General features: G+C 33.2%; 1 protein-coding gene across 13 annotated transcripts; it reads left to right on the top strand.

Annotated features, from left to right (window-relative positions):
* The first annotated feature begins 26,501 nt into the window (after positions 1–26,501).
* LOC109816218 (ABC transporter B family member 26, chloroplastic) lies at positions 26,502–65,515 on the top strand. 13 transcript variants are annotated; one of them, XM_029274947.2, is made up of 20 exons: positions 26,502–26,944; positions 37,897–38,024; positions 38,405–38,447; positions 42,197–42,256; positions 42,340–42,462; positions 42,570–42,673; positions 43,344–43,398; positions 43,482–43,552; positions 44,338–44,440; positions 48,787–48,922; positions 50,569–50,636; positions 50,710–50,779; positions 50,863–50,936; positions 57,385–57,441; positions 57,519–57,593; positions 63,997–64,071; positions 64,142–64,423; positions 64,544–64,605; positions 64,686–64,729; positions 64,964–65,515. In XM_029274947.2, the coding sequence occupies exons 1-19, from the start codon at positions 26,579–26,581 to the stop codon at positions 64,690–64,692; spliced, it is 1,959 nt and encodes a 652-aa protein (XP_029130780.2). In that variant the 5' UTR covers positions 26,502–26,578; the 3' UTR covers positions 64,693–64,729; positions 64,964–65,515. The 13 variants fall into 13 exon arrangements, with proteins under 13 accessions (XP_029130780.2, XP_082928538.1, XP_029130778.2 ...); XM_029274945.2 differs by having other exon boundaries at positions 26,503–26,944; positions 50,863–50,906; positions 64,669–64,729; XM_029274944.2 differs by having other exon boundaries at positions 26,503–26,944; positions 64,669–64,729.
* Positions 65,516–72,089: the final 6,574 nt, after the last annotated feature.

Here is a 72,089-nt window from a genome sequence, read left to right as displayed (position 1 = left end):
AATGTTGTTTGAGCAGTTTAGGAACAGTTACATCAAGGAGGTTATCAGTTAGTCGAAGAAATAAAAAACGTGGGATGAACGGTTACAAGAAGTTACATTTAAGCCACGTAATTAGCGTAGTGGACAGCGGTTACGCACCCACGACATGTTGGCACAGAATTTAACTGCTTTCGACTAACTCTATAAATAGGAGGCACATATCACTTCACAAAGGTCAGAAAATTCATACTTGCACTTTTGTAAGTACTTTCTGCCTGCGCATATGGCTTTTGTGCATGGGATTGTTGTTGGGTATGATTTCTTGACCACATTTCCTTTCTTTTTCTAGGATTAGTTTAGTTTCGTGTAATTCCGTAGTGTAGTTCGTAGTTCATAATTTGTTATTCTCAAAATCATGATGTTGTAACTTGACAATTATGCGAAGTGGACAATGATTTGTATTGCCAATATATGTATGGGTCATTCCGTTTATTTGAGTATCTACATGTATGAAAATTATTGCTTGATAATCATTAATGAAAATCTGGAAACAAGTATTTATTAGTCCCTCTGTCTTGTCTCCATTCTTAAGAAAGTTTAAATCGTAAAATACCTAAACTGAAACGATTTTGTGCTAGTTCAAATAAAAAGAACTCATAAACGAATTTCACCATAAACATCCTGCAAAAAAATTTTTTGCAGGAAACTTTCCTGCAAATTTTTTTCGTAAGAAAAATTCGCAGGAAAATTTCTTGGGAATTTTAAAATTCGCAAAAACATTATCCACGAAGGTATTACCTGCAAATAGAATTTCACAGAAAAATTCTTAGGAATAATGTTTGTTGTGAATTTTAATACAAAATTCGCATGAAAAGTCGCATGTAATCATAAAAATTCTCATAGTGTTTCTTCTTACTCTTCTTGGAGCTTTGAAGGGCGTGCATCAAAATAAAGACATAAAAAGGATTTGATCAAAAAACTTTTCTTTTAAAAATCTAACCTACTTTTAACCCTCTAGTTAAACATATTAACCCAAATTATCCTAAAGATCCCTTCCCTTTTAATAAAAATACTATACTATTTTTTAATAAAATATTATATAATATAATCTAAAATATATTACATAATTAAAATAAATATTAAACAATTCCAATAAATAAAATAAAAATATTAAAATTATTAGTAAAATATTTATATTATATTTACACATACTTTAGTGATTAAGAGATCTTTTAAAAGCAAAAATCGTGAAAACTTAGAACAAAAAGTGAAAGGGTTCATGCACCTCGAGCCATTTCAGCCCACGCGTTGATGAATTGTGACAAACCTGTTGCATCGCTCATGTTGTCGTTCCACCGAGTGCCTAAGATTAACCTATTGTTGCACTTGAGTCGTGTGACCTGTATATCATTTAATATCTAATGTGAAGAAAAATATGCTTTAATCTTTCAATATCTGTATATCATCTAATATCCAATGTGAAGAAAAAATATGCTTTAATCTTTCAATATGTGTGTACCATATGGGAATAGACGTTGCACTTCACGCGAGTAAATGTTTTGGAATAAACCATATTTGTTTGTAAAAAAAATCATAAAAAGTTTTTAAAATAATAAAATCATTATATAAGTAATACTTCAAATATTTAAGATGTGTTTAATTTGGAAAAAAGAGAGTGGAAGAGAAGAGAAAGGAATTGTGAAGAAATTTAGAAAAGTTGAACATTTGGTGAGTTTATTAAGAAAGAAATGAAGGAAAGAGTAAAGAAGTTTGCTTCGCCCTATAATGAAAAAATTTTCCTAAAAAGTGAGAAGTGTGCAAAATATACCGTAGCATCCTTTCTAATTGTAATTTTTGTTGGGTGTTAATCTTCATGATGACGTTTAAGTTTACGTTTGTGTTTGTACATATATTAAAATAATACGTAAAATAAAGTTTGAAAAAAAAAAATAAATAAAAAATTATTTATGTTATTTTTATTTTATTTATTTATATTATTATAAATAAATAAATAAAATAATGATAATATGATATATTTTAGTTTACTACTTTTTAAATAAAATCATTTCTTAAAACGAGAAATTCTATTTTATTTACTTTTTTTATATTTTTTTACTAGACAACATTTTTATTACTTTATTTTCTAATTTATTTCCTCACTTTTTTTTTCTTTTTACCAATTAGATAACAAAGAAGTGTATAAGTGAATGGTCAACTATACGTGTACCTGAATAATTAGAAGAGGGAAGTTAGCTAGTAATTTCTTGCGCGCGAGTATGGATCATATAGGAATTGTTGCGAGTATATGAATGGAGGTTGAAGAGAGTCACCAAATTGATCAAGTGTTGCATCTGCATTAGCCTCAATGAATATGACGCCTTCCCCAATACAATCCACCACTAATTTGTGGTCATACATAATACTTTTTCACCAAAATTATACAATACTTTGTATTATTAAAAATAGAAAGAGAACATAAATTGATATATATATATATATATATATATATATATATATATATATATAAAGGGAGCATATCAAGTGAGAGAGAATTTATTATGAGAGATGAGAGGGTTAAAATATAACTCTTAGATTAATCAAGTGAGAGAAAATTTGGGGTTTAATCAAGTGAGAGAAAATTAATCTAAGGGTTATATTTTAACCCTCTCATCTCTCATAATAAATTAACTTTCACTTGATATGTTTCCTATATATATATATATATATATATATATATATATATATATATATATATATATATATATAGGAGAGTTCAAATGATACCGGTGTAACTTTTACTAAGTGTTACACCGTTCAATAACTTTATATTAAATGTGAATTTTGTAAATCCAACCGTTAGATGGAAAGTTCATATCTCTTAGATCATATATGTCAAATTTTGTTAAAATTGAACAACAACTTGAAGGTAATCAAAGTGTTCATATTTTAGTATATTTTGAAATGTATATATTACGTCAATTTTGTTTTATGAGAATGAAGTATCAAATCATCTTAGATTAATACAAAATTTGATATACATGATCTAAGAGATATGAACTTTCAATCTAACGGTTGGATTTACAAAATTCACATTTAATATAAAGTTATTGAGCGGTGTAACACTTAGTTAAAGTTACACCGGTGTCGTTTGAATCCTCCTCATATATATATATATATAAAGGAGAATAATAAATCTCAATAAAAGCATAAAAAGGGAGATTTTGTGATTTTAAAGAAAAAGAAAAAATTGATAAAAAAATAAAAAATAATAAAGAGAATTGTTTTATCTCTCCTTAACTTTCACAAAATAAAAAAGAAAAAATCTTAATAAAAATAAAAATAATGAAGGGAGGATTCAAAATTTTAAAAAAAAAAATTATGAATATGATATCTCTTAATAATTTTTTTTGAGACCTAGTAGGTTATTGTTATATTAATATATAATATTTTATCATGTTATTTATATTATATATTATATATATATGACGTATCCACATGTCTTATATTTTTTGATTTTGTCGTATCTTCGTGTTCGTGTCATGTCATGTCTCCATATCATGCCCAAATCTATGCTACATAGGTTGAGATAGAGAGAAACAAAGACCCAAAAAATTGAAATTTTCGATTGCATGTCTGTAGACACCCAATTTTGTCCAGAGTATCCAGAACAAGATCAGAAGACTTTGAAAGCCCAACGTGGCATCAGAATGGACCAAGAAGACACCAGAAGGCCTGAAAACCCCAAAAGTTGAATTAGGAGCCCAAAATGGGTCGTTCCCGATTTGGAATGGACCGTTATAGATTCAAAAATTACCCATAACAAACTAATCTAGATCGGGTCGTTCCAATCATCAAAACAGGCCATTCCAACATAAGTTGAGGCTATAAATAGAAATCCGTGAATAGTGCTTAAGGGAGGAGTTTTTGGGCTTATTGGAGTTTCGTATAGTTCATATATTCTCTCTCTTTCTCTCTTCTATATTTCTTGAGTGAGTGAGGTTATTTGTTAGTGAAAAAAAATTGCTAAAACGCGCCTTGACTCTATGTTGGAAGAATCATTCAATAAAAGTTTCATTCAGAGGTATTTTTAGTAATCTCATCTCCATCCTTTATTTAAAATTATTTACACTATATATATATATATATATATATATATATGAATGTGCCATGAACAAGTAATAATCATGTAGACATTTAACTTTCAAACATTTGGGGTTAAAACCCTTATTTCTATAAATGATTGTAATAAATATATCATGTGAATAATTAATAAAAAGGGGAATAAATACCCAAATTATTATTCTTTATTATGCTGATTTCATCAAAGGGTACCAATTTAGGGCGTTGTAGGGTGCTTAACACCTTCCCTACACGTAACCGACCTTCGAGCCCAATTCTGGCTATGAAGGCCATTATTACAATTTTGAAACTTTTTTCTTTTTCTGATGTTTTGAGTAAAACATTAGTTGTGAATCCTTCAAACTCTTTTCTAAAGTCATTAATTAAGGATTAGCCTAATTTCTGGACATTCCTTAATCAATGAAAATTTCAAATCGGAAGTCTAAATCATCTACGGGCAAGATTAGAATTTTTTGGGTTCCGATAGATGGTGACTCCACTAGAGACACTAAGAGGGTCAGACCCATAAAAATGATGAAATTATCAAAATAAGAGTAATATTTCAAATATTTTTTTCGCTTCTCCATTATCTGTTTTGTATATATTTACTTGTTTGACTTTGATATATATATATATATTTGTTTAAATTCTGCACCTGTTTGAAGTAAATAATTGTACACAAACCTTTTCAAACAACAGTTTCCTCTGTACACAGGGGCATGAATGTGTAAACATAAGAAGTGGTTGATGTACGACCGACCCAAGAATGGCCTTGGAGCCTACGAGCCTTGTCAGAAATCACACTCAAGGTGATAACCGGTTACTACTCTAGCCTTAAATACTGCTCAAACCTTAGAGTTTTCCAAGTGATGGCGACAAAGGTATTGGGTCCCTATAATGGGGGCACCTTAGGAGTCTTTAAAGGCTAATGAGGATAATTAGAACCATACTATACAACCCACTTTCTTTGACAGAGACCACAAACCATGGATTTGAACGTGACTGTTCGCAAGTGTATGGTGTTTGGGCATTTGTTTGTTGCATTGTTTGTATACCATGTTTATTTCAAATAGGAAGGGATTGGGACCTTAGGCAAACAAATAGATATTAATAAGTAAGAACAAAATTAATACCTTTCTGTATGTCTTTACATCATCATATAATAACATCAAATAGGTAGTTTATTTTCCTAAAAAGAAAAAAAGAAAAAAAAAGAGTGTATAAGATTAATAAAATGCTCTTATCATGCATCATCTGCCATAGTTAATCAAAACATGATAAGATTTAGGCAAACAATAAAAATCATGTATTTTTAAGATAGTGCATTAATGTATATTCATTAGATATCATAGCATGCAAAGACCATTGTGAAAAGTGAACATTCCAAACTACAAGAGTTATCAGTTCATGTCTCTTAGTACTATGGGAGGCTCGGCTAGATTTTGGGATTATCATCGCTCTTTCAACAAATCAAGAAGCAAAGCCAATATCTTCTTAGGTTTCTCATGATCTCCCAACCTAGAAGGAGGTTACTACATAAGCATTTTCGACTTGACTTTCATGTCGCGTACCACTTCTGATGTAGAATATCTTGACCAAGTTGAAGCGAAGTCATTAAAGAAGGACGCCATGTTCAAAATAGACTTGGAGTCATTCAAAGGAAAATTTCAAAAGGAGACACACATGAAGTTTAGTGAAAAACACATACAAGGGGGGATTGAATGTGTGTGAACGAAGGATTTTAAAAACGTTTTCGCAAAGGTGCTACTTTTCGTCAGAAAATAATATTTCAAGTGCGTAAGGAAAGTGCAAGATTGGTTAAAAGAAACTTGCGTCCGAAGAACTATCGTCTGTTCGAAAATGGTTTCCTTTGTCAAACAAATATAAATCCGTCTAAATATTGTTTAAAGAATAGGTAGTAGTAAATGAAGTTTTCAATGTGATAAATCAATATAAGTAAAATTGCGTTTCTAAATCAAATAACAAATCACAAAGTTTTTATACTAGTTCACTCGTTCTGAGCTACGTCCAGACTCCTTCAACTGAAGGGTTCTACTAATCACAACGAATTACAAGTATTCTTAACCACTTCTAGTTTGTCAACTTCACTTGCTAGCGCTAGTATTCTTAAACCACTTTTGGTTGCCCAAATATTCTCAACCACTCCTGGTTCGTCAACTTCACTTGTTGACGCTAGTATTCTTAAACCACTTATGGTTGCCCAAGTATTCTTTTGCTAGCCTCTTCAAGCTTTATAGATGATAGATGTTTTGAGGTGTATGTGACTCTCACAGAGAGGATAAATTGGTTTCTACACTCACTAAGGTATTCAACCTTAGTTTTACAAGAATGTGTTTAGAGTGTGTATGCAACTCTCACAGAGATGATAAATTGGTTTCTACACTCACTAAGGTATTCAACCTTAGTTTAACAAGAATGTGTTTAAAGTGTGTATGTAACTCTCATAGAGAGGATGGAATAGTTTCTACACTCACTAAGATAAACTATCTTAGTTTTACACGGATATTCAAATCTGAACAAGAAGAGACATGAGATTGTTTTGACACTTGTTTTTTGCTTATTACTTGTTGCTTCTCTCCTCTACTTTTTTTTCTCAGATCTTGATATTTATAGCCTTGTGATAAATCTGCCCGTTGTTTGAATTTGAATGTGTCTGTTGAGGCGGAGCTTTCCGTTGGTGCAGATAAAATGTTCATTCATGGCTACACATGTCTTTCTCATTTAATGCATTTGATTTTGCATTAAATGTTTTGCTTGCTAAATCTGTGTTACGTGAAGTCTTTTGCATAATTTGTTCCCTTTTATTTCTAACTTCAATCATGACCTAGGTATGTTTGTCCTTTTTCCGTCATTGTAGCTGCGGAGGCATTGTCTTTCTCTGAAAAATAGGTGTACTTGCCCTAACACATGCAGCTTTGACTTGTGAATTCGTGTTCTTCATTTTTTCTTCTTTCTTTTCATTTCTTTGATAACTTGGTGTGCTTTTCTTGTGAGTGGAGATGATATATGATCTTCTTCATTGTGACTAGTGGACTCTAGACGTTTTTCATCATGCTTCGTTTGTGTCTGAAAATTTGAGTCTCCGTCTAAGGGTTAGACTTTGACTTTTTCATCTCGTTTGATCAGTCTTGAGGGTTAAGGACTTTTATTCTGTCTAGAATGTTTCTTCGTCTTGTGTTATCCAACAACTGATTATTATTTTGTTGACTTATATGTGGTTGACCATTGAGCTTCATCTGATGTTTATTTGGTGCTGAACCAACTTTGTCTTGGTCTTGATTTGCTTTTGTTTCTGATTTCTTATATTGCACTCTGGATTGTTCTTGGCATATCTTCATTTGGTATTCATTGTCGTCTGGTGCACAAGCCATGATCGTTTTATTATTTGGCTTGATTTGTATGATCTTTGTTTTGCTTGGCCCTGCTTCATGCTTTAGTTTTGCATGTTCTTATACATATCTGAAACACTACTACATAGGTTAGTAATAATAATAAGTATTATATTTGTCATATTCAAAACCTTGCTAGGAATTGCTTCGTCTGACTTAACAACATAGAAGAACCAAAGCAAAAAAGATTTGAAAGAGACTACTTCGTAAGAACAACATTGAAAAGTTAAGACAAAAAAAAACTTTACCTTAGAATGAAGAAATCATGAGCTCAAGGATTTAAAGAAATTAATGTTAAACACCCTTTACTCCTCATTATCAAACCACTCTTAACCACATTTTTCTTGTCCAACTCATCAACCTTGTCGATAAAGTTAAGAACTTAGGTAATCATTGAAACAGTGGTGAATCCGAAGACCCCATTTCATTGATGGTTAATTTTGATAGGGATAGTAAGAGTGAGGAAGAATCCAAGAAGAACTGAAAACTGAAAACTGCAAATTGACAAATGCTCAGGCATGTTTTGGAGATACTAATCAAGTACGAGTTTTTCTAGCCTACTACAATATTGTCAAAATATATTGAAAAGTCTTGTATAAAAACTGTTCTCTAAACAAACAAATCAATGAGAATGATATTTGTTGAATTTGTTAATTGTCTTTGCATTCTACGTTTTTATTACTTTTAGAATAATACGTCTTCCTTTTAATTGAATAAATAAAAGTAAAAAAGGGAAATTTAATTTATGTGCATTATTAACGAAGTCGCTGGTAATCAAATACAAACCTGACACACCAAATCGGGAAATGTTTAACTTAAAACCAGTCATTGCGCAAAAGGACGAGGGGCAAGGCATGCTCAGGTTGACAACTCGAATACCGAGTTCTTTTCCATATGGAAGAGGCAAGGCAGTCTAAGGATCTGTGACGTACAGAGTTTGTCAACAATGGATTCGTTAAACATTATCAGGATAGGAAAAATAATTAGACGAATATATGCTCCTAAGGAATTACAAGACAAACCCTTCAAAGAAAGGAAAAAAGAAGAAGAAAGGAACCCAAAAAGCCCAAACAGCCTCTCATTACACAAGATCTTCCAAAGCATCAGCATTCAAGCAAATGGAAGGATGACTTTGATAGACAAACCAACGAGGCCTCTCTATGGAGACAACCTCTTTCTACCTCTCTGTGTATGAATCACGAGCTCGGGACATGCCCAGGCCTTCGAGTTACATTAAAAGGGCACATGTAAATCCAAATATTGTTTTAATGCCATACTTTTATCTATCTCGTTTCTTTTCTCTCTATTTACTCTAAGCCTCATTGAATAACCCACAATAAACAAAGCATGTCTGGAATAGGGGCATCATTCAGACAATAGCCTTACAATGAAATTCGAAAGCATAACTTAAACATGACCGGGGTTAATAAAATTAAACAAAGAAGGAATCTCACATCTCAAATGAAATGCTGCAAAAACATAAGCTCAGCAGGAAACCCACTAAAGTAGATTGTGTAAAAACTAGGGCAAGATCTTCTAGGAAACCCACAAGCAAAACGGCTAACCTAGGCAAAAGTAAGGATCAAAAGAAAAATGTCCGTTAGACAACACATTTCAAGTGACCTAGACAAAAGTTAGGATGCTAAAGCAGCAACCTGAGTTGAAAATCGAAAGACGGCTTAGGGGGGTTACTCATCAAAGGATCATAACCCCAAGTCATCACCTGATCTCCAAAGAAAAGGCTAAGCACTAAGACAACTCCTCTATAAAGGATACGCTTTTGTTTACTAGCATAAACAAGTAGCTACCTCGGCCAACCATTCTTCTAAAAACAATTTTTGAAAAAAAATCCTTCTAAGCGAACCTCTTGCAAATATATATATATATATATATATATATATATATATATCCTTCCTTTATTTTCTCTTGACCTATATGGCGTTAAGGTAATATCAAGAGATACACGGAGTTTGCATAGTGAATACTCATAGAAGGGAGACCGAGATGTCCCTGAATGGAGTCTGTAAAAGTTGGACTAAACATCGATCGAGATAGACTAGAAACCTTGGGTTCAAAGGAATGCATCTCGGTAGTAATCAAAAATGGTACGGACAAGAAAAATCGTCTGCATTAATAATAACAAGTACAGGTTAATTTCCTAACATCAAAATTGAATTGCATTTTTAGGAATAAAACATGAGTATAAACTGCATCACATACATATGATATAGGGACATATAGAAGGACATTAATTAAATAAAAATATATAGAATAAAAAAATAAATCCATTCTTCTTTTGCATTTTTTTTGCATTTCTTGTGTGTGCCTACATGCTACGGATCAGAGGGAATCATCAAGCAAAAACACTCATAATAGCCAAGTAAGGCCTCAAGAGCCAAAATCATGTCATAAGCCTAGCCCAACAAGGGCACCCCTACAATTGGTTCCATATAGCCACGAAGTTGAAACAAAACTGACCCAAAAAAAACAAGCAAGCCTACAAGCATGGAAAGGCCACCAAACTTTGACCGAGCTTTACTCTTTGGAATCAGGGATGATTTAAGGAAATGCCAAGACTAGGAATGGCCTCCTCATTAAAGCCAGGAGTGGCCCAAAAATAATACTCATCAAGTAAATGCTCCATCAAGTACCATCGTTAGGGAGAATAGATCTTTTCACGATTAGCAACTAAATAAGAAAAGCCAACGATTCAGAAAAAGGCAAGCTTCAAACATATTGAAAAGGCCGAAGCTAGGGAAATGAAAATCTAGAAATGCATCAACAAAAAAACCATCCAAGACTAACAGTCGCTCAAGCCGCTAGATATCGAGGATCCAAATAGGGGGAAGGGTTGTCTGATGGAAGAGGTTAGGAGAAGTGGTAGGTGTTCTTCTCCTTAGCTCTCCTTATGCACGGATCTCCTTCAAGGAAATGGAAACCAACGAAATGAACACTTGATGAATGAAAGATTCACGGATGAAGATAGGCCTAAGCCTTGGATGGAAGCATCCAAGCTTAAGGAACAATGGAATGCTCACTTCAAAGAGAAGGAAGAAGGTAAGTTCCTAAGGTTTGAAGGAGAATTCTCAAGGTGACTTTGATGAAGAAATTCGGCAACTATGGCTCTCAAATTTCATAAATGTCAAAGTGAGTACAATAAGGTGAAGGAGGGAACATATAGCTTCCGAAAATTAGGTGGACACTTGGCGCCACATGAGTGGCCACCATGTTGGCGCCAAGTTTTGAATTCAAATTTGAATTTGAATTCAAAACTTGTCACACATGTGTATGACCGGTCCCATGGGTGCTTGGTGCATTTGGCTTTGATTTAGTGTGCATTTAGGGTTGAATTTAAGTCACACATGTTCAGCCAAGATGGCATAATCCATGTGACTCAAAATGAAACTTAAATGCATGCTAAATTAAACCTAATTTTGCCTAATCCTCTTAAACTAATATTCCTCCTTAAATCCTACTCTAATGACCCAAATACAATGGTCCAACAAATACAATGGAAAGGAAAAATTACAAGAATGAAAATGAGCCCAATATTGGGTACCAAAAGCCCAAAGGCCCATGAAGCCCAAAACTAGGCCCAACTAGCCTATAACCTAAAATGCTACTCTATATGGTCCAAAATACAAGACCAAAATATATTCAAACTAGGTTAACAAAAATATAATAAGGATGTTAATAACAAGATAGGCCCATGTTGAAACTTGGTTTGGGCCTTCCAAGCCCATAGGGCCCATTGGGCCTGGACTGGCCCAATCTTCCATGTCTAGCCCACTCCTCTTGGATCTTTAAGTATGTCACCTCTTGCACTCCAAAGCATGATTCCATCATCCCCTCCCTCTTGAAAAGGATTTGTCCTCAAATCTCGAGGATGAATGGAAGAAGAAAAATTAACACCTACATATAAAACATGCAAGGAATAAGAAGTAACATGGTAAGAGAAAAGATCATGGATCCTAAGAGGAGTCCTAGTATCTATCCTAACAAAGAAAGATAAAATATTAGACTCTCTAGAAATAGGCTCCTCTTCTAAGCATAACCTAGAAGTAAAACCTAAAAATGTAAGAACACTATGACTAAGACAATGAAAAGACTGATTTTTAAACACTACAATATCTTGCCTAAAGTACCCTAAATGGTATCCTAGGCTTTTCCTAAAATATAAAGAAAATACTACTAAAAAACGTCCTAAACAATTTTGGATGTGATTGTTTATGAGATACTCATAGTCATATAATCTATTTTTGTCTTGTAAGGAAGGAAACATATTAAGTTCAAAAAAATAAGAACTTCCCATAAGATCAAACATAGAATATAGAATATTACAATTTATATCTACTAAACAATGTAAACCGAAAATTGGGTGCTTTATGCACTACAAGAAAATGACGATTTTGCGACGGTTATATGACCTACATTGCGACGGTTTGGGAACCGTCGCAGAATTGTCCGTCACCAGGCAATTTTGCGACGGTTATCAGAACCGTTGCACAAACCGTCGCAAACTTGGAATTACAACCCTTTCATCAACTGTCGCACCAACTGCCTCTATATTAACATTGCGACCCTTTCATCAACTGTCGCACCAACTGCCTCTAAATTAATATTACGACCTTTTTTTTACCCGTTGAAAATTATAAATTTTTTTAATTTTAATAAATTTATTAATGTAACAATCCTCATATTTGGCCTCTCAAGGGTTCTATTTCACGATATTTCACTATTTAGCGTGTTTTATCCTTACTTGTGCAATTTCTGGGAAACTTCCCAGAAGGTCACCCATCTCTGTACTACTCCAGGTCAAGCACGCTTAACTGTGAAGTTCTGATGAGTAGGCTACCGAAATGTATATGTATGTTGTTAGTATAACTTGTACAAATTAATTCATTTAAGTCATCCTCAAATATACAATCTCATATTTGTACTATAATAATAATATATAATAATTTTATATTACGAATAATAATAATAATAATAATAATAATATATTTAGTTATTCTTTATTTATATGTACTTACTTTTATAATTAACATCTACTTATTTCTATTTAAAATTATAATTTAAATTATTTAATTTTATAATTTATAATGATAATATAATTTATAAAATTATAAATATTTATTTATTACATACTTATAAATTAAATTTTAGTATTTTAAATAATTATTAATTAATTTAATATATTTATTTACCTTAAATCAAACATATAAAATTCAAAAAAATGTATTTATCCTTGTTTTATTTTCTAATTATCAACTATTAATAAAATACTAACTTAAAATCTTATCTAATTATATATAATATTCTCATATCAAATTTAAAACCAGATATTAGTTATACAAAAATATTAAAGATCATATAGTAAATTGTCAATAAGATTTTAGTTAAATAATTAAAAATAATTATAGTTTCAATTATATTGTTAATTAGCAAATAAGTTATTCCAAAACTAATTAATTTTTATATATTAATTATTAGTAATAAAATTTAATAACTTTTAAATTAACAATTAATTAGATCGATGAAATTCAACACACACCATGAGTTATTGAGCGGAATAACTTTACCAAGAGTTATTTTGTAAGTTATCTTAAATCAAACATATAATATTCAAAAAAAATGTATTTATCCTTGTTTTATTTTTTAATTATCAAGCATTAATAAAATACTAACTTAAAATCTTATCTAATTATATCATAATATTTTCATATCAAATTTAAAACCAGTTCTTACATTTTCGATTTTGTATATATGATTTAAGAGTAAAATATTTTCAATTTAACGGTTGAATTTACAAAATTCACATTTAATATAAAGTTATTGAGCGGTGTAACACTTAGTAAAATTTACACCGATATAATTATAACCCCCTCATATATATATATATATATATATATATATATATATATATATTAAATGTGACTTATATTAAATGTGAATTTAGTAAATCCAACTGTTAGATTGAAAGTTCATATCTCTCATAGATTATATATACAAAACTTTATATTAATCCAAGATGATTTGATACTTTATTTTTATAAAATAAAATTGATGTAATATATTCATTTCAAAATTCACTAAAATATAAACACTTTGATTACCTTTCAATTGTTCAATTTTAACAAAATTTGATATACACTTATAAAGTGATATGAACTTTCAATTTAACGTTTAGATTTACAAAATTCATTTAATATAAAGTTATTGAGCTACTTAGTAAAAGTTACACCGGTATAATTATAACCTCCTATATTATATATATATATATATATATATATATATATATATATATATATATATATATATATATATATATATATATATATACAGGGACGAATTCATGTTTGGAATAGTGGGACACTTGCCCCCACTACTATTTGACATATACATAATTTTTTATCTAAAAAATAATATTTTAAAAAATAAAAATTATATTCTAATAAAATAAAATATAGATTCAGAAAAAATGTTTATTTATTTGATATATGTCAAATTTTTGAAAGAAATTAATTCTCATGTGATAAAAAAATTTAATAATGAATTAATTTTTTAAAAAAGTTTAATTATAATATATATATATTGATATATATATATATATATATATGTCTTAATATTCACATATATAATGTAATATATTAAAATAAATAATTTTTTGATAAAATAAAATTTGTACCATGCATGTTTATCTTTTGTGTTTTTTATTTATTGTATACGTTGATTGAAAAAATCAAAATAGTAAAATTGTATATATTCATTAAAAAAATCAAAATAAGAAAAATCAGAAGATTTATGTTCCATTTAAAATTGTTATTATAAGATATATTTTAAAATAAATTATCATCTAAAAATATATATTAGATATTAAAATATTTATATCATAAATAAATTAAACTGGATTTTTATAAAATTTAACATATTTATTTTTATATTTTTAATAGTGTTAAGAAGATGGAATTTAAAATAAAATTTATAAAATTTAACATTGTAAATTATTCAATAATATGTGATCTGATAACTCAAAAATTAAGCTATAAAATGATAATTATATTTATTTATATACTCTAACACATTTTACATACAAGATAAATTCATAAGTTTGTTGAAAGATAAATTTATATTCTAGTCACGATTTTGAAATTATATAAAGAAAAAAAATCGTGTACCTCATGTTAAAGGAAGTATATATAAAATTCTTAATAAAATATAAGTTTATTAAGATAATATACATAATACTTCAAAAAAAAATTGAATTTTAATAAAAAAATTGTCTTGTAGATTGCGACGGTTTATAGTAAACCGTCGCAATGCTGAAAATTTTGCGACGGTTTATGACTAACTGTCGTAATGTTGAACAATTTTGTGACGGTTTTTGATAAACCGTCGCAATGTAAACAAATTTTGCGACGGTTTATGATAAACCGTCGCAATGTTCTACAAATTTTGCGACGGTTTATCGTAAACCTTCGCAATGTTGAACAATTTTGCGACGGTTTTGAAAAACTGTCGTATGAAGGGTCGCAATATCAAAGCGACGACGGTTTCTAGATAACCGTCGCAATTTGTCCGTCGCAATTTATCATTTTCCTTGTAGTGATGAAATCCAAAGAAATACTTCCTTCCTTGTGCACCTTCAAGGAAGTAGTATAAGGAGTAACACTAGGTATAGTCCACTCCTTCTTCACTATATCTCGAAGTTGAGAAGAATTCTTTACTTGAAATTCATTTTGTTCCTCATTCTCAACTTTAAGATAAGTGGCAGCATTAGGATAAGAGTCAAGACTTTTATGAATAAAGAGAGTTCTTTTCAAATCTTGCTTGGTCATAAAATAACTCTCCTTGGTCACAAAGGTTTTAGTGGAATCCCCTTCTTCCACACTCTTTCCTTCTTTTCTTTCTTTATTTCTTTTTCTTTTCATTTGCTTTTGATCCTCAAACACTTGGGGTGGTGTTAAAGGATTAAAAACAACTTTCTTATTTTTATGAGTGAAGGTTATTTTGTTAGTAAGGCCATCATGTATAGTTTGTTTATCAAATTGCCATGGCCTACCAAGCAAAATATGACAAGCTTCCATAGGGATCACATCACATAAAACTTTGTCTTTATAATCCCCTATAGAAAACTTGACCTTCACTTGTTGATTCACCTCCAATTCCTCACCTTCATTGAGCCAATGAAGTTTATAAGGGTGAGGGTGAGGAATGGTGGTAAGGGCTAACTTGTTAACCAACCTTGTACTACAACAATTAGAACATGATCCACTATCAACAATGAGAGAACAAGTTCTTTTAGAAACCAAACATCTTGTATGAAAGATGTTCTCTCTTTGAGATAGTGAAGTGGGACAAGGTTGGCTTCCAAGAAGCCTTTTGATCATAAGAAGATCACCATCCACAGGATATAACTTTTCAATTTTAGGATCTTCCTCACTAGTCTCACTACCACTTGAAGTGGTAGAACTAGATTCATCAAGACTACTATAAATGTCTTGTCTTCTCAAAATCATGACCTTTTTAGTTGGACATTGAGAAGCTATATGGCCTCTCCCAAGACATTTAAAGCATTTGATGTCACTAGTTTTACTACTAGAAGTGACAACATTTTTATTATTTTCTTTTTTTATTTCTTTTTCTTGACCATTACTAGAGTTTTTAGAAGAGTCATATTGACCCTCTCTCTTGTAGTCATTCTTGATATAAGAGTTAGTTTGAGTTTTTCCTTTTCTCAAATTTTGTTGTTCCACCCTTATACAAAGTTGGACCAAATCATCAAGGTCCCTATAAGGGAGTAACTCAACTCTATCTCTTATATCAAAATTTAGACCACTTAAAAACCTAGCAATGGTCAATCTTTCCTCTTCCCTTATGTCAGCCCTCATGAGATACAACTCCATCTTTTGTCTATACTCCTCAACACTCATATTCTTTTGTTGGAGTCTTTGGAGCTTATCCATAAGCTCCCTACTATAATAAGAAGGTATGTTCCTTCTTCTCATAGCACTCCTCAACTCATTCCAATAAGTGATTGGAGGGTCATTGTGAAGTCTTCTCTCTCTCTCTAAGGATGTCCACCAATACATAGCTTGTCCTTGGAAAGCTAAGGTGGCCAAGGTAACTTTTCTTTCTTCACCTACTTGGTGACAAGTGAAGATTTGCTCCACTTTCATTTCCCAATCCAAGTAGGCATCCACATCTTCTTTTCCATGAAAGTAAGGGAGATCAACCCTTGATTCCCTCACTTTGTGTTCTTTAATGACTCTCCTAGGATGAGGTTGGTAGTATGCATCCATGTTCAAACTACCATCATATTCTTGGCTTTGAGAATCATTGGAGCTCTTGGTTGAGCTCCTAGAAGAACCTTTTGGACTTTTATTTTTATTTAATCTTTTCAAAAGTTTTTCTTCTCGTTGCTTAATCTTTTGAATCTCTTGTTCTAAAGCCATGATTTGTACTTCCTTTTCAAGTTTTTCTTTTTGTTTTTGAAGTATTTCATCATGCTTCCAAAGTTTTAGTGCCTCAACCTCCTTGACAATTCTTTTAAAACTTTTAGGAGATTCAAAGTCACTACTACTTTGAGAATGTTGACTCATGATTAAGCAATAAGAGTTTATATGCTATGCAAAAAGGTATAAAATATTTTTGAGATTTTCTAGGAATGAAAATAGCACTTGGAAGTATAAGTGTACAAGTTGCACTATCAAGGGAGGTGAGCTACAAAGAGCCACTTAATAACCAAGCCTTTTCAAGTGGAAATCACTAAACTCCTTTGTGGTACTTTCAATTCCCCAAAATTTTTCACAAAAATTTTGAATGCTTTTTTTCACAATTTGTTTGTATTTAAGACTAAACTAAACGTGAACAATCAAATCTACACAAGTCTAGACGAAATTAAGCAACTAAGTAAACACAATTATAGACAAGAAACTTTAAAGGAAGCAAAAACAAGTAGCTAGTCGGATAACCCTAAGTGGAAGCTTGAAACATATGAAATTTCCAAGCCACTTCCACTAGTACTACACGTGAGAAGGCTATCAAGGGTTAGATATACCTGACCAGCTTCTTAATACTCCCTCCAAGCTTTACAAATTGGTTTAAAATACAAAAGATTTGGCAAAAATGTAAACTAGCCTAGGAAAACAATAAAGTGGCGGCTTTGGCAACCAATTAGTGACGGATTGTTGTCCAAATTTTCCAACACTTAATCAAGTGTTTAATCCGCCACTAATCCTTCAAAATAATGCTCCTGGACCTGCAAAAGAAACACAACAAAGAGGTTAATGTGGCTGCCTCACAAGGTGAAGGGATTGGTCACTCAAGTGAAGGAAGTTTAGGAGAAATTTTGGTCACTAATTTAGGTCAAATTTTTAGGTCTTAGTGTCCAAACTTTTCCTACTCTTTGTTGAGCAATGCTTGATCCTTGAACAAGGATTTGAGGCCACTTCCAGCACAGGGAATTTAAAGAAAGAAAACAAGACAAGCAACAAAAGCACAATTTAAAAAGCTTGTACCAAAAACAAGAGTAATAGGTGTATATGACAAGACACAAAGAGGTTCAACAAATAAAACTGAAAATTAAGACTCCAAATAAAGCTAGCACTCAGTTAGAAATGTTCCTAGATAGGTACTAGAGTAGATGAACAAAACAAAAAAAATTTGAAATCAATTGGATAAGTATAGCACAAGTAGTAGCAAAAACAATAACAAGGAATCAAATGGATTTTTCAGCTTGTACACCTCTCGGCTTTTTCTTTATAAATTTTTTTCTCTATTTTTTTTTAATTCTTTCTTTTTCCAGTATCAAATTAAGAGTCCAGAGAGTATATTTGCCTTTTGTTTCAAATTTTTCAATGATTCCAAGCTATAGAAACCGAGAATACAAATCAGCCAAAAATTAGGTCAAATTTCAAGTGAAAATGAGAAACTAGTGCACTAATCTTTAGGTTTTGGTTTGGATTCCTTTTGAACTCTTTTCTTTGGAGCTTTTAGGTCTTTAGGTTCTGTTTTGAACTCTGTTTTCTAGCCTCTTAACTCATTTTTTTTAAAATTTGAATCCACAAAAAGAGTGCACTAGAATTAGGAATACACTTGAAATTTTGAGTCACAAAAAATTTTTAGAAGATTTTTCAATGGAATGTGATTTGAAAACTTAAGAACACAATAGAAACCTAACTCTAAAGAAACTTACTAGAACTAATAGCAAGTTATGAACACAATAAGGCAAAATAAAAAGCACATATAGGTAGCTAAAAGAGAAGCAAAACCGAGAACACAAATTGATGAACAAGACACAAAAGAAAATTAGTTCAACATGATATTCAAGGAATTTTAAGACATATAAAGACTACACAAACACACTAAGACAAAACATGGATTAAAAACCAAAATCTAAATGCAATGTATGTAGTCCAATCACGGACACATATTAGAAATGGAGAGACTCAACATTAAATTCAAAAACAAGCACAAGCTAATAGGTCCTAACAAGTTGATTGAAGGAGAAAATCAAAAATCAATCAACCAATGGATCTATGGAACAAAATATGATATAAAGCATATAGATCCGAATAGAAACTCAAACAAGACACTTAGAACACAAAGAACACAAAAAAAATCGGACCAAAACAAGATGAAGAACTTATCTCCTTGAAGACCTTGCTCTTGATACCAAAAATGATGGAAGAGGTTAGGAGAAGTGGTAGGTGTTCTTCTCCTTAGCTCTCCTTATGCACGGATCTCCTTCAAGGAAATGGAAACCAACGAAATGAACACTTGATGGATGAAAGATTCACGGATGAAGATAGGCCTAAGCCTTGGATGGAAGCATCCAAGCTTAAGGAACAATGGAATGCTCACTTCAAAGAGAAGGAAGAAGGTAAGTTCCTAAGGTTTGAAGGAGAATTCTCAAGGTGACTTTGATGAAGAAATTCGGCAACTATGGCTCTCAAATTTCATAAATGTCAAAGTGAGTACAATAAGGTGAAGGAGGGAACATATAGCTTCCGAAAATTAGGTGGACACTTGGCGCCACATGAGTGGCCACCATGTTGGCGCCAAGTTTTGAATTCAAATTTGAATTTGAATTCAAAACTTGTCACACATGTGTATGACCGGTCCCATGGGTGCTTGGTGCATTTGGCTTTGATTTAGTGTGCATTTCGGGTTGAATTTAAGTCACACATGTTCAGCCAAGATGGCATAATCCATGTGACTCAAAATGCAACTTAAATGCATGTTAAATTAAACCTAATTTTGCCTAATCCTCTTAAACTAATATTCCTCCTTAAATCCTACTCTAATGACCCAAATACAATGGTCCAACAAATACAATGGAAAGGAAAAATTACAAGAATGAAAATGAGCCCAATATTGGGTACCAAAAGCCCAAAGGCCCATGAAGCCCAAAACTAGGCCCAACTAGCCTATAACCTAAAATGCTACTCTATATGGTCCAAAATACAAGACCAAAATATATTCAAACTAGGTTAACAAAAATATAATAAGGATGTTAATAACAAGATAGGCCCATGTTGAAACTTGGTTTGGGCCTTCCAAGCCCATAGGGCCCATTGGGCCTGGACTGGCCCAATCTTCCATGTCTAGCCCACTCCTCTTGGATCTTTAAGTATGTCACCTCTTGCACTCCAAAGCATGATTCCATCATTGTCACACCTCCCTTATCCAAAAAAATAGAACCACATAATTCCCAACGAATAACCGCTTAGGCACAAGCAATATAGTTAAAGGTGGGGACTTCAAAAGTATTTCCCCATCACATCGATAGGCATCATCGACACACCAGCATTTAATCGACAATAAAGCTTGCTAGGGCATCATAGCATTTTCTTCCAAGTCCCCAACAAGAAAGAATAAAGACAAAGCTATGATCATCAACAACCTTCTACCCACCGTGCATAGAGGCCTTATGATAGAAGAAAATAGGAGAAGTGAAGATGTAAGCTCCTCCTAAACTCCTTCTAAGCACGGATCCTCTTCAATGGAGATGAGACCGAATTGATGAACACCTTGGAAGGAAAGACACTCACGGATGAGAGGCCTAAGCCTTAGAGGGAAGTATCCAAGCACAAGTGATCAAGAGATTGTTCACTTCAAAGAGAAGGAACAATGGAGAACTCCTAAAACTAGAGAGAATTCTCGATGACTTTGAGGGAGAAAATTGGCTCAATGGCTCTCAAATTTCTGAATATTTCAAAGTGAATACAAAAATGTGAAGGGAGGACTTAAGTATGCACGGAAATGAAGCACATAGGCACCTAAACCAAAGCTACACAAATTGGCGCCTAAAGTTTGAATTCAAATTTCAATTTTGAATTCAAACTTTGGTGCAAATGTGTAAGTCCGAAAATTTAGGTACCAAGGTGCATTTAGGTCTGATTTGAGAGTCATTTAGGGTTAATTTGAGTGTCACATGTTCAGCCACCAATGGTGCAAAACATGTGACTCAAATGTAACTTAAATGGCTTCCAAATTAAACCTAGTTTAACCTAATTAGCATACTTTAGTATTCCTTGTATTTTCCTATTCTAATGACCTAATTACATTGGTCAAACAATTACAATGGAAAGGAAAAATTACAAGAATGAAAATGAGCCCAATATTGGGTACCAAAAGCCCAAAGGCCCATGAAGCCCAAAACTAGGCCCAACTAGCCTAAAACTTAAAATGCTACTCTATGTGGTCCAAAATACAAGACCAAAATATATGATACCTATACTAACATGATGTATACAAAACATATGAAAATAGCTATAACAAAATATGGCCCATGAAAAGTTCAACTTGGGCCTTCCCAGACCCATTGGGCCCTGACTGACCCAAACCTTCATGTCTAGCCAACTGCTCTTGGATCTTTGAGTGTGTCACCTCTTGCATTCCCAAGTATGATTCCATCACCTTACCCACAAAGGATCCACCTCAACAAACAACAACTGCATCAAAAGGATAATCTTTCACCCACTAGCATAAGGGCACTACCTAAGAAATATCCATCAAATCACACCATCAAAGTAGACGGCTTGGAAAAGCTAGCACAATAATACTCATCATCACGATAGATGCCTGAAGAGACATTATAATACTCACATCAAGAATAACACAATTTCTGCCATACATCCCAAATGGAAACGCTTGGAGAGGCATCATGATATTCACCTTGCAAGAGCAACACAAGATTCTTACCAACCGACCAATCAATCAGAAAAATCCCCAATGGAAATGCTTGGAGAGGCATCATAATACTCGTTTGGCAGGCACAAACACAGATTTTCCTTCTAAGCATTCACTCATTCTCAGCAAGACACCTGGAAAGGCATCATAATACTCGTATGGCAGGAAGAATACAAAATTCTTGCCATACATCCCCAGTACAGATGCTTGGAGAGGCATCACAATACTCACACGAAAAGAACAATACCAGAATCCCTACCACATATTTCATTATCCAATGGAGATGCTTGGAAAGGCATCACAATATTCACATGGTAAAAACAACACTAGAATCTTTATCATCCACTCCCCACTGAAGATGCTTGGAAAGATATCATAATACTCACATAGTAGGCACACCACGAAGTTCCTACTAATTAAGTCAATCGACAACAGACAGCCCAAGACAAGGGCAGATCAAGCACCTCTTACCCAACATCCTTGGGGTAGCATCTATCACAACTCAAGCAAACCAATGAGGGCATTGATAGATTCCTCGAACTACAACAAAAGGCAACCTAGAGAGGCTGGCACAATAATACTCGCCTCCCGATCTGGTACGCGACAAAGTCGCAAGGGAAAAGGCAGCTTGGAGAGGCTAACAAAATAATACTCATCTCCTAATTCGATACACGACAAAGTCGTAAGGGAAAAGGCAGCTTGGAGAGGTCGACACAATAATACTCACCTCCTAATTTGGTAGATGACAAAGTCGTAAGGGAAAGGTTTGGAGAGATGGTACTTACCCCTGATCTGGTACACAACAAAGCTGTAAGGGAAAAGGCGGCCTGGAGAGGCCGACACAATAATACTCATCTCCTGATCCGCTACACGACAAAGTTGTAAGGGAATGTCTACGTCTTTACTTGACCTTGAGAAAACAACACATAACCATTCAAAGTTCAAGTAAAGAGGGATAACTATAGACACCCAATTTTGTATGGGGTATTCAAAACAAGGCGAGAAGACTTTGAAGGCCCATCATGGCATCAAAATGGACCAGAAAGACACCAGAAGGCCTGAAAACCCAAAAGTTGAATTAGTAGCCTAGAACAAGTCGTTCCTTATCTGGAACGACCCCTTTTGACCCAATTTGTTACGATTTAATTTCAAATCTAGAATGGGTATTCTGATTTTGAAACGGGTCATTCTAAACTAAAAAATTATCCATAACAAACTAATTCAGAATTGGCTGTTCTAATCATCAGAATGGGCCGTTCTGACATGAGCTAAGGCTATAAATAGAAATTTGTGAACAATGCTTAAGGGAGGAGTTTTTGGGCTTATTGGAGTTCTGTATAGTTCATATATTCTCCCTCTTTCTCTCTTCTGTATTTATTAAGTGAGTGAGGTTGTTTGTTAGTGAAAAAAGTTGCTAAAATGCGCCTTGACTCTATACTAGAAGAATCATTCAATAAAAGTTTGTTTTAGAAATATTTTCAATAATCTTATCTCCATCCTTTATTTAAAATTATCTATCTATATATATATATATGTGTGTGTGTGTGTGTGTGAATTTGCCATGAACGAGTAATAATCATGTAGATAGTTTACTTTCAAACGCTTGGGGTTAAAAACCATATTTCTATAAATAATTATAATAAATATATCATGTGAATAATCAATAAAAACGAGAATAAATACCCAAACTATTATTCTTTATTATGCTAATTTCATCATAGGGTACCAATTTAGGACGTTGTAGGGTGTCTAACACCTTTCTTACACGTAACCGACCCCCGAGCCCAATTCTGGTTATGAAGACCATTATTACAATTTTGATTTTTTTTCTTTTTTTGATGTTTTGAGTAAAATATCGATGGCGACTCCTTCAAATTCTTTTCTAAAGTCATTAGTTAAGGATTAATCTAGTTTTCAGGCATTCCTTAATCAATGAGATTTTCAAATTGGAGGTCTAAAAAGATCGAAATTTTTCGAGTTTTGACAATGTCATGTATATTTTGATTGAGACCATAATCACAAATTAATTGTCTTAGACTACCTAATAATTTTTTCCTTATAACATACGATTCCTTATTAGTTTAAATTTATTGAAAATTACAAAAGCATGAAAGTGTCACTAAATAAAATGTGAGACTACAAACAAGTAGTGTTAGATTAGGTGGTATTGAACTCAACTCCTTAAGTACCGAAGGTGGCTAACTATATTCGATGACAGAGATTATTCATCAACAAACACAAAGGATATTTCTTACAAATAACATAATTACCAAAAAAAAAATACTAAACTTACAAATTTTTAATAATGATCATAATATTTTTTTTGTAATTTATCAATGAAATATCTTGTAATTTTATTCACAATGTTTTTCATCTAATTTATATTTTGAGTTTAATAGTTATGTATTGTCAATTACTTAAAAAATATTGTTGATATGTCTTTTAAGATAGTTGTTGCGTCAATTTAAAATATAGTAATGGTGGCGAGGACGACGATAATGGTAACGACAACAATGATGGTAATATTAGTAATGACAATGAAGGTGGTAGTGGTGATGATGATGATAGTTGTGGTGGTGGCAACACTAGTGATGATGGTGATGGTAGCTACCATGGTGACAATGACGGTTGTGATGACGATTATAATAGAAACAACTATGATAGTGGTACGTAGAAATCTATTTTGTAGCCTGATCTGTGTTTATTGTTAACAATTGTTGTTTCTTATATTAAAAAATATCTTATTCGAAACATAATCTATGTGTGTGTGTCATACTCTCTATATATATTTGTGTGTAGGTGGGAGAGATTAAATGACATCGGTGTAACTTTTATCAACTATACATTTACTCAATAACTTTTGATAAAATGACTATTTTTCAAAACTTGCTCTCAAATTCAAAGTTTCTTACTCTTAGATCATATATACAAAACTTTATATTAATTCAAGATGATTTGATACATCTTTCATATAAATCAAAATTCACTTAATATATATGTACATTTCAAAATATAGTAAAATATGAATACTTTGATTACCTTCAAATTATTTGATTTTAACAAAATTTGACATAAACATACAATATGATATGAAATTATAACAAAACAATTCGATCGACAAAATTCACATCTAATTAAAGCTATTGAGCGATGTAATAATTAGTAAAAGTTACACCAAAGTCATTTGATTCCTCCTATATATATATATGTGTGTGTGTGTGTGTGTGTGTGTGTGTGTGTGTGTGTGTGTGTGTTGAAGATCCCACATTAACTAAAAATAAGACCATAATAACGTGTATAATAGTAGGGAACAATCCTTACCTTACAAGTCAGTTTTGTATGGTTGAGCGCTCATGCGAGAGGGGGTTCCAGCCGTAGAGCACTCGTGCGGGGGGTCTAGTCGCGGAGGAGGTGGTCCAGTCGCGGAGGTGTGCGCGGAGAGGGGTTCGGTCAAGGAGTCGCGCACCCGGGGTCTGGCCGCCAAGGCGCGCGCGGGGAGGGAGTTCCGACAGCGGAGGCGCGCGCGCGGGGGTTTCTGTCCGTGGAGGTGCTCGCGCGAGCGGGAGGGTCCGGTCGTGGAGACGCGCTCACGGGGGGTCTGGCCACAGAGGCTTGCGTGTGAGGGTAGTCCAACCGTGGAGGCACGCGGGGAGGGGGTGTTGTATAAAAATGGCAGACGTAGTTATGAGCAACCTGAAACATCGAACAAACGTTAGTAACTAAGGCGTGTGATGGCACTGACTTTAAGGACTTATTCCGCGGGATACGTACAAGCCCCCCAGGATACAACAGGGTCGTCTCAAGGAATTGAGGAGCAGAACCGGCAATCAGAAAATCCGAGAACTCAAAGAGAAGGAAGAGAGAAAGGAGTTTTTGGGGTAAGAAAATAGTGTGCCAGAGACCTCTATTTATAGAGTCTCAAAACCTTAAAAAATCACGTAATTAATCCAACAATTAAAGAAAATAAATCTGGTAATTAAAGAAAATTAATTTAGTAATTAAAAGAAAATTAATCTAAATTTGTAACGGTAAGATATTAATGACATAATCAAATTTGAATTTGAAATGTGAAAAATTGTCATTTTCAAATAAGGTTTCCTTAATAATTTAATGTAATCAAAATAAAAATATTTCCGGATCTCATTTTCTTTTGGAATATCATATATGTACAACAGGGGGTTCCGACCGCAAAGGCGGCGCGCGAGGGTTTTTCGGCCGCGGCGCAGAGTAGGGGTTCCGGTCGCGGCGCGGAGGAGGACGTCCAGTCGCAGAGTTGTGCGCGCAAGTGAGAAGCGGAGGTTTTTTTTTTCTTGAATCTGTTGTTTCCGCCTTGAATCTGGAAAAACCAATCAAAACTCTTCGTTTTTACATTTCATAGTCTTAAGCTCCATCTCTTCTGCAAGCAACTCTGCCAAAAATTTAAGTGCTTCTCATGTTAGGTAGGATAACTCCATTGAGTGTTTCTTGTAAGCACTAGCTCTTATTTTTAAGCTACACTCTAAGCAACCCCACTGCCACTGGAGGTGCTCTAAGATAATTATATATTATCAATTAAATATAATATAATGTTTTCACTAATATAAATATCAATAGATAAATTTTATACAATAATATTAATAAATTTTTTAACAAAATTTAAATATAAAAATTAAAATAAATTTTTAAAAATTACATAAATTAAAAATAAAATTTTAAATTTAAAAATAAAAATTAATTTATCTTAAATTTAAAAAACTAATTTAAGTCAATTAAAAAAAAAAGTGAACATACGTGTACAAATTCTAATTCATGATAAAATGAGGTTAGAGGGAACGAACGATCATGGCATAAACTTCACACCATGATAGCTTGCGAAGACAACAGAAGCAGCAATCATGGCCCACGACCAAATTTTTCTTCATTTCCCTCACTCCAACCTTCCCAAATGGAACACCTTTTCCCCCTGCAACTCCACCAAACCCCAAACCCACTTTCTTTCCTCCTTCACCCAACCGGGTCGCTCCATAACCCTCCGGGTCAGCGCCCCGAAAACCCGGACTCAACTCGGTTCGCCGTTCACAAAACGGGTCGGGCTCGCGGCCTCCTTTTTGCCCGGCGGAAGCTGGTGGGCCTTGCCGGAGCTCCGGGAAGACGGCGCGGAGCCCGTGGAGGCGATGCTCGCTCTCCAGCGAATGTGGGAGCTGGTCGCCGATGAACGATGGGTGGCGTTTGTTGGGGTCGGGTCACTTGTAATCGCTGCGGTAAGTGTGAATTGCAACTCTTACTTGCTATTATTTTCTCAAACTATGCTGAAAATGAAGATGATACAGTAACTAATAGAACACAAGATACTAGGAACGGTGTTCGAAGAATCTCAAATTGCAGGAAGCTCTATAAAAGAAAGAACCTCGAGACTTTATTACCAAAGAGAATACAGAGAGAAGAATTACAATTGTTATCTCCAAAAGTGCCTATTTCTTATGCCTCAGTAACTATTTATAGAATTAGTTAGCTGACATCCACTAACTAATTCTAATTCAGTTATAAAACTGATTATTACAAACAATTATCTAACAATTTTCCTCCCTTAAAAAAAATCCTTGTCCTCAAGGATTACAAAAATGTGGAAATCTCCTACGAAGATCAGAATAATACTCCCAAGTTGCATCTTCAAGACATTGATTTTTCCACTGCACTAGTACTTTTGTCACTGCCTGTCCTCTGCTTTTGACAAAAGTTCTGTCAAGAATAGCTTCTGGTTCCTTTGCATCAGACATGTCAGTAATATGGCTAGGCAAAACTGAGGAACTTATAGCATCACCAATATATTTCTTTAACTGAGAAACATGGAATACATTGTGAATTTGGGAAGTGCTTGGTAACTTCAATTTGTAAGCCACTGCCCCGACCTTGTCAATCACAGGAAAAGGGCCATAGTACTTAGGAGCCAATTTCTCATTACCTCTAGTTGCTACTGAGCCTTGCCTGTAGGAATGCAGTTTCAAATAAACTAAATCTCCAACTTGAAATTGTCTGTCAACTCTATGTCTATTGGTCAATTGCTTCATTCTGTCTTGAGCTCGTCTCAAATGGAACTTAAGAACTTTTAACATCTCTTCCCTCTTTGTAAGGCTTCTGTCTAATAACTCCACAGTAGATTCACCAGGTAGATAGGGCAATGAAGCTGGTGGAGGTTGGCCATACACAATCTCATAAGGAGTGGCGTTTATTGCTGTGTGATATGTAGTATTGTACCACCACTCTGCCAAAGGAATCCATTTAACCCATTGTTGAGGGTTTTCTGAACACATGCACCTTAAGTAAGTTTCTAAACATCTATTCACCACTTCAGATTGTCCATCTGTTTGTGGATGATAAGCACTAGAAAGCCTCAATTGCACACCTTGACATGTCATTAATTCTTGCCAGAATTTACTGATGAAAATAGGATCCCTGTCACTAACTATAGATTCAGGGAAACCATGCAACCTGAATACATTGTCTAGGAAAGATTGAGCAACAGTGAGTGCAGTGTAAGGATGAGTAAGGGTCAAAAAATGAGCAGCCTTACTAAGCCTGTCCACTACCACAAAAATGCACTGTTTACCTTGAGATTGAGGTAATCCTTCAATGAAATCCATAGAAATATGCTGCCATACATGCCCTGGGATAGGAAAAGGTTGCAGCAACCCTGGAGAAGATGTTGTTTCATATTTATTTTGTTGACACACAGTGCATTTCTTCACAAAATCTTGCACATCCCTTGTCATTCCTCTCCAATAAACTACAACCTTAATCCTCTGTAATGTAGCATGTCTACCCGAATGACCTCCTGTTGCAGTGCAATGCATCCATGTTAACAAATCTTGTCTTAGTTGATTATCTTTTCCTACTACCAACTTCCCCTTCCTTCTCAATTCTGATCCATTCCATGAGTGGTATTTATGAGAGTTAGCATCAAGTTGTAACTCAGAAATCAATTTTTGTATATCTGTATCTTGCTTCCAGGATTGAACAATTCTAGGAAGCATATCTGATTGTAGATTATACACATTTAAGGCTTGGCAAATAACTTCTAGAGACTGAATATCTTCAAGTCTAGATAATGCATCAGCAGCTACATTTTCCTTGCCCTCTTTATACTCAATAGAGAAATCGAACTCCATGAGTTTTACCAACCACTTCTGTTGGAAGGTAGTAGTAAGTCTCTGATCCAATATGTACTTGAGGCTTCTGTGATCAGTCTTAATCACAAAATGTCTATTAAGAAGGTAATGTCTCCATTTTTGGACTGCAAATACCACTACAATTAATTCTTTTTCATAAGTAGAAAGAACTTGTTGTTGCTGATTGAGGGTTCTACTAATAAAGGCCAAAGGGTGGTGGTCCTGCATCAACACAGCACCAATTCCATAACCAGAGGCATCTACTTCAACTATGAATGTCTTGTTGAAGTCTGGTAAAGCTAATACAGGTGCTGCTATCAGTCCTTCTTTCAACTTAGTGAACGCCACTTTAGCGTTGTTCGTCCAGGAAAAATTATCCTTTTTAAGCATATCAATTAATGGTCTTGCTATAGTTCTGTATCCCTTGACAAACCTTCTATAATACCCAGTGAGACCTAAGAACCCTCTCAACTGTTTGACAGTTTGAGGTAAAGGCCAATCCTTCACAGCTTAAATTTTCACAGGATCAGTAGAAACTCCATCTTCCGACAAGAAATGCCCCAGGTATTCTACCCTGTTTACACCAAAATAACATTTGGATTTCTTAGCAAACAATTTGTTTGCTCTCATGACTGATAGAACCTTTCTCAAGTGTTGTAAATGCTCAGCTTCACTTTTACTATATATCAATATATCATCAAAGAAAACTAGCAAGAATTTCCTAAGGAACTTACTAAAAATAGCATTCATCAAACCTTGGAAAGTTGCAGGGGCATTAGTAAGCCCAAATGGCATGACCAAATACTCATAATGACCACTATGAGTTTTGAAAGCAGTCTTATGTATGTCTGCAGTTTCCATTCTGACTTGATGATAACCTGCTCTCAAATCAATTTTTGAAAAAATAACTGAGCCATTCAGTTCATCCATAAGGTCTTCCACTAGTGGAATTGGAAACCTATCCTTAACTGTCCCTTTGTTGAGTTCTCTATAGTCAACACATAATCTCCAAGATCCATCTTTTTTTCCAACTAGGATTACTGGACTGGCATAGGAACTGCAACTGTTTTGTATCATACCAGATGCCAACATATCTTGAACAAGCTTATCAATAATGTCTTTTTGATTGCCTGCATATCTGTACGGTCTTTTGTTCACAGGATTTGTACCTTGTAACAAGGGAATTTTGTGATTAAACCCTTCTCTCATAGGAGGTAATTGAGTAGGCTCTTCAAAAATATCATCAAATTGATCCAATAATTCTGAAATTAGTGCAGGAGTAGATGTTTGGCTAGCATGTGTTGTCAGATTTTGCAGCAATATTCCCTCATCATTACAAACTTAAATCATGGACAAATGTACTCCCGTTAGGATTGTTTTCTCCATCTGTTGATTCTTGATTAATTTCACATTGCCCTATGTAGAACCCCTAAGCACATGTCTTTTACCAGCCACAGTAAATTCCATCTTTAATTTGTCAAAGTTCCAAACAATGTCTCCTAATGTTACCAACCATTCAATTCCAAGCACCATATCGCAACAACCCAAAGGAATTAACATCATATCAGCTATGAAATTATTATGTTGTAAAAACCAGCTAAATTCCTTTACAATTGCTTCAATCTTCATTTTATTACCATCCACAACAGTTACTTGTAAAGGCTTCATAGCTTGAATCCTACACCCTAATTTCTTAGCTATATTAACATCTAAGAAATTATGTGTACTACCACTGTCAATCAAAATGTGTAAGGGTTTCTTTTTATAACTTCCTGTAACTCTCATAGTTTTGAATCCTTGCACCCCAGTCACAGCATTTACAGAAATATGTGGATCCCCAAAATCCGTCTCATTCACCACTGTCTCAGATTGTAATGTCTCATCATCCTCCTCTTCATCAATCTCCACCATGTGTAGCTGAAGTTTCTTGTGTGTCAGGCTATGTTCATACGTAAAAGGTTCATCACAGAAATAACAAAGTCCCTTTTCCCTCCTCTCATTCATATATGCAGGTGTTAGATTTCTCCTCAACTTCCCTTTGGATGAATCTACCTGATTCTCTGAAAAAGTGACAGGTTTTGCCGCAATTAAGGGTTTGGTAGAGCTCTTAGACAGAATTGTTTTCACTGAATTTCCCCCTTGGTTGGCAGATTCATAGAGCTTTGCCAAGGTAAAAGCCTTCATCACTGTAGTTGGTTGAAACATTCGCACTAACATTTGGATATCATGTCTTAACCCTCCCAAGAAACAGCTAAGTACATATTCTTCAGATAATTCCAACTGATTAATCAAATTCTTCATGATAAGCGGTAACAGTAGAACAAGAAACAGCTAAGTACATATTCTTCAGATAATTCCAACTGATTAATGATGGCATCAAATTCTTCATGATAAGCGGTAACAGTAGAACGCTGTCTCAAATTCATCAATTCCACCATAGGATCCTCACACAAATTCCCAAATCTAATTCTTAATAGCTTCACGTATTCAGTCCAATTTGGCCAATTATCATTTTTTTGGGACTTTGCAAAGGCATAATGCCATTGCATTGCCTTGCCTTCAAAATGCACTACAGCTAATCGCACTTTGAATTCTTCAGGGGTTAGGTCAATTGCAAAATACATCTCACATTGATAAATCCATTGATTTACATTTTCACCATTGAATTTAGGAAAATCAATTCTAGCCAACCTAGTACCACAAGCATAAGGAACACGATGATTACCTGAACTAGAAAGATGATTACCCACACCAGAATTATGATGATTTTTGTGTAACAATTCAGTTAACGTCCCTTTCAATGAATCTTGTAATGTCTTTTGCATCGCACCTGCAAGTTCCACCATTTTTGCTTCCAATTTCTCTGAAATGCAAGTTTCCAACCTTTCTTCCATTTCACGCAAAGCTGCTTGCGATCTGGTTGATTCTGCCATGACTTCAAGAAGTGTGCCCCAAGAACAAGACTCCTGATACCAGTTGATACAGTAACTAATAGAACACAAGATACTAGGAACGGTGTTCGAAGAATCTCAAATTGCAGGAAGCTCTATAAAAGAAAGAACCTCGAGACTTTATTACCAAAGAGAATACAGAGAGAAGAATTACAATTGTTATCTCCAAAAGTGCCTATTTCTTATGCCTCAGTAACTATTTATAGAATTAGTTAGCTGACATTCGCTAACTAATTCTAATTCAGTTATAAAACTGATTATTACAAACAATTATCTAACAGAAGAGGCTCTTTAATGCATGTCTATTGCTTAGGGTAGCATTCAACATTAGTGGGGTTTTCTGACTACAATTTGTGCCCAAAGATTTGCTTGTTTATATTGCATTGCTTTAATCTCTTACCCATAAAGAGTCGCTTCCTCTAAATATTTTTAAAAGTAAAACAAATAAAAGAAAATTATAATAGTGTGAGTAGTTATTTAGAGTTGGTTAATGACAATTATTAAAAATATTTATTTTTTTCTAAAAAAGTAAGGGCATAGTAGTTCGTAATTGTGAAAACATAAAACAGATATGGGAAGAAGTGTTTCCTTTATCTATTAGCTAGAGGAATCGAGACATTTCTTGTCTCTAACAGTTAGACAAATGGTTACATTTTTTTTTATATATATTTTTTTAATTTTATCCCTTATCCTTAAAGAGTTATTACATAATTGAATAGACAAAAAAGTCCTGAAAAATTGGAGACCAAAACAGTTATTTTAAAATGTATGAAAGAGAAATTCTATGGTACCCATCTTATCTGAGAGGGTACCGGTACAGTTTTTTATATTTTATATTTTTAATAATTTGTTTAAATAATATTTATGACATTTTATTCTTTCAATTTTTAAATTATTTAATCATTTTATTTTTATTTTATATATTCTAATTTATTTGTAATAATATTATTATATATTTAAATAATTTAATTTTAATAATTTTTTAAATATATATTTTTATCTTTTCACTTAAATTTTTTGAATTTCTATACTTTAATTTTAATAATTTTTTAAGTATATTTTTTTTCTTTTTGTCTTAAATTTTTGAATTTCTATATTGTAATTTTAATAATTTTTTATATCTACTATTTATTAATTTATTTATTTTTTTTCTAATATTTTATAATATTATTGAAATCTTATAATTTTAATCTATATAATTTTATCTTACTTTTATTTTATAAGTATAATTTAGATTATTCATTTTATAATTTAATTAATTTTTTTAAATTTTTTATGAGTTTATATAAAAAAAATGTATTGAAACTTTTCTATCTTTGAGGGTACCGTAGCAACTCTCTTCCCTTTATTAATAGTTATAGATATAGATAAATTGGTTCTGGATGAACTTGATAACTCTGCTTCTGTGAACTTCTTAGTCAGTTAATTTTAGGGAACCAAAGTATTACGAGTGATATCTTTCTGCAGACCAACTTTGTATTTGGAGTGTTATTTATTCCTTCGTGTTTCAATTTTTTACCTAAATTTTTTGGGTGTGAATGTTTCAATGGACTAATTTTTCTGTCCAATGTGTGCAAATGTCAAAAGGTATACTGTTTCATACGTTGCCATGTCTTTAAAGAGTTTGACTATGACAATAACTACTTACATGTTAAATCTCTTAAGGGGTGTTTGGTTGTGCCGAAACAGTGAGGAGATTTGAGAAATACCAGTGAAGAAATAAGTTCGATCATTAGTTATAGATGAAATGTGTTAACAAACAACACCTTTTTATTTCTTGGCAAATCAGCGTCAAAATGAGCAGTACATGTTTTAAATTCAATTATATTCGAATAAAACACACTCACATTTGAATATAAATCATTACTCATGCGACAAATACATATATATATATATATATATATATATATTTTTTTTTTTTCTTCTTTCTATTTGAATAAATAAAACTTTTATTTGAATACGTTAAAACGTAAACTTTACTTTAATTTGAATAAATTATGATTTTATTTGAATATGTTAAAATGTGAAAAAGTTTTTATTTATTTAAATAAATAAAACTTTTATTTGAATACATTAAAACGTAAACTCATTAGAATAAAAGTATAGTTTCATTCGAATAAAATAATAAAATTACATTTATTCAAATGAAAGTTTAAAATTTATTTATTTATTTTAAATTTATTATTTTAATTAATTTTTAATCTAAAAATATTATTTAAAAATTATTTACTTACTTTTAATTAGTTATTTATTTTATTTCAAAATATTATTTATTTAGTTATATAATTTTGGCTAAAACCCTATTTTGGTCCCTTATAATCTTTTTTTGTTTCAATTTAGTCCTTCATTAATTTTTGGTCTCAAATTGGTCCCAAATTAATTAATTGGTTTCAATTTAGTCCCAAATTAATTAATTAGTTTCAATGTGGGACTTCTGTCCAAATTATTTAAACGGAGTTAACTTTTGGCTACATGGATGCCACGTAGATGCATACGTGGCATCCACGTGGATGAGAAAATTCTTTTTAATACACCTGGACCCGGAACGGCCCGTTCTGAAACCGGAACGGGCCGTTCTGGTTGCAAAATTAAAACACTACCAGTGAAGCAGAACGGGCCGTTCTGAAATCAGAACGGGCCGTTCTGCTTTCAAAACGGGTCGTTCTGGTTTCAAAACGGCCTGTTCCAGAACTGTGAATAAAATATTCTTTACTTAATTGTGTTTTTGATATTATAATTATGCAATTTTGATCTCTAAGGTTTTAATTGAGTAATTTCAGTCCTTAAAAGATTATAATTGTGTAATTTTAGTCTCACAATTTTTAATTGAACAATTTTAATCTCTCAAATATCATAATTGTGGAATTTTAGTTTTTCTCATTAAAAATTTAATAATTTTAAAATTTTAATATATATATATATAATGTTTTAAAACTATATAATTGTTTGTTTATTTAAATTAACGTATATTTTTTTTTTTAATGTATCAAATGATATATATTTACTATTACTAAATAAATAAAATTTATATATTATTAGTATTTTAATATTACTGATAAATTAATATCAATAATATTTTTACCCTTTTTATAAATAAACTAATAATTTGATAAATATAACTTAATATATATTAATATACTTTTACAAAAATATAAATATATAAGATCAGATATATATTTCTAATTAATATACTTATATTTTTGTAAAAGTATATTAATATATAACAAGTTATATTTATCAAATTATTAGTTTATCTATAAATATATTAATAATATTATTGATATAATATCGAAAATTATAATATACGTTAATTTGAATAGATATTTAATTATTTAATTTTAAAACATTATATATATATATATATTAAAATTATTAATTTTTAATGGGAGAAACAAAAATCATACTATTATGATATTTGAGGGACTAAAATTGTTCAATTAAAAATTGAAGGACCAAAATCGCGCAATTGCAATTCTTTAAGGACTAAAATTATGCAATTAAAATCTTGGAGATCACAAAATTGCACAATTGTAATACTTGAGAGATAAAAAATGCAATGAAACCAATATTCTTAATTAATTTTATTAAAAAATATAATAATTAATAAGATAAAAGGAATATCACTTTATAATTTTTTGCAACTTATTTAAGATTAAAGGAATAAAATGATAAAAATTAATAAGATAAACATAATAAAATAAAATATAAAAAAAAAATATTAATATATTTATTTTATTGGATATAATAACATAATTAAAATATAATTAATAATATATATTTTATAAATTATTAATATTTTATATATAAAAAAATAAAATAAAACCGGAACGGCCCGTTCTGAACTGGAACGGGCCGTTCTGGTGCATTTTGGGTGTGTTAATTTTGCACTTGGAACGGGCCGTTCCGGATGCAAAATTAACACACCAAAAGTGCACCCAGAACGGCCCGTTCCGATTTCAGAACGGGCCGTTCTGGGTCCAGGTGTTTTCAAAAAAATTCTCATCCACGTGGATGCCACGTATGCATCTACGTGGCGTCCACGTGGCCAAAAGTTAACACCGTTAAAGCAATTTGGACGGAAAGTCCCACATTGAAACCAATTAATTAATTTAGGACTAAATTGAAACCAATTAATTAGTTTGGGACCAAATTGAGGCCAAAAATTAATGAGGGACTAAATTGAAACAAAAAAAAATTATAAGGGACTAAAATAGGGTTTTAGCCTATAATTTTTTATTTAAATGATTAAAAAAAAAAATAATTAATGAAAATTTAATTTATTTTTTATTTTTTATTTTTTTACTCTATTGTTTATTTATTTCTCTCTCTTATATACTTTATTTATTACCTATTTCTTTCTATCTTACTAAACATGCATAATATTAATTTTCACCATTTTCTCTTCAATTAAACAATCAAATTTTAAAACTATTTCTTTTATATTTCTACTCACCTATTTCTCTCTTCTCTATTTCTTTCCTCTCTACCAAGTACACCGGTAGTGTTTGTCAATGCATCTATATGATTGAGATTTGAGAGATAGATGGTCGACCTAAATTAAACTCTTTAACTTGGATATTTGATATATATATATATATATATATATATATATATATTATATAGGGATCGACTTATTTCAAGAGTAAGTCATGATAGAGTTACTTTGTTCAATACTCATCGTTTACATTGAATTTAACGATCTAATCATTGAATTAAAAGTTCTTACTTAGATCAAATCTACAAATTTTTAAAGAATTTGTAAATCTTATAATACTTCATTATATATATTTAAATTAACGTATAAAATATTTTAATAAATCTCCATCAATTTAAATCTATAGAACGAAGTATTATATGATTTTTAAACTTTATAAAAATTTGTATACTTCATCTATTTATTAAAAACTTTTAATTTAACAATTAAATTGTAGAAATTTGATGTAAAACTGAGTGAGTCAGTGTAGTAAGACTTACTCTTGAAGTACGTAGATCCCTTCCTATATATATATATATAATTTTTTTCTTTAAATTTTAATTGCAAAGATCCTAGGAATAGCCCCTCCACAAATGGAGATAAGGTTGTGTACATATCTACATCTACCTACCCCTGAAATAAGATCTTTGTGCACTTGGTTTCCTGATTGCCTCTTCTTTTAAGATCTAAGATCTGATTTTAGGGGGGAGGGTAGGCTAAAGTTCATGCAAAGTGGTCTAGATGGTAAGTTGTATCAAGATCAAGCCAGATGTCCCCTTTTCCCAAAAACTACCCTATGGTTCTTGGACTCTGCAAAGTTTTATTTTATCAAGGGATGATAAAAGTACTGCTATCTTAAAATAACTGGTACAAATACATGTGCATCAGTGCATCACTGTAGCTTCATCATCTTTCTATACCAATATATATAAAGGTGATACCAACTTTTAGTGTACACATTTCTTGGTCCATTTTATCCTTTAATTGATACTAATGTTGTTGGAGATCCCACATCATCTAGTGAGATAACCATACTAGTATATATAGGTGGAGAGTCATCCCTACTTTATAAGCTGATTTTGTAAGATTGAGTTAGGCTCTAATTCACTTTCAAGAGATGCATTGTAACTGCACACACTCTATTCCCCTATTTTAGATTCTTTTTTGAAGTAGTGCTACGTTATTAATTAATTGCTCACATTCTTCTTATCTTACGAAAAATAAAAAAATGCAGATAGATAGGTGCTACAGTATCTGTCATTCCTTTAATTGATATTAATGTTGATGGAGATCCCACGTCATCTAGTGAGATGACCATACTAGTATATATAGGTGGAGAGTCATCCCTACTTTATAAGTTGGTTTTGTAAGATTGATTAGGTTCTAATTCACTTTCAAGAGATGCATTGTAACTGCACACACTCTATTCCCCTATTTTAGTTTCCTTTTTGAAGTAGTGCTACGTTATCAATTAATTGCTCACATTCTTCTTATCTTAAGAAAAATAAAAAAATGCAGATAGATAGGTGCTACAGTATCTGTCATTCCATTAGTTTTTCTAATCTCTCTTCCCCCCCGGTATCTTTGTAAGTCAATTCTCCATATTTCTTCTGCTGATGCAGCTTTCAGAAATCACCATGCCCAGTATATTGGCTGCATCAATATTTTCAGCACAGAGTGGTGAGACTGTGGCATTCTCTAGGAATGCACTATTTTTGGTTCTTCTGTGTTTCACTTCAGGAATTTGCAGGTGATTCTTGTAGAGCTTTATTTCTGCTTAACCTATTTTTAATCACTCTTTCTGATACCTCTACAATGACTAGTAACGTGGTTATCCAAGGGACAACAGGACCAACTTAATGCACCCTAAAATAATCAAGGAGCTTGTCCTCCTCACTTCTCAGTAACCAGGGCTACTTCATACTGTAAAAATAGGAGTTTTCTGATCTCTAAACTCTGAAAATGCATGACCTAATTGTTAGAAGATAAAACCTTGTGTGAAGTGCCTAATGCATTATTCTGTGTTAATTATGCAACTGTCCATACAAGGAACAATTTACTCAATTTTTTTATATGAACTATCTGTCATATTGAGTTGGTGGCTATTTTATTCCCCCATTTGAATTTCAGTGGTCTGCGAAGTGGCTGCTTTGGAATTTTGAATGTAACTTTGGTGAGTGTTTCTTCATCTCAACCCATGTTCGATTAACATTTTGGTGGCTCAACTTTCATATGCTAGGATTTTTTTTTCTTAATTTGTGCATCCTGCATGAAGTATTGTTATGAATCGTTGTGAATTTTGTACCGGAAGATACAATCTGTGGAGCTCATCTAGGATGTTGCTCAGGCCAATGTTTGACAGTAGGTAGAGTTTGTTTAATAGAGAAGTATTGGAGAAGATATGTGCAACCATGTGCATTTTCATTTTTGCTGTTAATGGGTTTACATGATATATTCTTCTTCATTTGTCCATCTTGCCTGAACTATTGCTATGAATCATTGTGAATTTTGTATTGGATGACACAGTCTGTGGAGCACATCTAGGATGATGCTCAGGCCAATGTTTGACAATAGGTAGAGTTTGTTTGATAGAGAAGTATTGGAGACTTGGCCATCCTCATTCTTGCTGTTAATGGGTTTACATGATATTTTTTTTTGTTGGTTAAGTGTTCTAATGGAAATTCTTTTATGCTTTTAGTGTTTGTCTAATAATAGGAATTTAGGTTCTTTATCTTGCCCACAAAACTTCAAAAAAAAATTTTTCCACTCAAATGAGTTCTTTCCTTATCTCTAGGTACTTTTCATGCCTTTTTCTTTTTTGTTGCTTTCCTTTCCAATGGATGATCATTCCTCTAGATGCTTAAAGTCCTTTTTTCATTGGATCAGTTTTTCAATTGGTTGTTCATATTAATCTTTGTTATGCAGTGGTCAAGTACAATCAAAGCATTGCAGCCATGTTATTTTTTTCCTTGTTTACCTCTTTTTTGGTTTTACCTTTGTGAAAAAATGTGAAAGGAAATTTTTCTGAATGTGCTTGAGTGATTTTTCCACCCAAAAGAAAGGACTTTTATTTATTTATTTTTATTTTCAAGAGTATTACAAGGATAATTTATACCAAGACAATTTAGAAGAGAACAATTAAGATATCACTACTGATGAAACTAGTGAAGAGATGCATGGTGAATCTTCTCAACTAGTTTTGTTGATGCTCCAATATTTATTTAATATTTATGGATCTCCAAGCTTCAAAGATGAACCAAAAGTTGTGGGAAGTTGAGGAAGATGGTGCGCCTCTCCCTTAGGAAGATAAGCAAGAGGTGAAGAACTTGGCACAAGGAAAAATTTCTTGATAAAAGTTCATAAAGAAGAAATGCTCCAAGATGAGAACTAAGAGCTTTTAAGAGAGAATTTGGAAATCAAATTCTTATTCCACTCAAAAGTGACGAAATTACATAGGAAGGAGTCTATATATAGAGTTTGGTAGCTTGTAGTGCAAGTTAAACTAACCATGGTTACAACTAACCAATGTTAGATTAACTTGTACTCAAGACTACTAACTCCTGTTACATTTTTGAATTTGAATTTCCCACCTAAAAATGTCACTATCCTAGATCTAAAAGAACCAATGATAACATGCCATATGACAAGCTGCAAAGGTGTGATTAGATGTCAACATCCTATATCTAGAAGAGTCAATAAGAGCATGTCATATGGCAAGGTGCTAAAAGTGTGACTAGGTGTAACATGTGATTTGTTGGAGCTTGAATGAACCATGAAAGGTGTGATATACTCCTCTTGGACGTCCACCTTGGGGCCATGTACTCCCCACTCTCTCATGGGCCAATCAAGCCCAATAAGCACATATCCCATTACTAGTTACACTTTCCTAAAATACTAATTACATCCCTAAAAAGAAAATTACAAGAAAATAAATTTTTACACTATTTGACTCATAAAATACAAGGTTAAAATTAATAAAATATGTTAAATTTCATCTTAAAACCAATTGGCATTAAGTGAAGCTGTCCAATAGATATATAAACCGTACCCAGAGAATTGAGGCATGTGATGTAGGGCTTCTCAATACCCCCTTCCATGGGTGCTTGGCAAACTAGGTGATGCCTACCAAAATAGGCAAATGAAGAAGATAAGCTCTAGGCTTTGATACCATACAATTGAGGCCTTTTGGGAGATAACCAAAAGCACAACTATGATGATTTAGATTCAAAGTGGACAATATCATATCAATGTAGACATGTGTATGGGGTACCTTAACAAGTGGTGTTGTCCGTGGGATTGTGATACAAATTAATAAGATCCTCTCTTTCAACTAAATATTTTCAAGGAAAAATATTTATAAAGAAGAGAAAGTAGACTACTAAAATTGACCCAAAGCTCAATAAGAGTTCGAGCCTTTTTTCTTTAAGTCTATCTCGCTCCTCTTGGCTTGTTTTGAAATTTGAACCTGGTCTCATGGCATAATATCATCAGCTACTTCCTAAGATGCATTGAACCGAGTTGTACCAGGTATCTAGGCTACTTAGAAAAATGAACATTAAAGCTCGTATCTCTTAATTATTCCTATTTTCAATAGTTTCCTATTGTGCTTATAGCAGTTCATATATGTTCTTAAGGAACTGTTAGCTGCATTGACTAGTGGAGAAAGATAGCTTAGCTCCTTACAACCAGTGATGTTTGGAAATTTTAGGAAAGATTTAAAAGGAAGAAAGAAGAAAAAGAAAGGCTGTAGGTACAGCCAACCCAATGAAAACACTATAGATTTTTCCCCCTCCTCTTCACCTTTACACAGTGATCCTTTTATGATCCACACCCACTCAGTTAGGTGATTTGTTCACCATTCGCTCTCTAGGCCATGGCTAAACTACTCTTTTGGTCCATTATCAATTACATCAACTCCTTGTTGCCTCCTAGAATAAACATGCCTAATACATTCATTCATTTCATTTTTTTCGTGGTTATACCTGTTGGGGTAAGGATGTTTCAATGATCTTTTCAGTTCAGTTTCACCAATGTCCTTGGTATGAAGATTGTGTAAAAGGAATTTCAATGTTCAGCCACCACAGAAAATTCCGGAGGACCTGAAGGAAATTGAAGGCTTAAATTGGTTTTGATTAACTTTTAAAGTTGGTTCAGTCTTCAAGGTTAAGGGAGAGTTACTTTGACTTATTTTAGTTTAGAATCTCCCCTTTTGTGCAGAAGTTTTGAAGGTTTTCATTAAGGTAGGGATTTTTTTTTGGGTGGTTTGCTTATCAGTTTAACTATATGGATCAACTCTTTTTGGTTTCTTGTGTGGGTTTTTCTAGTTTATTATCTCTCAGCTTTGTGGTTTCCATTGAACATTTTGTACTTTTTTCCCTTGTATTATGATAACTTTTTTCTTCTTGTTTTTTACCATAAAAAATGATGTTATGATATTTTGGGTTCGTTCTTGCATTCTTTTCAGGAGAATTTTCAACCTAGAACAAGCCATGAGGAATGTTGGACCAAGACAAAATGCTTAATAAAGAATGGTTAAACTGCTTATTAACACAATTACCAACCTTTTCTTATCCATTTCTCTGATGCTCCAACATTTCCATTAAGTCATAAGACTTGAAAATTTTCCCTTGCCTTTTTAATAAATAAATTCAATTTCTGTATTCACTATTTCTTTGTGCAATTTCAATTTTCTACATTGATTAAATCATTTATTCCATGTGTATAACTGCTTGGAATTGCCCGCTTCTCGTAGTTCTATTGCTATTGTAGAACATTTCTCCCCCTCTAGTGTTATGCGTTATTCTTTATAGCAATGTTCATGTTGTCTAAGATTCAGAGCATATGTCACCATCCAATGTTACATGCATCATTTTTCAGGTAAAGCATCTACGAGAAAACTTATATACAGCGATTCTTTTTCAGGTATGCATTTTACAAAATGAAAATATACAGTCTACTGGGTGTTCTTTGGAATATTTTTTGGTAAATTATGTGTTGTTTTTCTATATCTTTTTTTCTTTTCTTCTAGTTACCTATGGCATATGCTTGTATTATGTGTGATGTAGGACATATCGTATTTTGATAAAGAACGAGTTGGTGACTTGACAAGCAGGCTTGCAGCTGATTGTCAACGACTATCCCATGTTATAGGAAATGATCTTCAGCTTATATTACGCAACACTTGTCAGGTCTTAATTCTTACATTACACATGAATCTTTTATTTTTTTTATTTTTTTTAAATTCAATACTCTATCTTTCCCTCTGGTATTATCTGTTCTTTTATTTTATATCTAGGGAACAGGAGCAATAATTAATTTGATGGCTTTATCTTGGCCTCTGGCATTATCAGCCTTGGTGATTTGTTCTATTTTATCCGCAATTTTCCTGGTTTTTGGACAGTAAGCATCAGTAACATCTTCCCTATGTTAAACGTGTAGTTTTTCTTCATTATATTTTTTGTCTTTAGGTTCTCTTTTGTTGTTTTTTTTTAATCTCTCGTCTTCTTATCTGTTTGTTTTCATTTTCCTTTCATCTTAATGAAATTATTTTTGTATCCAAATAAAGCCTTTTGAATTTCTGATCCATGCTTAATTTGATTATGATTTCCTTCCCTCAGATTGGCTTTCTAGTTTTTTTTTTTTAATTGTTACATTGTATCCTTTCTATTATTGTTTGCTTAATGAATTGATATAAATTTATAAATAAGAAGTACAATTTTTTGCATAATAATCTAGTGAAGCGAAGTTATGCCAGTAAATTGCTGCTGACGTACACATCATCATGTTTGTCTCAGTTAGAAATTTTTTACAGTTCTATTTTGCCTTAATTTTGTATGAAATAGTTTTGCATAATGAGCTTTATGTAGTTTAAGTTTTTCTATAAATCTTCCTCTATGAGATGAAGGGTTTTCTTTGGAGCATTTAAAAATGAAAAAAAGTTGTCTAAGGTGATTACGCATATGCTTATATGTTTATAGATATAAATAATACATAGATATTTTAACCCCGTGGTTTTATTCACACCTTTGTAGTGCTGATGGTCTGAAGCATGTATTTGTTGTTTTAATAGGTATCAAAGAAAGGCAGCAAAGTTAATCCAAGATTTCACAGCTTGTGCCAATGACGTATGCTCTATATACCAGAAGATATTGTTTCTGGAATAGTGACCAGAATCTCATTTTAATTATCAATACTTTTTCTATTGCAGGTTGCTCAGGAGACACTTTCTTCAATAAGAATTGTCCGAGCTTATGGAACATTAAAAAATGAATTTGGAAGGTGCCTTATTTTATTTTTTCTGTTACTATATATTCTTACTGAAAATCTATATTTATATTTTGACTTCATTGTTACTGTTGGAATATCTCATAATATCAGTATTATATCATAGAATATTTAAGTATCCAGAAATTTTTCCTAATTTCTTCATTTTCACATTTTCTAATATTTTATGATCTGCTTTCATATTTAATTTTGACTAATAATATAAGCAGGGAGTGCTTTATGTTTCATCATATTAAATATTGTAATATATCAAACTCACAGTACACTAGTAAATACTATTATTCTCTTTATTCTATTCTTTCCCTCTACACCTAAAACCACATACATAGAACAGTTACTTTAGTAGCATAGTAAAATGTACTCTTACCGGTTATCATCATCTTCCTGAAGCTTTTAATTGACATTAGACAGTAACCTATCCATTTATGCCAAGTTCAAGGATCCTACAGTCTTACCCTCTAAATTTCATGTTCTCCTGAACCAAAAATTAAACAAATTACAGGTGCGAACTGCACAAAATCCATACTGATTCAATTATAATAGCTTTAAAGGACTTGCAGAAGAAGAGTGATTGACTATTTTAGGAGCATAATATAATAGTGTTAAATTATTAACCACGAGATATTTTGAAAGCTTTAGCTGATAGGAAAGAATCATCTATGCTTCTTGTGTTTGATACTATACTAGATTGTATACGCAAGTTTGTCATTCATTTTCTAAATGGTTATATCTTTTCCAATAATACTGGTATCCATAATACTTATTCTATATTTATTCAGGTACCAGCAATGGCTACAGAGCTTGGCATTTATAAATGTTCGAGAGAGTGTGTCTTATGGGTTCTGGAACCTGATCTTTAACACCTTATACCGTTCAACTCAGGTTTAATCTCTCACTAAAACAGTCTGTCTCTGCCAATTCCTGCTATTCTTAACTAACAATCAGTAAGTATAACTAACAGAAACCTGCCCATTTGGGTTACCTAAAAGTTTCATAAACTGACTCAAAAGATTCCTTTATCCAGTCTATGAATGTTCTCCTTCTTAAGCATTCTCAGGCAATTTATTTTTTATGATCTTCTCAAAACCTTTGGTCATTGCATCATAAAAATCTCGCTCTTATATAGTGTTCTGAACTTGTTTTTGCGAGAATTTGAACTCCTAATGAACAAGGAAGCATGGACGGGCCTTCGGCCAGTCACATCCCCGGGTCGGAAATGGATCCAACACGGATGTGGTGTCGGACACAGCCCACACAAAGCCGATATGACCCAGTTGTCAAACACTCCGACATGAGCACAGCCCAACACCGACATGGGCACGGCCCAATACTCCAACCCATAGATTCATAATTTTAAAAAAATCTTTTTAAGAAAAGAAAGAAGGAAGAGAATCTTTCTCTCTTTTCTCCTTACTTAACCTTCATGTAAGAGAATCAGAGTCAACGAATCAGAACATCGTTTAGCCTCCATCCACCATGCTAATTGAACCACCACACCGTCATGGCACAATAAAGTCTTCTCCTTTTTCATTTTCTCTAATCTCTAATCACCTAAAATGGAACCATTATATATATATATATATATATATATAGATATATCTTGATGGGGTTATTTTATGATAGTTATTTTTATAAGGTTATTACACAAGCATACTCCACAATGATGAGATATTGTCCGCTTTGGGCCTAAGCCCTCACGGTTTTGCTTTTGGTCATCACCCAAAAGGCCTCTCAATCATTGAAGTATGTTTGTGCTATATAAGTTGTTATTTCTTATCTTATTTTATCGATGTGAGACTTGTTTGTATCCTAACATATATATATATATATATATATATATATATATATATATATATATATATATATATATATATACGAAGAGGGATCCTTTTACTCTAGGAGTAAGTCTAGGTTTAGGGTTTAGTTACTCCGTTCAATAACTCATGTTCTACATCAAATTTTAACGATCTAACCGTTCAATTTAAAGTTCTTAATGTATAGATCAAATCTACAAATTTTTAGAAAATTTGAAAAACATTTGATACTTCGTTTCATTAATTCGAATGAATGTATAAAATGATTTTATGATTATTCGTCAATTTGAATTAATGAAATGAAGTATCAAATTCTTTCAAAATTTCTAAAAATTTGCAGAATTGATCTATGCATTATGAACTTTAAATTGAACGATTGGATCATTGAAATTTGATGTAGAACATGAGTTATTGAACGGAGTAAGTCTAGGTATACAGTATACTTACTCCTGGAGTATATATATATATATATATATATATTCTATTTTCTTTCTTTCATTTTTTCTAATCACCGCACAACTTTATATCTTATAAGGTTACTAAGTGAAAAAGTTTGGAGATGTATCTGTTTTTTTTTCTTTTCATTTTTAAGTCTTTCTTTTTCATTTTTATGTCTTTTGTGTTTTATTTTCTATTACTTTCATGTATCTGTTTTTTATTTTTATTTTATTTTTTTAAATTACAAAAGCATGAAACAATTTATGATGCTCTATTATTTTTATGACATTGTTTTTTCATTTTCATTTTTGTTATTTATAGAGCATGAAACCAATTTTTTATGCTTTACTATTTTTATGTCTCTCTTCATTTCATTTTTTTTTATAATTACCTAGCATGAAACCAATATGTGATGCTCTATTATTTTTGCATCTCTGTTTTTGTTTTGTTTTGTTTTTTTTAATAATTACAGACTATGAAACTAATCTATGATGATCTATTATTTTTATATATCTATTTTTCCATTTTTTTTTTATAATTTAAGAGCACAAATGCTACTTTTTTTCATTTTTTTATTTTATTTTTATTGTAGAGACGAATACAAAAAAAAAGAGGATGAAACCAAACCTTTATGTTATTATGTTACAAAATTAAGAAAGGTTTCTAGAGGTGGAAACTTTCAGATCAAGTGCAACTTTTGTGAAGTTCTATCCAATGGAACTAACACTTGAGTAAAGGCTCACTTGCTAAAATTCTCAAGATTTGGTGTTAGACATTGTTCAAAGATAACTCCTAAAACACTTATTGAGTTGAAAAAGTTGAAAAAGGAGGCATCATTGAAAACAGAGATTTCAAAGAAAAGAGTTCCATTGCCTCCAACCTCTAATGAAGAACAACAAACAAACATAGGTGCTAATTGTTAATAATTTTTTGCTTGTTGCTTTCTCTCGATATTTTTTTTTCCTATAAATATTACAAGATGATTCATAGCCCATAATTGCTAATTAAGACGGATAACTAAATTCATAATACAATTATTTGGAAAGAATAATAACGGCCTATATTATTTCTAATATTCAACCTATATAATAGAAAGAAAAATTAATGATAGATTCTCTGTTGAACATCCCCCTCAAATTGATACGGCTAATCAAGAAGCATCAATTTGCTAAGTAGAAATTGGTGGTGAGGTCGAGGGACAATATTCTATAGTATCTTGGTGAGAGTCTATGCATTAGTCCTTTAGAATAGTGCATTGCATGCCTCTTGAGTTCAGATCAATTTGTGTACTCAACATCCATAGACAACAATCTAAAGGACTTATTTGTCCATTGTAGTCCAATTCTTTGGCTAGAGCCAAGTTGCTTACAGAAACTTGGGCATGAGTTAGCACAAGCAGTTTTTGATTCAAAGAACGAGGGAATGTTGGTTGGATGACAGTGATGGTGGCACCTCATGGTTGGACTATTCGGTAGAGTTGTCGTGCAAACGATGATCATGAAGGATGTACATAGCGGAGAAGTTTTGACACATTTATCGAGGCAAGTCATGCTCGCTGTCGACGTTGGCCGAGTTCACTCTCGACAACATTAGAGGCCTCGATTTCTTTGATGCAAGCCTCGTCAATGGCTATGACATGCGATGTTGGTGGTTCCTCAAGGCGGCTCTGGCAAGAAGTGCACAAGCATGGGGTGCATGGGAGACTTGAACGGCATGTGTCCTTCCAAGCTTATGAGCATTCATGGGAACAAGAGAGAAATGGAGAATGGTGCCAAGAAACGAAAGGAAGAGGACGTGTCAGCTTGCAAAGAAGGCAACCCCAAGTTACACTTAGGATGGTTAACCGTTATTCCTTTAAATGGTCAATTTGATATGCCTATGGTTTGAATTTGTGGTATTAATTAAATATAAAAGAAAAAAAAATGGGTTGATGCCAATGAGAAGTCAAAAGCATAACTATGTAGGTATGCGTTTTCTTTTAAAATTTCTTGCACTGTGTATATTGTTGAGAGATTGGAATTTTGGAACATCTATGAGTGACTTTATATCTAAAGTTAATTTAAGAGAAAAAAAAAAAAAGAAGAGGAGTTTGCTGCATTACTTAAATATAAAAGGAAAAAAATGGGTTGATAGATTGGAATTTGGGAACATCTATGAGTGACTTTATATTTAAAGTTAAGAGAAAAAAAATGAGGAGTGATGGAGGGGTGAGAAGAATAATTGCGAGGCATCATATAAAAATATGTAGGCAATTAATTCTTGAGATTCTCTCCGTAGTGAAAAGAATTAATTATTATGATATACTAGTTCTCATGAATGAGATGAGACCCACCCTAAACTCAATATAGATAAAATATGTTGATACCTTTGTGGTATATGCTATGTGAATTCTTTAAGTTTAATTCTTAAAAGTAATTGTCATTTATCACATCCATGTAAATTGTTAACAATTTTGAGTAATTTTAATTTATAGTGTCAAATGTAGCGTTCTTCATATGTGAATTTTATATATCATGATATATCATTGGGAATACAAAATTAAGAAATGATGTTATATAACAATTGGTTAAAAAGATTGAAAATTATTATGTGTAATCAATAATGGATTTGGCCAATCCTTTTGACTTTGAACCCCTAGGGAAGATATTATTTATGAAACATCAAGAGTTATTTATAAACATCAAGGGGAGTGAGATTTTATTGAAGTTATTTGAAAGAAACAATGATGATAATCCAACTTTTGTGATTGGAGATCCTTGAAGAAGATGCCTATTATTCAATGAGGAAAACAAGTCACTTGTTAGTTTTGTTAGCATTAACATTGATTTTAATCAATTTTAATTTTTTAATCACTACTTATGGTGTGAGAAAGTGCTAAAGTTGTATTAAGGAGATGATAAGATTATGAAAAAGTTTGACATCTTATAAACATTTTAATGATTTTCATATCCCTAATGGGTGATGTATAATTTGCAGCATACACTTGATGAAATCACCTATGAGTGTCAAGTGGGGCCGCTTGTATGGAATCTTGGCGAGATCTCTAGAACACTCATGAATAACAGACACGCACGAGGCTTGAAAGCCCAATACAGCGATAGCGATAAGGATTGTGAGGGTTTATTGTAAGAATTTCCTTGTTTTGTCCTTAATTTAGTACTAAGAAAATCTTGTTTTATACTAGGGGACTAGTGTAGAAGCCTGCGGATAAGTCCTTTAAAATATTGCATTACACGCATAGTTCAGATGAGTTCGTGTACTCAACATCCATGGACAACATATATGTCTTATTAAATTCATATATTTAACACTTGCCCTCAAGTTAGAGTGTACATGTCATAAGAGCCGAGCTTGTTACAAGGAAGCATCAACTTGCTGCCAATAAACTCTTCCATGGTGGGGACATCATTGGCTTGGGTGATCAAGTGAGCTACATGAGTTGGATAGAACTAGTCACCAGAGGCAGGCCTTGCTGGTCGGAGGGTCATTCTGGCAATCGAAGGCATGACAAAGCAGCAAATAGTGGCACAGTGGTTGCAATAACTGTTCACCCATAGCCACTGGAGAAAAAAGTTGTTTGGATGCATGCACGTGAAGTTCACAAGCTGGTAAGTGGAGGCACGGGGGTAGTGGTTGGCGACATACTGATCGGTGTCGAGGTTGTCAATGGGGGACCTTGTTCGTGGAGAGGAGCTGGCAAAAAAGTTGTTGAGAGAGTTGAAGAAGGACATTGTACTTGGCAACAGAAACATGCAAAAATGCACTTTTGCATCGGGCGCATGAACATTATGCACTGGAGTGTGGCAGCTTGAGGCAGCAAATAATGGCCATTCTTAGACAGAATAGGTCACTGGAGACTCCCCTTGCCGATAGTGATGGCACACCGTCGATCAGAGGCACGGTTGAATGGCAAATGGAAGCTTTGAGGTGCAGTTCGGTTCATCTTGCTGGTACTATTTACTCGTGAAATACACAGTGAACAATGCACATCGAAGAGTGATGGTTCTTTGACAGAACTGATCGTCAGTGTGTTGGTGATTCCCCTTGCTGGAAGTTGTGGCGCACAGTCGATCAGAGAGACACGATGGAGTAGTAAATAAAAGCCCCAGGATTGCGGTTACTATTCACTGTGTGGTTACTGCTCACCACATGGTTGATGTTAAAGAGAAAGGCAGCGCATGTGGCCGCATGCTGCAGCCAATGATGGCATTTTTTGGTTGCACGGTGGTTGCCTGAGTGTGACAACTCCAGTGGTTTGGTCATGCTGGAGAAAGGGTGGCATGACAGCAGGGAGGGGGGGGGGGGGGTCGACGACTGCGTTACTGGTGGAATTCCACCAGCGGAAAACCTACAGCTCCTTTAGCTCTAATAGCATATTGGAATTGTGTATGTTTACCACACATATGTAATCCTTTATTTATAATGAATAAGAATAGAAAATAAGAAAATACAGAAATAAAAGATAACGGGTAATAATTAGTAGAATCCCTAATTTCCACTGTATAAGTTTCCCTAATTACAAAGAAATAAATCATATCAAATCATATATTTAACATAAACCATATAGTTTTTAGAGTTTTATGTCGATCTTTGGTATTTTATATAAAAATTTTAAATATAGGTTTTTCATAAACTGACCAATGTTTGGAATCATTTTATTTTATTTTATTTTATTTTTATGATTTTCCCATCTTTTAAGGGATATTATATATTATAAAGACATCAATTTTTTTTTCTTTGTCAAATTACAACTTGCAGATATTTGCACTGCTGTTAGGAGGTATGTCTGTTCTCAGATGTCGTGTTACTGTGGAACAACTTACCAAGTATGTACTATACTGCGAGTGGTTGATTTATGCTACGTGGAGGGTGACAAATAGCTTAACATCGTTACTGCAGTCCATTGGAGCATCTGAACAAATTTTCCAACTGATGAATCTTTTGCCCAGTGACCAATTCTTAGCCAAAGGCAAGTAACTGTTGGTCTACTGCTCCCCTTACTCCTCAAGTATGGAGTTTCTATTTTTTAATTGGACTTCTCACTGAATACAGGAGTGAAGTTGCAGAGTTTAGTGGGGCATATTCAGTTCGCAAATGTATCATTTCATTATCCTGCAAGGAGTATGGTATATATGTGTTTTTGTTATATTGAATGTCTTTTGCTCAATTTGTTATAAGAAATGTGATTTGGTTTCTCACTTCAGCTTGAAAATTATATGCAGATGGTTGTTTGCAGTTTCTAGGACATTTGATGTCTCTTTAATTGCAAGCTAGTTCTTCTATGTGCACTTAATTATTTCCTGAAGCAGTGAATAAAAAATAATCACTTCCATTTTACTATTTAAATGCCACATTCGGTGATTTTAGTTACATTGTTCGTGATACTTCCTTTGCCTTCTGTGTGCCATTCATGTAGTTGCCATGAGCTTGAGCACCATGTAATGTAGCTCATACAAAGCCAACAACATAAAGAATTTCTGTCACTATCCAATTCCTCAACAAGGATGTTGGCAAGAGGCAAGAGTTCATTGATGTCACAGAGAACACCACTACCCTTGTCCAAACAGTCGGGTAGAACATCAAGCCTTCAAGGTGTAATGACACTCATGAGTCTTTGGCACACTCATGAGTCTTTGGCAAACCGCATAAAGAAGTTGAGTATCATTGGTGTAATGAACCTTTGCCTGCCCCTAGACATACTCCATGTCTCATGAGAACAAAATATCTGCATCAGAGGGATGAATAGTGGATAGGATGACACTACAAAGCTGGATGTCATTCTTACTCTGCTTAGAACAGTCATTTTCAGCTGCAGATTCCTTGTGCTAAGATGATCAACATAATCTTGGTTCTTAAGCCATAGTTTGATGTTGGTGGCTGTTGTGATTCAGGAATTGTGTGTATTGTTGTACACATACCAATCTTATTTATAAAGTGAATACAATAAATGATAGAGATACTAATCTCTTATATTATGGAAACTAATCTAATCATATCCCTAATTGATAGTGAGGATAATAACCATAATAATGTATCTACAATATCTGTAATATATTCACAATATCTGTAACACTCCCCCTCAAGCTGGAGTATATATATCATATGCACCAAGCTTGTTACAAATATAATCAACCCGAGGCCCTTTAAGAGATTTTGTGAACACATCTGCTAACTGGTCACTAGAGTGGACAAATTCAGTGGTGATTTCTCCTGAGACCACTTTCTCTCTTACAAAATGACAATCTATTTCTGTGTTTAGTCTGCTCATGAAAGACTGGATTGGAGGCAATGTGGAGAGCAGCTTCATTATCACATATGAGTTTAGTTCCTTGAGTGTCTCCAATTTGAAGTTGCTTGAGAAGTTGTTGTAGCCATGTAACTTCACTTGCAACTGCTGCCATAGCACGATATTCAGCTTCCGCAGTGGATCTAGCAACTGTAGTTTGCTTCTTGCTTTTCCATGAAATTAGGTTGCCTCCAATTAGAACACAATAGCCAGAGGTAGACCTTCTGTCTGATGGTGATCCTGCCCAATCAGCATCTGAATAACAGACAATTTTGGAATTGCCTTTGTCCTCGTATAGTAGTCCTCGGCCCGGTGCCTTCTTGATATATCTGAGTATCCGCATTGCTGCAGTCCAATAAATATCACGAGGATCATTAATGAATTGGCTTACCACACTTACTGGGAATGCGATGTCTGGCCTGGTGACAGTAAGATAGTTAAGTTTGCCAACAAGTCTACGATATCTTTCTGGGTCATCCAATGGCTCCCCCTGACCAGGAAGAAGCTTGATGTTGGGATCCATCGGAGTATCACTAGGGCGGCAGTCAACCATACCAGTCTCAGTGAGAATGTCCAGAGCATATTTTCTTTGGGAAATTGCAATACCAGAAGTGGAGTGGGCAACCTCGATCCCCAAAAAATATCTAAGTGGACTAAGGTCTTTCATCTGAAATTGGCGTTGAAGATGAGATTTGAGGCGACAAATACCATCAGAGTCATCACCAGTAATGATAATGTCATCAACATACACCACTAAATAAATACAAATTCTAGATGAGGAGTGAAGGAAGAAAACAGAGTGGTCAGTCTCACAACGAGTCATACCAAACTCAATCAAGGCAGAGCTGAAGTGTCCAAACCAAGCACGAGGAGATTGCTTCAAGCCATAAAGAGAACGACGAAGACGACAAACCAGGTGAGTCTCACCGGAAGCAATAAAGCCAGGGGGCTGATTCATATAAACCTCTTCTTGCAATTCACCATTTAAAAAGGCATTTTTAATATCCAATTGGTGTAGTGGCCAATGACGAATTGCAGCCATAGCAAGAAACAAGCGAACAGATGTCATCTTGGCGACAGGGGAGAAAGTATCTCCATAATCGAGGCCATAGATTTGAGTATAGCCCTTTGCAACCAATCTCGCTTTAAAGCGGTCAATGCTACCATCTGGTGCAACTTTCACTGTGTACACCCAGCGACAACCAATGGTAGACTTGTCAGGTGGTAAAGGTAGCAACTCCCACGTGCCACTAGTCTGCAAAGCATCCATTTCATCCAGCATCGCCTGTCTCCACCGAGAATCAACCATAGCTTCACCTGTAGACTTGGGAATAGACACAGAATCCAAAGAGGAAACAAAAGAAAAGTAGGAAGGAGACAATCGATGACAGGAAAGAGTACAAGCATATAAAGGATGAGGATTGCGGGTAGTTCGAATACCTTTATGAATGGCAATGGGTAACTCAGGCAAAGGATGTTCAAGTGCAGGAGGCATTGCCAGAGAGTCGGTTGGAGCAGAAAATGAAGCTGGGGGAGTTGTAGATGGAACCACCTGTGGATGACGTGTCGTACGCTGATAGACAAGTAATGGTGGTGGATCAGTTACTACAGCCGGAGCCGGAGTTGGAATAGTAGGTTGATCATCCAAAGAAGTATGACTAGTAATATCCTCAGAAAAGAAAGGAGAGGATGACTTAAAGAAGGAAACATCAATATAGCGTTGAAGTTGTGGACAAAAACAACGATACCCTTTTTGGAGTCTAGAATAACCAAGAAATATACACTTGAGAGACTTAGCAGAAAGTTTATCTTTACCTGGAGTGAGATCTTGGACAAAACATGTACAACCAAAGACATGAAGTGGAACAGGATAGAGATCTTTTTGTAGATACAAGATGGTGTATGGGATTTGATTGCTGAGAACAGAGGAGGGCATGCGATTAATCAAGTAATAGGCAGTAAGAATCGCATCACCCCATAATCGAAGTGGAACTTTGTGATGAAGGAGAATAGTACGAGCTGTCTCAACCAAATGACGATTTTTGCGTTCAGCTACACCATTTTGCTGTGGTGTGTGGGCACAAGAGGTCTGATGAAAAATACCTTGGGAGGAAAGAAAAGACTGGAATTTTGAAGATAAATACTCTTTTGCATTATCAGTGCGTAAGATTTTAATAGATTGACCAAATTGAGAAGCAATTTCACTGAAAAAACTTTGAAAAATGTGAAAAACATCAGAACGGTGTTTCATTAAGAAAACCCAAGTACAACGCGAAAAATCATCAATAAAGGTAACAAAATAAGAATAACCTAAAGTTGAACAGACTCGACTAGGTCCCTAAATATCGGAGTGAACCAGGGTAAATGGTGACGCAACACATTTATGGACACTAGATTGATAAGACTGACAGACATGTTTCCCTAATTGACATGACTCACACTGGATGTTTTTAACGGTAGAAAGGCTAGGAACTAAAAGTCGTAATTTCTCCAAACTGGGATGACCAAGACGTTGATGAGCAAGATCGGCAGAGGTGGAAACACACGCAATCAGTGATGAGAGACGATACAATCCCCCAGACTCATGTCCTGCTCCAATCGTCTGTCCAGTATGCCGATCCTGAATAAGAACAGAATTATTAATAAACAACACAGAGAAATCAAGGGTACTGGTGAGTTTGCTAATGAAAATTAAATTAAAAGGACAACCAGGAACAAACAGAATAGTGTAAAGGGAGGTGAGGGAGTGGGTGAATTTGACCAATACCATGAACTTTAATTTGAGAACCATCGGCAAGAGTAACAGGTGGCAAGGAGTCGAAGAAAGACAATTTAGAGAAATAAGATTGATTACCAGTCATATGATCAGATGCACCGGAGTCAAGAATCCAAGGTCCAAGAGAAGGAGACTGAGACATAAAGGCTACAGGATTACCAGAGTGAGCCACGGTAGTGGCAGGCGAGGCAGATTGTTGGGCTGCTCGAAGCTGAAGAAGATCTTGATAGTCAGAGGCAGAAATAGTGACATCTGTAAGAGAGGAAGAGCCGGCAGAGGAGGTAGTATTGGGCACATGAGCAACATTCGCTGATGATGACTGTTCTCGAGCCTTTTTGCGACAGTTGACTTCAAGATGACCAAAGAGGTGGAATAATTGCAACGACGATTCTGTTTTCCACGACCGTCGTTACGTCCATTACCACGATTAGATGAGTGAGAAACAAGAGCAGAGGAGTCTGCAGCAGTTGCAGAAGGAGTAGCCACAATATGAGAGATGGAGAGACGCAACAATTGTTCATTAACAATGTCGTATGTAGGAATAATAGGGGCAGACAAAATCTGATTACGGACAGACTCAAGCTCAGGAGGAAGACCAGCAAGTGCAAGAATCATGAAGAACTGATTTCGTTGTTTCTCAAAGCTTGCCACATCAGAGGGGTAAGGCATTAAATTATTGTAATCAGCAATCAGACGATCAAGCTTACTCAAATATGTCTGTATGTCCCTATTCTCAAGCTTAGTGGTCATCATAGTGGTGATGACGTTGTAAAGACGTTGAACATTATTAACGTAAACTTTCTTGGCCTTGTGCCAAACATCATAACATGTGTCGAATGCTTGATAAGAATGTTGAAGGTTCAGAGCAATAGAAAACCAAAGAACCGTACACAGTGAGGCATCAATTTGTTGCCACTGCTCATGCTTATCGGTAACAATTGCAGAAAAATGAGTGGTTAAGTGGTCGGCACGTCCTTGACCACGAAACCAAAGCTGAACCGCAGTAAACATAGTTCTCCCATCCAAACTGTCAGTAGAGCACGGCAGTGACATGGTGAAAATAGAGGCATCAGCCTTGGGAGGGATAGAGAGAAAAGCTATACAGAGTGCCAAAAATGCTAAGCAGTGAGGCATGAAACCCATATGAAGAAGTTAGCATAGATTGGGTATGAGCACACTAGGACAAGTTGAGTGGCAGTGACAGTGACCATAACTTGTTGCTTACGTGCCACCATGTGCAGAGAATGATGCAAGGATAGAGAAAAATGCGAGACATTTGTAACACAGGTTGGGATATTGTGGCTTAAATTGCTGCCAAACTTTAGGGGCTGACCGGTCTTGGGTTTGTTACCATGATCTAGGGGGTGGTCACCAGAACTTAGGTTTATGCTGACAAATAACGGCAAAATTGTGAGAAAAATGAGAGGAAAAGGTGAATGGGAAGAGAAACACAGCCATAGATGAAGAGGTAGACCAGAAACTAAAGAAACAGTTTCCAGGAAAAAAAAAATCACCAATGGACAGTGAGCACTTGGGTATTCACAGATTAGGATTGTTTCTTGTCAGGCTCTAAATACCATGTTAAGAGAGAGAGAGAGGAAAGAAGAGTGTGTGAGACATGATGAATTCCATGTGTCTGATTTACATAGGACTGGAGGCTTTTTATTTATAACGATCATGAATAATGATTGCCTTAATGTACATAATTACATACAGCATATAATATCCCTAGTTATGAATTTAACATAATCTCTAACAGAGTTTTATCTGACAGTATTATTGAATTCATTCAAATTCTCCTTTCAAATTCAAAATTGGTGTTCTGTCATCATGTATGCAAGGACAAACAATTTCCTGTAATGTTAACGAAGGAATGTTCAGAAGAAAAAGAGGGTATTTGGTGGCTGTAGGGTCATGATCATGGCTGAAGGAGAGTTTTTCACTTTGAGGATAAGTGTAAACTTTTATGAAGCAGTATAATTAGCAGACCCCTAACAGTTAGAAAGAGAGAGGAATAAAATGATAAATAATAGGAAGTGAGAGATATCAATTTTGGTTTCAGGACAGGAACAGAGGTTAGGTGGGAAAAGCCAGGACTCTAAATTTCCTGGTATAGGGAAAATTCTTTGTATTCTATCTTTTCCATCTTTCCTCTTGAACCTTCAGAAATACAGAGAAGAAAGATATTCAATAGAAGTTCATCTCTATTTCTTAACTTTTTTTTTTTCTGGTCCAGTTCCTATTATATTTTGTATTTTCTTTTTAATTAAGGAGCTTTGTATTATAGATACTCGGTTCATTTTATTTTGGTTAGTCAGTCACTTTATCATGTGCACTGGACTTGTCACAACAAATATTTTTAACCCAATGACATTGTAATTTGTAATATTCAACATCCTTGTATACCTTTCAATATTGACTTACCTGGCATCTCTTTCACTATTGGGCATGGCCCGGGTGTATATATAGCTGATTAATTGTTAAATTTCAATTGTTTCCTACATTTGAACAGATGCCTGTTCTAGAACACTTAAACTTCTCCATAGAAGCAAATCAAGTCATTGCCATTGTAAGATTTTTCTTCATTCCTTGTGATTTAGTATTGGTAATGCTCAAAGGTTAACTGGACATCTCTACCATGCCAAGGTTGGTCTAAGTGGTAGTGGAAAGAGCACATTATTCAACCTTTTACTCCGTCTCTATGAGCCTAGTAGTGGTCAGGTAAACACTTTATATCTTTCAATCCTAGTAATTGGAAATTTCTTTTATTTATGAAAAAGAAAGAGCTGCATGCTCATCATCCACTACTTGGTTCGTTGTTAGTTTGAATCATGTTTTTGTTGCTACCACACCAATAAATGTTTATGCACATTTACGTAGTAACAAAGAGAACAAACTTGAGCAAATAAAAAAATAGAGCAGCATATTCTACAAGCTTCCTGCCTTCTCGAGTAAGTAATATCTAGAAGAAAATCCAGTGAGGTCATGATCTTGTTAAGTGATTGCTCCTGAATTGGAAAACCTTTGTTTTTAATATTCTGCATCATTAAGATAGTGACTACCACGGACTAGGCCAAACATAAGGCTCATGCTAGCTAATCTACCGGAAATGATGGTAATAGACTCTAAAGATGTACATTCTATGCTATGCTTACATGTCTAAAGTTTACAATTATGACAAATAGTTTTTATCAGACTCAGATGGTTGGACTTGAATGTGACATATTTCACTTGTAACTTTTTGTGAATATTTTATTTTGTTGGCATATTTGATCTCTCTACATAGCTTTGAGTTAGAAAAACAAGTCGTTTTTGTTTAAATAATTTTAAAGGAGTAAAATACAAGTTGAAGAGCATAAAAATACTCCTAAAGAGGGAAATAATAACAAGGCTTGGTTGCACTTTCTGTCACCCATATTTCACAATTTCACAAATTTTGTCACCCAATTTTCAAATTGCATATTTTATCATTCAACTTTCAAAATTTCACACGTATTGCCAATATGTCAATTGATCGCTAGCCTGACATATTAATAGCTGACTTGTGACATTGACCATTAACATCCATAAGCCACCTCAGCAATCAACATGTCGTATTAGCAATAAAGAGCCAAGTATGTCAGCTGTCAACTGAAGGGTGTCAGACAGTTAACGAACAGAGTAACAAAATATGTAATGTTTTGAAACTTAGGTGGCAAAATATGCAATTTTGATAGTTAGGTGACAATTTGTGAAATTGTGAAACATAGGTGATAAACTGCAATAAAGGTTAACAACAATGATAATAGTGATGAAATTGCTAGCAAACAGGCAAAGAGATTGTCCCCGAACAAGTATAACTTTGCAAGTTTTCCTCTCCCACTTAACAAATCAGTGAAGGGCATAATTTTTAAATTGCTGCAGAACCTTGGCTTCTTGATCTTTGACATACATGACATAAATTTAATGACCTATTTTGACTAATTGGAAGTGTGATGTCACTATCAATAATGTTTATATACATAACATTATTGATGGCATCCTTACTTGCATGAACATAAGATGATGAGCAAAGGAAGAGGACGCCTACACCAAGGATCAAGTTCTTCAAGGTGGCACAAGGTTTTAGGGTGGATGATGATGGAATGGATGAAAATGGAGGTTGGGTAGAAGGTGTTTGAGGAAATGCTTGAGAAAGGTACTCTAGGGTTGGCTCACTTCATGATGATGAAGGCCACTTCTAGGGTTGTTTCTCTCAAGGTGGAGATGGGAGGGAGGTGGCCGAATTAGCCAAGGGTGACTAAGGAAAGATATAAAGGCACAAAAGGCTCTCTTTATATTCAATATCCAAAGTATTTACAAGGTGTGGTGCCTAGGGTATTTATAGGAGTGAGAGGCATCTAGGGTTGCATTTAGGGTGCCAAATGCACACTAAATGAAACCCAAATTAACCTTAGATGCAACTTGGTGGCCAAGGATAGAATCTTTGGGTTTAGTTAGGCTACATCTAGGTGCATGATAAGACTATGCAACCTTTGCCCTCCACTTGGGCCTAAGCCTTTCTAAGTCCAAAAACATGTCCAAACACCACCAAAAATGCGTCTAGCTCCCTAATTAAATACCCTAGCCCAAAATTAAAAACCTATGATCTAAAACACCCCATAATACAAGGGTAAAATGGAAAATACAAAAGAAAATAAATCCTATGACTAAGATACCCCAAAATAAAAGGGTAAAATAGAAAATTAAAGACAAGGGCAAAAATAGGAATAAAAATAAATGCTATAAAAACTTAAGAGCTGAGGCCCAAAAGTAGGCTTACTCCTCCTATGGTTTTTCAACACTAACCCATTCCTCTTGCCTCCTTCAATATATCACCTCTTGGTCTTCTTGGCCTTAGTGTTATTCCATCATTCTCTCCTTCTTTAAAAGGATTTGACCTCAAATCAAGAGGTTCTTCATGGTGGGCTTCATGACCAACAAAAACATAAAAATAAGCATTAAAGGTGACAATATATGATAGAAATGGAAAGTGTATCCTAATAGGAGTTCCACTAAAAATGCTAAAAAGATTGTCTAAACTAAAAAGACTAGACCCTCTAATGCTAAGGATAGGATACTCCCCATGGTGAAGTCTAGGTGTATAACTAAAACCTAAAAAGGTAAAAAGACTAAAACTATAGCACACTAATGTATTAGTCCTAAAAATTAAAATATCTTGTTGGAGGTGCCCAATGTAATGACCTAGGTATGTATTGGAAAATAAAGAAAACTTAACTAAAAAATTACCTAAACAACTTTGTATTGCATAATTTGTTAGATACATATGAGAAAATGGTATTAAGAGGAGTCTAGAAAACTCATATAATCTAAGTTTGTCTTGTAGGGAAGTAACCAAGTTAAGTTTAAATAAGTTTGAACTTCCCTCAAGATCAAAAATAGAAAATAGGACACCGTGAGATGTATCCAACAAATCACACAAATATAAAGTTGGGTGCTTTATGAAGGGAACTAAAGTGGAAAGAGTCTTAAAGAAGGAAGGCTTATCTTCCTTGGGCACTACCAAGGAAGTAGCACAAGAAGTGAGACTAAGTGAAGTCCACTTCTTCTTCACTAAATCTTAAAGTTGAGATTCTTTTTCTTTAAAAAGGATTTGTTTTTTAATCTCCACTTCATGACTAGTGGCAATTTGAGACAAAGATTTAAGGTCTTGATGAATGAAGAAAGTCTTTTTTAAATCATTTTCAATAGTAAAATGACTTTCTTTAAGCATAAGCCATTTGGAAGAAACATTATCCTCCTAACTCTTCTCTAAGAGTATTGTTTGTTTTCCATTTTCTAACCACTCTTTAACCTTCTCTATACTTTTCTTTATTTTTTCTTTCTTTTCTATTTTCTTTTCTTTTTCTTTCCTTCTAAGTTCCTCCTCTCTTGTTGTATTTTCTTCCTCATGCATACTCCTAGGAACTCTAACTTCTTTGCCTTTTTGAGATCTAGTTGGAACAATCCTAGGTTGGGATCCACTAGTTTCTCTCCCCTCAACTAATTTTTCAAGTAGTTGTTTTATTTCCTCCTTATTCCTTGCATTTTCTTTTTCCCTTTTTCTAATTTCTTCCTCTCTTTTTATGTTTTCCTCTTCTTTTTTTCTTAGGTACTCTTTCAATTCCCTAAGTTCATCCCTAACACTAGACCTAGTACTACAAGAATTATGACCATGTACACTAGAATGATCACTCATCTTTGATCAAGAAAAGGTTTTCACAAATTTGTTTTCAAAAGGTTGGTAAAAAGGTTTTCACAAAGAGTGAGTGATAAAAAGGTTTTCACAAAAGGTTTTCAAGGTGCAAGATTGGTATGAAAAGGCTTAAGTGTACAAAGTGAACTATCAAGGGAGGTGGACTACAAGGAATCACTTAAAAATCAAGCCTTTTCAAGTAAGAATCACTAAGCCTTTTCACACTTTTCTCACAAAACAATTTTTTGCATAAAGTTAAGTGTGTGTGTGTGTGTGTGTGTGCACGACCCCCTAATAGGCAAATTGTAGCCTTCTAAAAACGAAACAAGCAAGGTAAAAGAACCTAAGCAATTATACTACCAAAGCTATAAAACATGTGCTAGTCGGATTTCCTAGGGTGGGAGCTTGAAGTGACCTTGGTGGTATTCAAGCCACTCCCACAAGCACTACTTGAATTACCCTAAGACTAAGAGGTTTAAAATGGCCAATTACAACCCAAAATGAATGAAAGTAAAGGCCCAAAATACAAAAAGGCCAAAAATTTAATCGAGAAAAAACAAGTAAGAAAAGAAAATTTTGAGTCTCCAAGTCTTCAAATCTCCACCCCTTCACAATAAACACCCAAGGTTAGCCTTTCAATGGTGTTTGCACTCTTTGATTTAGTGTAATCCTCCAAAGCTCCTTGAACTCAAATCGGACAGCCCCTCCACTCAATCCACCAAGAAAGTGTGTGGTGTTTAGAAGCTTTCCTCACCTAGGTCAAGAAGAAACCAAAACCCAAGAGTACAAGAGGCCAAGAAAGAAAAACTATAAAGGCACAATTAAAAGCTAAACTCAAGTGGAATTTGATGAGACAAACTTAAGAGTAGAAAGAAGACACAACTAAAATTAAGGCACATTAAGAAAGGCAAGCACACAAAAGAATAAGTTCTAGAATGGCACTAGAATAGAATTTTAACAAGTAGGCTTAAAAGAAAATAATGCACTTAAGGTGTTTGATTAAATGTATCATAAAGTCAATAAGCATTGTCCAAAAGTCCAAGAATGACTCCAAGTGTCAAGGTATGAAAATTTGGTCCAAAACTCCACAAGTCTAGCAAAGATTCCCTTTTTCTTTTGTCTTTGATTCTTTTTTGTTTCTTTTTAGGCTTAGATATGCCTCGGTTTTAGGGTCAAGGGTCCAGCCACAATCTCTTTTTTTTTTTGAATTTTATACTCTTCTTTTGCTTGGGTTTTACACTTGTGAAAGTTGATTGATGAGAAAATCTTTGGAGTATTCTCTTAGCAACTTATAATCGCTTAATGAGACAAGTTTGAGTGTTTTCTTAAGGGTTTTAATGTGCAATGTCCAGCAACAAGAATATGCACATAAAGTCATTTTCATACTCAAAACATCAAACAACATGTAGGCATGTAAGTGCACTAGGAAATATACAAAGTGGCCGAAAATTTTTGATCAAATATGTGCAAAGAAATTAATCACACATGATATTTTGGGAATGTAGAACATGTTAGAACTAATTAGCATGCATGATTGACTCTCTAAAGCACATCAAGGACTCACGGCCATTTCATCAAACAAGTGGCATGCATGTCATATTTTTCTCATTTCAATGGTTAAGCATAAAAACTTGGAATTTCTTTCAAGGTAGTTCAAAGGAGACAAGCTTATGACAAAACCGGATGGATAAAAAATAAAAAGCATCAATATATCATGCAGCCCAAAATTTCCAACAACTAAAAAATTTAAAGAAAAAGGCAAGAACCTAAATAAGAAAGCCTAAAATTCCAAGATGATTCACAAGGAAGATATGGTATGAATCAACACATGAAAGGAAATTTATGGATCATCAAAATATGACAATTATGATGATTCATTTAAGCACACTTAGAAGACAATCAAGGAAGACATAACATGACCAAAAATATTTAGTGACAAAGAGAATGTTACCCATGAAGAACCAAGGCTCTAGATACCACATGATGGCATCCTTACTTGCATGAACATGAGATGATGAGCAAAGGAAGAGGACGCCTACACCAAGGATCAAGTTCTTCAAGGTGGCACAAGGTTTTAGGGTGGATGATGATGGAATGGACGAAAATGGAGGTTGGGTAGAAGGTGTTTGAGGAAATGCTTGAGAAAGGTACTCTAGGGTTGGCTCACTTCATGATGATGAAAGTCACTTCTAGGGTTGTTTCTCTCAAGGTGGAGATGGGAGGGAGGTGGCCGAATTAGCCAAGGGTGACTAAGGAAAGATATAAAGGCACAAAAGGCTCTCTTTATATTCAATATCCAAAGTATTTACAAGGTGTGGTGCCTAGGGTATTTATAGGAATGGGAGGCATCTAGGGTTGCATTTAGGGTGCCAAATGCACACTAAATGAAACCCAAATTAACCTTAGATGCAACTTGGTGGCCAAGGATGGAATCTTTGGGTTTAGTTAGGCTACATCTAGGTGCATGATAAGACCATGTAACCTTTGCCCTCCACTTGGGCCTAAGCTTTTCTAAGTCCAAAAACATGTCCAAACACCACCAAAAATGCGTCTAGCTCCCTAATTAAATACCTTAGCCCAAAATTAAAAACCTATGATCTAAAGCACCCCATAATACAAGGGTAAAATGGGAAATACAAAAGAAAATAAATCTTATGACTAAGATACCCCAAAATACAAGGGTAAAATAGGAAATTAAAGACAAGGGCAAAAATAGGAATAAAAATAAATGTTATAAAAACTTAGGAGCTAAGGCCCAAAAGTAGGCTTACTCCTCCTATGGTTTTTCAACACTAACTCATTCCTCTTGCCTCCTTCAATATATCACCTCTTGGTTTTCTTGACCTTAGTGTTATTCCATCAATTATTCACAATCATTTCTAATGCATCTGCATCTACATTTATGTACAGATATATATTGATGGGTTCCCTCTTAAAGAGTTGGATATCAGGTGGCTGAGGCAGAACATCGGATATGTTTCACAGGTTAGACTACTAAAACTGTATTTCATATGTAATTAAGAATTCATTTCCTGAAATTTTATGTTTCAAACAGGAACCCCGTCTCTTTCATATGGACATCAAGTCAAACATAAAGTATGGTTGCCCTAGGAACATAAAACAAGAAGATATTGAATGGGCAGCGAAAAAGGCCTATGCCCATGACTTTATATCTTCACTTCCTAATGGATATAAAACCCTAGTTGATGACAATGCACTTAGTGGTGGACAAAAGCAGCGAATTGCCATCGCCAGAGCCATTCTTAGGGACCCTGTTATTATGATACTTGATGAAGCCACCAGTGCTCTAGATTCTGAGAGTGAGCATTATATTAAGGTATCTTTCTCAAATTGCAGTTTCTTAAAGTTATAATTTCCATTTTCAGTAACTCTTTCTGTATTTATCAAGAGAATATAAGCATGCATCTGTTTACATGTTATGTAATTCTTATTTCAGGAGGTATTGTATGCGTTAAAAGATGAATCTAAAACAAGAACCATCATAATCATAGCACATAGGTAAGTTCTTAACCATCTTGTTTATTTAATATTTGTTGCCTTATAATCACCAATTTTTTACAGGCTTTCTACCATTAAAGCTGCTGATAAGATCTTTGTTATGGATGATGGTCGCATCATTGAGGTGATTCCCAGTTGAAATTTGATACTAAACCTTATATTTTAGTCCAAAAATTGTCTTTTAATGCTTAAAACATTATGAAGTCGTGGAAGTGTAATATCGAGTAAGCTCGATTACTGTCCAAAAGTAAATCATGGTCAATGCTTCCGTTCCACACCAGATGTTGGCACTAATAATTCAATTCTCATAGACAGCTTAACGCAAATGCATAATTAATTTATATTCTTTCTTTTTCAGAAGGGAGACCATGAAGAGCTTCTGCTCAGGGATGGGCTCTATGCAAAATTAAATAAAATTCAAGCAGATATTTTGACTTGATTTAAGTTAGATTTAGACTTTTGGCAGTGATGAAGAAGAATGCTTGAAGACTGTAAGCCAAATGTTGAAGAGAACACAACACCTAACTTTCGTGAGAAAATAAGTCTTTGGCTTCTCGGAAGCGATCACTGCACTGTCCTTGGCTGTTTCACCTAAATCCGAAGGTCCTTATCCTACTCTGGTTTATTGGCCTTTCTAATCAGTGAACACTTTCAATGAGAGGTTCTGATTCCATTTAACAATGTTGATCACAACAGTAGGTGATCTAGTAGATTTGGAACATCTACGAAAGAGGATCACTTTTTATATAAGTTTTTTACAATGATCAAATATGATGTATATCTAAAATGGTTATCAATCATACACACTAGGGATGGCCTAGGGAACAGAGGAATGAGTATTGGTATGAAGCCTTTCATACTTCTGCATATTGAATAAAAAAATAAAATAAATTTGGTTATCAGTACACAACTTTTCACCTATCTAAAATTTCACCAAGATCCACAGTATTGGGGCCTTAATCAAAGTGTGATTAAATGTGAGGGTGCAATATTAGGAGAGGGAGAGCATACAGACTTCCAAGTGTACTCATAATTAAACCATTCGTAACTTGCAACACTAACAACTATTCAAGAATATCTAAGGTTGAAAAAAGGTAGGGTACATTAACTATACACACGTACACACACTTATGGGGTGTAAGAATTTTGAGCAAATTACACACTCAAATCTCTAAAAGATGCGAATAATTCCTTATAAAAGATAATATATTATTCTACCCTTTTATGTTAAAATTAAGCTTAGTCTATTTAACTTACAGTATTAATGTAAATTACTCTTCCTTTCTTTGAGTTTGTGTATTACAACGTTATTCCCTCTTATGATCAAATATAAAATAAATTCATATTACTCTTAAAAAAATTTGGAGTATTATAAATTCTCTCTTATCTTATATATAAAAATATATGGTTTATTTTAGTTTAATACTGTTAAAAACATTATTTTAAGGATTAGAATATATTTTTAATTTTTTTACAAAAATATATATTTTTAATTAAAATAAATACAAAAATATATTAATTTTAAAATTTTTAATGATTAAATTTTAATATGTATTGGCTCATTTAAATTTTTTTAATATATATACATATTATCAATAAGTTCACTGTATTTAATAATTATATTATAATTAATGAATATATTATATAATTAATATTATATAAGAAATATCAATTTATTTATATATTTATATAAATCTATGCTATATATAAAGGGAATACCTCTTTTTGGTTTTCACAATTTTTAGATATTTATACTCTTTTATTATATATTCATTTTTTCTTTTATTATTTTCATATCTTTTACCGGTAAAATAGAAGAAAAAAAATATGTATACAAAAAATTTAATTGTCATTCATTTTATCAATAATAGCATTAATTAAATATCAACTTTTTTCATAGTAGAAAATGCTCATATTATCTTATTAAAGACAAGCTTCAATACAAGTTAGAGCATAATAGAAAATATGGTGTCTAACATACAATTTGGAGGCTTTTGCATGTGAATGAACAACTTCATTTAAGAGTCTCCAAATGAAACTAGGAGAATACTTTTGACCCATTTTAAGCATATCTTAATTATGAGTTACTTTTGTTGGGATATAAATAAGATCCTACATCAATAAAAATAAGAAAAAAATGATAATTTTTAAAGTACACATATTTCAATGATTGAAAGGCCTTAGGTGATAACTAAAAACAAAATCGTGAGAACTTAGACTCAAAGTAGATAATATTTCATCATTGGTTTGTGTATGAAATATCCTTTTAAAAATCATAAAATTATAACACTTCTCTTGATAAATATAAATATCTTCTCAGACAAATACAATAAAATAATCTCAATAGCTTTTTTGCCAAGATAAATAAAAAAAATGAAAATTACAAAATAAATTATTTACCATGAATGATTTAAAATGTTTGTGGTTTGGGAGGTGGGGGTTAACATTTTATGCATAAAGTGAGCCCTCCCTTCCAAATAAAAATTTTAATAAAACTATTTATCAAAATAAATAATTTCTGAAGAAGCAAAACGGAGGGGGGGTGCACCCCATGCGCGTTGTGGTTTGTTCTAAAAGCGTAAGGGGTTGGTGCGCCTTCTATACTCTAGCTGCCTCACTTCCTATCACGTTGTTGGAAAAGCTAACGGAAAGAGAAAGAGGAGTGGGAGTATGCGCCTTCTTGATTGATTTTTGTGTGTTTTATATTTATTTTTTTTATTTGCTATATTATATTTTGTTCTTGATATTTGAATTTATTTATTTATAATATATATTGTAAATTTATCTTGTAAAGTGGTGTTCATCTAAAATCATAACTTGTATTTGGATTAATATTTTCACTAAAGTTACAAGTTTAAAATTTGAAAATATAATTAATTTGATAATATTTGTGACCGTGATTATTTTATTATGTTGAAATTATTTTGCGAAATATTATAATTATAATATTAACTGCTTAACATGTAAAAATAAATAATGAAATATTGTAATTGATTTTAATAATTTTTTAGGCTTTAAATAAAGAAATATATATTTTTTAGTTATAAATGTAATTTTATATTTTAAAATTTTAATGGAAAAAAAATTCATGACATTTAATATTTAATAACATAATTTGTAGAAATGAAATAAATTTTTTTAGATATATTTAATAATTTAGTTTGTAAAAATATGAAATATGATAAAAGTTGAACAAAAATAATTAGATAAATTATGTTATTACATTTTTATTGAAAATAATATTAAAATAAAAAATTAGTTAAAGTAATATATTTGTTTAGATTATGTTAGAATTGAATATAAAAGTTAATTATAATTAAAGTTAAATTTAAATTTCTTTAGATTTATATTTGTATATTATTTCAGATTATAAATAATTAAATATGTTTAAAGTTAATTATGTTTGTAATTAAGTATATTTAAAGTTAATTTTAGCAAAAGTATGAATTTTTCGCTCTGATAATGGAGGAGAATATGTCAATAAAGAATTTCATCATTACTTTCAAACTCATGGAATTATTCATGAAATTACATGCCCTTAGACACACAATAAAATGGTGTCTCCAAAAGAAAAAAATTGACATATTCTTGGGCTAATCACTATACAAGAGTAGAGCAAGCATGTGAGGTTGAGCCTGGGGAGATGAAACTTAGTGCTTCAATTTGATGCTCTTGGGATCTTGCTCTGATAGTGTATCAATGGAGCTAGAGGACATTTTGCATTTTCTCTAGTTTGGCTTGAATTAGAATTGTTTTATGATATTATATGATTTTGAGGTTTTGTAAAAGGTTGATTTATGTCTTGATTTATGAACACATATTATGTTTATTACCTTTTTTGTTATAAAGTTTTTATTAAAGACATGTGAAACCTTTTACAATACGTGTTAATGAAGTTGTTTTATATTATATTTTTAATTGAACATATTTTCCTTAATAATTTTGATAATAAACATGTTCGGGGTAGAAGGATGTCACAAAAAGTCTTATTAGTGATCTTTTTCCTCAAGATAAAACTATCCTTTTTTGTGATAGTCTAATTGCAATTTGTTTGTCCAAGGATCAAGTGTATCATGATAGGACAAATACATTGATGTCTAGTACCATTTCATTCGCATTGAGAAGATAATTGAAGTGTAGAAGATCGATACGAAGGAGAACCCAACAGACATGTTCACGAAGTGATGACATCATGCCTATGGCCTAAGTCTAAAAGGAATCAAGAAGAGTGAGATAGATTTGAAGGAAGAAGGCTCAGGCTCTTATTAAGCTTTGGATCACTTTTAGTAGTCTACTTTCTTATTTGTATATATTTTTCCTTGTAAATATTTTTTTTAATTTTGACCTTGCACTTTTGAGTTAAATAGTATAGGAATTTATTTCCTTGTAATTTTTATTTTTAAGGGGTGTAAATAATATTTTAGGGGTTGTAACTAGAAAAAGAAATATGTGTTTATTGGGCTTGAATGGTCCAAGAGAGCATGAATGGACATGTGGTCCATCATGGTGGACATCCACTTAGTGGACAAATAGGTCTCTTGATTATTCAAACTCCAACAAGTCACATGTATCGCATCTAGTTACATTTTTTGCACTTTGCCATGTGACAAGCCTCCATTAGTTTTTCTAGGTCTAGAATGTTGACATGAGTCACACTTCTTGCACCTTGTAATGTAGCATGTGTCTATTGGCTCTTCTAGATCTAGGATAGTGACATTTTTAGGAATACAAATTCTAAATTATAACTAAAGTTAGTATTCTTAAGTACAAGTTAACCTAATTTATGTTACATGTAACCATGGTTAGCTTAACTTGCACTACAAGCTACCAAATTCTATAAATAGATCCTTTCTACACTTGGACGAACACTTTTGAGTATTGAATTAAATTGATTTCAAATTTCTCTCTCAAAAGATCTTAGTTCTTTCTTAGAAGTATCTCTTTATGAACTTTTATTAAGGATTTTATCCTTATGACAAGTTATTCGCTTTTTTCTTATCTTCATCTTGAAGTGGTGCACCATTCTCTTTGTCTTCCACCATTTTCAAGTTTGCTTCCAAGTTATGAGTTCCATGGGTGAAGATTTGAGCATCAATGGAGTTAGTTGAAGAGAAACACCAAGCCTTTCCTCCACAAGTTTCATCACATGCTTGTTCCAAAAAGCAAGTTCTGCATTGCTTGGACTTACTTAATGTTATTTCATGGAAATAACATTGTAAAGAAAAAAGATTTATGTCAAGGTGGAGAATGTTGTGCATGAGATTTTAATCCTTGCTTATTTTTTGTTTTGTTTTTAGTTAGTTAGTTAGCCCATTATGACCTTATATGTATGGGATGTCTAGTATCTAATAGGGGTAGACACAATTAGTGTAATTTATGAAACACCCCAAGTTTTCTAAATAAATTAATAAAAGAGTTTTAATTAATTAAGAGAGTTTTGAAAATAATTAAGTTATTTTATTTAATTAATGTGTTTTGACTAATTATTTAATTTAGTGCATTTTGAAAAATATCTATTTTATATAGTGGATTATTTAACTATATTTTATTTTTTTTAAAAAAAATAAGGGAAGGGACAATTTTATAAATTAAGGTTTTGAGTGTAGACAGTTTACACTTCTTATTTTCATGCTTAAGCTTTAACCTTTATGTTATATAAAAATTGAAGAACTTCGAAGAGATTTGGAAAGCGACCATTTCGGAGGCTTGCAATTTTCTACAATTACTCATCAAGGTAAGGGGGAGTGAGAGTTTTCTCTCTAGGGTGTGGGGTATTTATTGGATAGTGGAATTGACCCTCAATCTTATTATTTGCAATTGAGTATTGCATGTCGTATGATTTGTATGTGATCAGTGTTTAATCTTTGACTTATATATGTTATGAATTATGAATTATTTGGGTTAATTGTGAATTTATGAGATCCTACTGTTCTTGTAAGAAACCCTAGGATGGAGATTGATAAAATTGTGAGATTTTTGTGAAATTGATGTATGTGTTTGATTAATTGATAATATAAAAATGTAGTTTAGGCATTAACCAAGTTTTAATTGATTAGATTGGGAAAAGTGAGTTTGAGTGTGAGTTGTGCTTTATTTTGAAAGTTCTAGTGTGAACATATATTTTTATTTATATTATTTCTCTATGTCATTAACCAAATAGAGTTTTTTTTTCTTGAGTTGGAAATTAGACATTCGGGGATATAGTTTAGACCCAAGAATTATATAAAAATGTTAAGATTAAATTAGACGCAACTTTAAACCCTAAACCTTAAACTTTAAAATACATTTTAATTAAAATAAATTTCATTTAAAATTATACATGTGCTCATGCAAACATTGAATACTAACATTGTATTGGTTTGAGTAGAGTAGACTTGGATTCCTATGTAAAGCTTGTGTATTATGAATTAAAATGTGGTTGAAAATGAGATTATGATAAAGATAAATAATTAAGTTTTGATAACAAAGATTATTTACACTCCATTATATTAATAAAATAAATAAATAAATACAAACTAAGTCTTTCCTCACAAGAATGATAAAGTGGTTCGAGTGATTTGAAAGAAAAGACATAGGATTGAAGTGATAAAAGAATATGTGAGTTCAAATCCCTCCACTAACATAATAATTAATCATTAAGATTTGGTTAAATACCTCTTTTGGTCCCTTACAATATTTTTTGTTTCAATTTAGTCCCACTTTAATTTTAGGTCTCAATTTGGTCCCTAATAATTTAAATCGTTCCAATTTGGGACTTCTGTCTAAATGATTTAAACGGAGTTAACTGGTGGCCACATGAATGCTAGGTGGATGCCACGTAGATGCCACGTAGGTGGATCTAAAAATACTTGAATACACCTGGAACCAGAACGGCCCGTTCTGAAACCAGAACGGCCCGTTCTGGTTACACTATTGGTGTGTAAAATTTGCACCTGGAACGGGCCGTTCCAGGTCCAAAATTAACACACCAACAGTGTAACCAGAATGGGCCGTTCTGGTTTCAGAACGGGCCATTCTGGTCCAGAATTTCGTGCACAAAAAGATCAAAATACACAGCATTTCAAACACTAGATTTGGTAATATTATTAATGAGGATTAATAACTTCAATTGCTAAACATTTGGGCTATACAGTATATCATTAAGGATGATGTAGTGTATCACTAAGGACAATGATAACAAGTTTTATTTCATTGTTAGTCAAACTGGAGTGAACCACTTACTACCAAATTGACACTATATAGTCAAGGATAAAACGAAACAGTGTTTTTTCTTAAAGTCATTGATGATGTACTCTAACAATAACAACCTGTTCTTGAGGAGGTACCCCTAAACCCTGAATTTTATTTTCAATTTTTGAAATACATTGCGACATTTTAGTCAAGATTTTGAACTGGATAAATTCAAATCAAAGAAATATTTTGCAAGGTCTTATCTTATTTGATTTTTTTTAGTTTTATTCATAAATGAATATTAATTTATTGTA

Source organism: Cajanus cajan, chromosome 4 (assembly GCF_000230855.2).
Source record: "Cajanus cajan strain Asha chromosome 4, NIPB_CcT2T_4, whole genome shotgun sequence".
Classification (NCBI taxonomy): domain Eukaryota; kingdom Viridiplantae; phylum Streptophyta; class Magnoliopsida; order Fabales; family Fabaceae; genus Cajanus; species Cajanus cajan.
This window is presented reverse-complemented; position numbering and strand designations above follow the sequence as displayed.

Coding starts and splice junctions, on each gene's coding strand:
- LOC109816218 (XM_029274944.2), top strand. CDS start 26,579: ATGGCCCACGACCAAATTTTTCTTCATTTCCCTCACTCCAACCTTCCC. Junction 26,945..37,896: donor GGTCACTTGTAATCGCTGCG/GTAAGTGTGAAT, acceptor CTGCTGATGCAG/CTTTCAGAAATCACCATGCC. Junction 57,594..63,996: donor ATGAGCCTAGTAGTGGTCAG/GTAAACACTTTA, acceptor ATTTATGTACAG/ATATATATTGATGGGTTCCC.